This window comes from Lithobates pipiens, unplaced genomic scaffold (genome assembly GCF_037356315.1).
Source record: "Lithobates pipiens isolate NorthernLeopardFrog02 unplaced genomic scaffold, aLitPip1_a1.2 Scaffold_8, whole genome shotgun sequence".
NCBI lineage: Eukaryota > Metazoa > Chordata > Amphibia > Anura > Ranidae > Lithobates > Lithobates pipiens.
The window spans coordinates 318010725-318082813 of record NW_027507903.1 but is presented as its reverse complement, the minus strand read 5'-3'; positions in this window follow the sequence as shown (position 1 = coordinate 318082813).

Sequence of the window (72089 nt, the reverse complement as noted above, 5' to 3'; positions counted from 1 at the left end):
ACATTTCTCTCCACCTGTTGAGCTAATGGTGTGTAGTGTCTCTCATCCCCTCATGCTTCACTGCTTTCTGGATTGAGCACAAGACAGCCTGCACCCTTACAGTACTGTGAGACACTAGATTCTTTAAAAGTAGGAAACCGCTGCAATTAAAAATACATATAAATTTCCCCTGCAAACTAATATCATAATGTGCTAATATGCATCACATACTAGCACATTATGAAATTCTTGCTGGAGAAAGAAGCCCTCCAGTGGTGCGTTGTCACCACTGAGAGGATATTCATCTTCCCCTGGTCTTCCTTCCAGGTTCGTAGACTCTGGCTGTGTAAGTGGCTGGAGAAGTGATGACGTCACTCCCGCACATGCACATAGGAACCCGTGGTTACAGCACGCTGCTCTAAAGGGCCGGCATGGTATGCCGAACCTTCCGAGCGCACGTGCCATTGAAGTCACAAGCTGCATCCAGAATGGCTATCTTATAAACGGTGCATGTTTAGGAGATAATAATTATTATAGGCTTGCCTGTAGGTTCACGTTAAAAGGCTGAGCTTACTGCCGCTTTAACAGCAGAGCACCTTGAGTGGCCCTATCAGTGGTTAAGTTCCTGTAGGTGATGGACTGCTTCTCCTTACAGAGAAACCAGCTTCACTATGGTATTATTTTCATTAAAATTTCTTTAGTTAACCTCACTGTCTACAGAAGCAGTGTATCCAGATTGGTGCAACCTCAGTAAAACTTTGGAGCTGTACCTGACCCGTACGCTGTGTGGACAGTCTGTAATGTTGTTTCGGGCACTGGACCCTGCATGGGGCACTCACCTTGGCACAAGGTGCAACACAATGAGTTGAACACAGGGTGCCTTAAAGAGGAAGTAAACCCTGATGGGTTTACATCCTCTTTCATTCCCTGCAAAGGTAAAGCATAATGGACTACTATGCATCGCATAGTAGTCCATTATGTGTTACTTACCTGACACAGGAGCCAGCGAAGTCACCGCTGTCCCCTGTAGTCCGACGCATCCATCTTCTTCACGCGCGCCATATCACCTTTGACGGGTGCCTCGCTCAGTGCGCCTGCGCGCAGCTGTCTATTGTGCATGCGCCGAAGACATCAGTGCCTGTCTTTCGGCAAATATCTCCTAAACCGTGTAGGTTTAGGAGATATTTCTTGGACCTACAGGTAAGCCTTAATCTAGGCTTACCTGTAGGTCAAAGTGTGTTGTAAGGGTTTACAACCTCTTTAACAGGTTCAGGGCCGCTCTCCATCACAATGGAATCTAGTCCCTGAGACTCCTTCAACTCAATTGTGATGAGTGAAGTCTGGACTTTAACTGAACAGTTAAAACAAGGTCACCCTGTATATTTGACCATTACTCTGTATATCAGGGCTATGTTTGTAAAGTATTCACTATACATTGTAAACTTTTCAAACTTGCCACTAAAATTTATTTACTCAGAACATACATGAATGACCAGGTGTTACATCACACCACTGGTCACAGACTTTAATGCTCAGATGCTTCCTATTTCCCTCTCACCACAAGCATTTGTTGCAGGACAGTATAAACCTAAGTTACTGCAAATTCCTACCAGACAAATCCTACCAGACACGCGTACCCTGTCTCTCCCACTTCCTACCTCATGAGTACCCCAGGGGGGACCCTCACTTGTAACTTTGCCTTAGATCAGATGAATGGGAACAAATTCTAAACAGCAGGGACCCTCGTTCTGCTGAAAGCCTGCACAACACTTAGCATAAGAGTGACAATGTGTCCCTTGTACCAGAGCAGGAACTGCTTTTAACCATCTGATTCTAGATCTATTGCAGGCACATGACCAGTGGTCTAATTGTCAAAAGCATATTTTTCTGCATCCTTGTCACAATATCTTTAACAGATATCAGCCTTTAACCACTTTCAGACCGGACCATTTTGCTGGCTTAAGACCAGACCACTTTTTGCAATTTGGCACTGCGTCGTTTTAACTGACAATTGCGCGGTCGTGCGACGTGGCTCCCAAACAAAGTTGAAGTCCTTTTTTTCCCACAAATAGAGCTTTCTTTTGGTGGTATTTGATCACCCCTGCAGTTTTTATTTTTTGTGCTATAAACAAAAATAGAGCGACAATTTTGAAAAAAATGAATTTTTTTTTACTTTTTGTTATAATAAATATCCCCCAAAAATATATAAAAAAAAACTGTTTTTTCCCTCAGTTTAGGCTGATATGTATTCTTCTACATATTTTTGGTAAAAAAAATCGCAATAAGCGATTATTGATTGGTTTCCGCAAAAGTTATAGCGTTTACAAAATAGGGGGTAGTTTTATGGCATTTTTATTAATATGTTTTTTTTTACTAGTAATGGCGGCGATCAGCAATTTTTATTGTGACTGCGACATTATAGCAGACACATCGGACATTTTGGACACATTTTTGGGACCATTGTCATTTATACAGCAATCAGTGCTATACAAATGCACTGATTCCTGTGTAAATGACACTGGCAGTGAAAAGGTTAAACAGGGGGTGGCAGTGTAGGGGTTAAGTGTTCCTAGGGGGTGTTACTAACTGTGGGGGGCTGGGCTTTGTTTTAGTGAACACTGATCTCTGCTCCAATCAAATGGAGCAGAGATCAGCGTCCCTTGTTGCTAGGCAGAACGGGGAGATGCTGTTTACAATGGCATCTCCCAGTTCAGCCGTGCATGCGATGACAGGGCTGCATTTAAAAATGGACGTACCTGTACGCCAATATGCCTGCCTGTGCCATTCTGCCGACGTACATCGGCGTGCGATGGTCGGGAAGTGGTTAAAGAGCAGTATGGGAATCCAGTTTTTCCCAGGATCATACTTATCTAGCTTCTCTACACTGGGAACTGAGCTATCGAACATCGTCGATGGCTCGGTTCTCACAGCTCCCCGAGCTGAGAGCTGCTGATTGTCAATCAGCATCTCTCCACTCTGCTCCTCCAAGCTCACTGGAGCCGTCTCAGCCTCTCAGTGGCTCACGGGTGACAGTTCAGCCCCCTGGTGGATCCTGACTTCCATTGTCTCGATGACACTGTTAGGGCCGAAACAACTAATTGATTAATCGACAACTAATCGATTATGAAAATAGTTGTCAACTATTTTCATAATTGATTAATCAGCCAGCATACAGAATACATTATTTGTTTACATATCAGGAAATACAGTGCAGCGCACATACAGCTCAGTACACCATCCATACATGTCAGTAAGTGTCTGAGAACTTGTGAATGTGCGAGGAGCAATACATCAAGGGACATGTAGTCCTAGGCAGGAAGTGAGTGGTTCTTAAGTCAGAGGTTGTTTTTACCTTGCTATAGGGGCACGCTATACTATACTACTGCAGCTTGCTATTGGGGAACTCTGAAGGCAGGAGGAGCCAAAAGCGTCAGTGGGAGACCCCGGAAGAAAAGAATCGGGGCTGCTCTGTGCAAAACCATTGCACAGAGCAGGTAAGTATAACATGTTTGTTGTTTAAAATAAAAATTACTGTGTGCAGAGAAGCTTAGAATCTGAGCACAGAGAAGGTGGAGGCTGACATTCTAGAGGTAATATTAGGCATTACAATTCCATTTAAAGTAGAAGTTTACCAGTATGGTGGATTATATTTAAAATTATTATATCCATGAAAAAAAAATCTTTAATATAAAAGACTTATATCTCCCTTCCAGCCTTCATATAGCTTCATGTCTGACTCCTAGTTAAAATGTCCATATATCCTACTTATGGGTGTACTACTTATCCTACTGCTGCTACTAGATATCTTAGGCCTGGTTCACACCTATGTGTTTTTGCAGAAACACACTACAGTTCATTTAACATGGGTTTCCTATGGGGCACGTTCACATCAATTTTTTTTAGCCTCTGCTTATTGCGTATTTGGAAAGGGTCAAGGACTATTTCAGTGCAAAACTGTGCTTTTTTTGGTTCAATATACTTCAATGGAGAAGCTGCAGAAAGCATGTAGTGTATCTTTGCAGCTACAAATTGGCCAAAAAAAAGCATAAAGGATGCAAAAAACAAAACGCAGCAAAACCGCGCATGCAAAAAGCAGTGTAGAAACTGATCAAATGCAGACTGCAAAGGTGTGAAATCTTTGTTCATTAGATGAATGAAAGAATGTTGTCTGCAAATTTCACTTGCTTTTAACATTCAGTTTTAAAACAAATGTAACTTCTGAACGAAAACTACATATACGGTCTGAAAATTCCTTTGACCAAGAAGTTTCCCATTCTGCTGTTTCTAATTTTCCCATCACTGTGGTCAAAAAGAACGTCAATTTGACCCCACTAACAAATGGAAAATCAAACGAATGTTCTTAAAATGATTTTTGAAGGAAGACATTGTTTTTGTATAATATATTGCAATTCTGTCTGAAAATTGGCAAAAGAGTCTTTTTTTAATTTAAATAAAATATTTGATCTGATGATATTTACAATATTCAACCTCTAATAGTATATTTAGTATATCTCTTTTGTCCCCTAACCATATAGTTGTTATTTATATTTACCACTGCATATAGATATTTAAGAATAAATTGCCTTTTTTTAAACTTTACATATTAACAAATTATATACCACACTTTTTTTAAGGTTATTTTATTATTAATCAAAACAATAATCGGCCAACTAATCGATTATGAAAATAATCTTTAGTTACAGCCCTAGACACAGTGCCTGGACTGATTCCCGTGACGTCAGCAGAGAGCGGACTTCAGTCCGCTCTTTGGTGAGAATGGGTCGAGGAGTGCATAACGAATTGACCCATAAGGACTTCTCCTTTAATACAGCCATAAGCTTAAATACCCTGCCTCTTCTCCTACTCCAGTTTCTCAACTTGGACCTTAGATGATGCTGAATCCCAGGGGAATCTATGTAGATGCCCTGGAAGACATCATGAGACAAATATCCAGGACCACTCTTAACTCTATTCATATGTGTAGGATTATCATGAGACAAATATCCAGGACCACTCTTAACTCTATTCATATGTGTAGGATTATCTGTCATGACAGCAGAGCCTGCCTGTAAGACTCCTTACAAGCATGACTTTTCAATGAAGGCATCCAAGATCCCATTTACCCACCTCATCAGTGAATTTTATGCTTTGCAGTGGCAGATGACCACTTGCAGTGTATCACACCACCTTTCAGTCAGTCCTCTGCTCTCAGGGTGTTCACAAATAACTTAGCACCCTTGCCTGCCCTTCTTAGAACTCAGGGTATCCAAATGATAGCCTACCTGGAAGCAACTATCAGTAAATGTACAAAAGAAAATTCAACTGCTTCATGCCTTTAGCTGGGTTATTAGCTATAAAAAAAATTGACCATCCATACGGACATGGGCATCCGTAGAACTTTTTTCGGGGGCGCATCTTTTTAGGGTCACCCATGCGCCGCCCCTTTTCGACAATGTCATTATCACATTATCATGGTCAGAGACTGCAGACGTAGTACAGTCCCTAGGATAAGTAATGGATAATGGCCAACAGGCCCTCTTACCAGACCCAGTGAAACTACAGCAGTGATCCCTCCGGCTGGACGATCGCTCACTCTGGGTTCCCCGGGGGCGACTCTGGTCAGTAGTGTAGCATGTCTGTACCCTGGCAGTGGCTCAGTCTTCATCTCTCTGGTGGTTGCTGGGCAGCGTGGCTCTCTCTGGTGGCGCTGGACAGCATGGCTCTCTGGTGGCGCGGGGCAGTGCAGCTCTCTCTCTGGTGGCGCAGGGCAGTGTAGCTCTCTCTCTGGTGGCGTGGGGTAGTGTAGTTCTCTCTGGTGGCGCTGAGAAACAGCGTAGGGTTGGGACTGCAGGACTGGAGTCCAACCGAATTGTGAAGGATCAGTTGGACGAGGAACCAGTTGTGGTCAGAGGTAGAGGGGAAGCTGTAGCCACTAAGGGACCATCCACCTAACTACCAGAGACTACCGTGAGTAAACTGAAGTAAGTACCTGAGCAGTCTTCTCACCAGCCAGGGACAGTGAAGAAGTAGGAAAGCATCAGCAAGTGCCAAGCCAGGGACCCAGCAGGATAGCGGGGGGTGACGCTTGATAGCTGTGGAAGAGCTCAGGGGATCCAATGACAACTGGGAGCTCAGTGAGTGAAGATCTACAGTGGGATACTGTGAGATAAGTAAAAGAACTGTTTTGTGTTACAGAGTTATGTACAACAACCGTTGTGACTGTTGCAAGAATAGTTGCCATAGGAGACAGCGGCCCTGCCTATACAGAAGTGTTATCCGGCTGGAGGCCTTCAACTGTATAGCTGTCTACCTATACAAGTCTCGGAGTCTGCTAATTACCATTGCATATACTCAAAGGTGTCCTGGCCCTAACCCTCTCTCCCCCAGTTCTGTTAAGAGACAATAGAAAGAAAGAAAAATAGGGAAGGAAGGAGAGAGAAAGAAGGGAAGAAAGAGGAATGCAGGAACAGAAGACCCAGATCCTACACCACAATAGAAATATGTGTATTCCAGAAAGTTTAATAATCAGCAGATGAAGATACTCCAAACACCTGGTGTTAGCGCTTCAATCGTCATGGCACCATGGTTGTTATTGTGTCAGGACGATTGAAGTGCATTATTTCTATTATTACACTTGCCAGAGTTACCTGCCACCAGATGCCATCAAGTGGCCCCAGTAGAGTCCCTCCTTACACCAGGCATTTCCAGCAGAGTCTCTCCTTACATCAGGTGCCCCCAGTAGAGTCCCTCCTTACACCAGATTTCCCCAGCAGAGTCACTCCTTACACCAGGTGCCCCCAGCAGAGTCACTCCTTACACCAGGTGCCCCAGCAGAGTCCCTCCTTACACCAGGTGTCCCAAGCAGAGTCTCTCCTTACACCAGGTGCCCCCAGCAGAGTCCCTCATTACACTAGGTGTCCCCAGCAGAGTCCCTCCTTACACCAGATGCCCCCAGCAGAATCCCTCCTTACACCAGGTGTCCCCAGTAGAGTACCTGCTTATATCAGGTGTCCACAGTACACTGGTGCGTAAAAACATGGTGTCATCCCCCTACCAACTATAGTCCTCCCTCAGTACAGACCCCCTCCCACAGTATAGATCCCCCTCAATAAGTGAAGATCCTCCTTCCTCAGTACCGACCCCCCTCCCACAGTACAGACCCCCTCCCGCAGTATAGATCCCCCTCACTAAGTACAGACCTCCCTCAGTGCGGACCACCCTTCCTCAGTGCAGACCCCCCTCAGTATAGACCCCCCCATCAGTACAGATCCCCCTCAGGATAAACCACCTCAATCAGTACAGACCCCTCTGGACAAACCACCCCTTCTCCATCAGTACAGACCCCCCCAGCACAAACCGCCCCCATAATTACAGACCCCCCTGGACAACCCACCCCCTTCATCTGTACCGACCCCCCCAGGACAAACCCCTCCATCAGTACAGACTCCCCCAGGACAAACCGCCCCTGCAACAGTACCGACCCCCCAGGACAAATCACCCCCCATCAGTACAGACGTCCCCAGGACAAACCACCCCCCATCATTACAGACCTCCCCAGGACAACCCACCCCCCATATGTATAGACTCCCCTAGGAGAACCCAAAGCCCCTATCAGTACAGACTCCCCCAGGACAACCCATCCTCTCCATATTTACAGACCCCCCTAGGACCACCCACCACCCCAGTCAGAACAGACTCCCAGAATAACCCACTCACCCACTCCCCTCCATATGTACAGACCCCCCCAAGACAACCCACCCCCTCCATATGTACAGACCCCCCTAGGACAACCTGAACCCCTATAAGTACAGTCCCCCCTAGGACATCCCCCCATCAGTACAGACCCCCCTAGGACACCCCCAATCAGTACAGACCCCCTAGGACAACCCACCCCCATCAGTACAGCCCCCCTAGGACAACCCACCCCCTCCATATGTATAGACCCACACCCCTCCTGTCACGCACTGGGCAGCGAGCGGAGGATTCAACGTGGAACCTCCGTTGCTCAGACTGTCACTCTCGGGGTGGCACGCTTGTGAAAGGAGGCAGCCGCAGTGAGACAGTGCAGAGTCTCACTTAGCCGTGCGGCACTAGGAACCAGGGCTCTCCATCACAGGAAACCAGCTTGTGGATGCCGAAGGGGAAGAACCAAGAGGCGGAGCCTGTGTGGCAGTGAAAGTGACTGCCAATAGAAATGGAGCTCCATTTCTATTGGCAGCCGCATTCATTGCCACCCGGGCTCTGCCTCTTGCTTCTTCATTACAAGCTGGACTTCAGTAAAATGGCAATGGAGACAGAATTAACCAGTGCCGGCCGCAGACCGCTAGTGGCGGAGGTGGTAATGGTGGGGAAAAATTAGGAAAACTTCCCGGGACATTTCCCAGGAAACGGTAAGACCGACACAAAGGTCTAAATCCCGGGAATGTCCTGGGAAATTCAGGACAGTTGGCAAGTATGAACTCTCAATAGACAGGAAGCTGGTAAGAACACCAGGATCTCAGTTATGTTTCTAAAGCCTCATACACACGATAGGACTTTGTACAAACTTTCCCTTGGATTTTTGTACAAAGGGTGTCGGCCCTGAACTTGTATTGCATACACACGGCAGGACTTTTTCAGCCAACTTTCACCAAATCACGTGGTTTTTCTGCTCTTTACCGCCACCTTTGGTCAACTTCTGTATTGTTGTCTGATCTTTTGCATTAGTTCTGAGCATGCCTGTTTGTACTTTGTACAAAAGTCCTATGGTTTTCTGTACACACGATCAGACTTTGCTCCATCGGACTTTTGTTGCCAGAAAGTTTGTCCGTTCACACAGCGAACAAAAGTCCGATGAAAACCAAAAAAGTTTGTCTGATGGAGCGTACACACGGTCGGATGTTGCTCCAAAACAGCTAATTTGCATGTTTGTTGTCAAAAAGTCTGATCGTGTGTATGGGCCTTAAAGAGGTGCTGAAAATTCAAGTATTCAGTTTTTAATTTCTATTCGGCCAGTTCCCTGACTGTTAATAATGAAGATGCCAAAACAGAAATCAAAAATAGAAAGTTCTTGGCATATCCAGCATAGGAATGTTCTTCTTGAATAACTGGATCAGTGGCTGCAAATTAGCAAATTCATCTACAGAATTTTAGACCTGTACATTATCAAATACAAGTAAGCAAACATATTTTTTTTTCCAATTCTTTTTTTATGGGTATGCAGTATACAACAGTAACATGACAGGACAGCATAATATTCCTGATAAAGTTTATCCATGTTAATATAACGGACAGTCAAGTGCAATAGAATAATAATCACTAACCAACTAAGAAACCAGATGTCTATATGATAACAAATCATATAAAACCTTTTAAATAATAATTAACTGTGAAGAAAAGTGTTGCCATGTGAAAAACAACATTTGAAAGAGCATGCCTCATATGAATGTTCTGAGAGGATCATCTCAGTGATAGTTAAATTAGCTATTGTCAGGTAAAAGCAAGAACCACACTTTGCACACAAGTTGTTCCTACTAGACGATTGGTGCATACTGCATAGCATTTTTCAAATTTTTCAGACAGAGAAGGGGAAGAAGGAGGCGCAACGTGAGTCAAGAGAAGGGGATGGGGAGAAAAAAAAAGGGGAGGGGGTGGGGTTGTCAGCACAGGTAATTAAGTTCACAGAATTGAGTACCCTCAATTATTTAAGAATAGGTTAAGTAGTCATCTGATTAAAGAAGACTTGACTCAAAATTGTCTGCCGGACTCGGCTTTCCAGCAGACAATCCGCTCGTCTGTGTGCTAGTCCGCCAGACTTTCCAAATGAATGAACTTGCCCACACACAGACTAAAGTTTTTTCATTTTGAACGTGACTTCAGGTACGACGGGACTAGAGAAGGAAGTCAATCTCGCCGCCTCCATCGGCAAAATTGACACCTTAGCCCCGTCGCCTGCTATGGATTTTAAGGGGAAGCCCCTACGCTGACAAAACGGCGTGAGGGTTCCCCCAAAGTCCATACCAGACCCTTATCCAAGCACACAGCCCGGTCAGTCAGGAAAGGGGTTGGGGATGAGCGAGCGCCCCCTCGAGCTGTACCAGGCCGCATGCCCTCAACATGGGGGGTGGGTGCTTTGGGAAAGGGGGGTGCCCTGTGGGCACCCCGCCCCAAAGCACCTTGTCCCCATGTTGATGAGGACAAGGGCCTCTTCCCGACAACCCTTGCCGTTGGTTGTCAGGGTCTCCGGGCAGGGGGCTTATTGGAATCTTGCAGCCCCCTTTAATCTCCCTGGTGGTATGATTCAGTCTGGAATTAGGTGCTGAAAGCGGTACAATTATTTTGCACGGAAATCTGGCTTTTATTTTGTAGTCCTGTAATTCTTAGGAATAACGCTCTTAAATCTGTTCAAACCAGAGTCTAGCAGACATCCCGGTTATGATAAAGTTTATAATATAATAAAGAATAATAAAAATTATTCAATAATGTAATCAAATCCAAAAACACTGAAAAATTGACACTTTTTGGTTGCTATGGACAATCTCCAAATTCCAGGCAGTAAAAAAACAGTATTTATAATATAAAAGTGCATGCAGGGCATTGCACAGACCACTAGGGACAAAGGGGGTGGGTATTTTTTTAATACAGCACTGTAATCTGTAAGATTACAGTACTGTGTGTGTTTTGTGTCTTTTTAAATTTTTAAATTTGCCGCCGTTCTCCGCTCCCATGCGCCGTAACGCCGCAGGGAACGGAGCTCGGCGGCATTCGGCACTGTGAATTGAGCGGAGGACAACTCGATCACACAGCGCGGCGGACATCGCTGGATCCAGGGGACAAGGTAAGTAACTCTCCCTGTGTCCTCCCCTGCATCGAGCGAAGCCATCCCGAGTCTGGCTCGGGGTTACCGCTCCTATCAGTATATTCCTACCCCGAGCCAGACTCGGGATTACCGCTAGGGGGGTTAATAAGGGGCCCCAAGGTCCTGCCCCCCCACCCTATGTGAATGAGTATGGGGTGCATGGTACCCCTACCCATTCACCTGGAGGGAAAAAGTGTCAATAAAAAAACACACAACACAAGTTTTTAAAGTAGTTTATTAGGCAGCTCTGGGGTCTTCTTCCAACTTTGGGGGTCTTCTCGCCAGGCTCCTGATGCTCTTTTGCTAGCAGAAGAGCCCAGCTTTCTCCTTTGTCGCCATCTGGGGGTCTTCTTTTGACTTTGGGGGTCTTCGTCCGACTTCTCCGCGCTTTCCAGCCTCTTCTCCCGCTCTCCAATTCTTCTGCCGGGCTCTTCCGCTATCTTCTTCCAGCTCTTTTACTAGCGTTGGCTCGGGCCTTCCTGTTCGTCATTGTCGCTACCTTCTTCTTCTACCAGGCGACGGGGCTACTGTGTCAATCTCTGAGGCGGTGAGATTGACTTCCTTCTCTAGTCCCGCTGCACCTGAAGTCACATATAAAATGAAAATGAACAAACTTTAGTCCGTGTATGGGCAAGTGCGTTCATTTGGAAAGTCCGGTGGACCTCCTTGAAAAGGCCGGCGGATTGTCCATGAGAAGCCTATTGTTCATGATAAATGTTTCATTGAATTCAGGATAGTCTAGACTGTTTAGTTTAAATGACAGTTGAATAATATTTTATACTGAATGAGAATGGTTTCTCCTTGTATTAAGACGTTTTTATTTTCTTCTAGGTCGTATTACCTCTAGAACATAGATTTACTTCAGCAGTAAAAACTCAATGGCTTTATGGGCATTTTTGTTAATGATCAAATGTTGGACTAACAATCTGAGTGACGCCATCTTCAAAAATTTTCTCCCTGATTTCGTGGCTTTATGACATCAGCCACAAACAGCATTGATGGAAAAGAGTGCTTTCAAAAGCTTTGTAGATGTCTGAAGAACTTTGATACTTATGTCAGCTGTCTAAAAAAGAAAATCAAAACTCAAAAAGATCTGCACACCTACTTTAAGTTTCTTGTGATGTGGACTGCGATAGTCCTGAAGAAAAGAAGATTATGTATGAACATTGTATGCTTTCTTAAGGTGTTGCAGTGGAGTCTTATAGACTAGCTGTCAAAGTTACAGTGGAGGAATCAACGAAAGACTTGACGTTCATACATCGTTAGATCAATGTGTAATTTATTTTAGACATTTTTGTATTTTTTTATATTTTTGTTTAGCCTTGAAAAAGCAAAACGAGGTTTTTCTGCAGAAGTAAATTGCTTACATAAATTAGGAGGAATATGAACTAGAAAAATAGATATTTCAACTAAGATTAGGCAGTTAGAGGGAGATGTTGTAATTTAGAAGCGATTGATAGGAATTGTAATTGTATCTGTTTTTCTTTTAAAATGCCATTTATGTTATGTTTTGTTAGTTATGTGGTCAATTTAATTTGACCAAAAGATGGGATTGAGCGGGTAAATGGAATCACCATTTATTTATCAAACATCCTACAGAATATATGGTATGTTGTATAATAAGCAGCACCACAATAATGTATGCTGGGGTTTCTCTGAATCAGTATTGCTGCAGGACCCCTTACCTTATCCGTTCACAGGGTTTGAGTGAACTTGAACCTCCTGACAAAACTTTGCCCTCTCCCCCCACCCCTCCTGCTAGCCGCAATCAACTATTCCCTCCCTAAACCACCGAAACCCCAAGTATACATCCATGCGTAGTCTTGAAGGGACAGATAAACTACGAATATCCGGTTACAGTGCTCTCTCACATAAGAGAGGGGATCTCCTCCCCACCTATCCTTTTAAGTAGCACATAGACATGAAAATGTATCATTAGGCTGAGATTGCCACTGTTTGACGTAGACCTGTCTTATTTACCCAGCATAGATGGACAACGTTTCCGATATTACAGGACACCCCTGTCAGAAACCATGAATCAGACTGAGACAGAAGTACAGTTAAATCACACTTGTTTAATAATAATAAAAAAAGGTAAACAGAGTAAATGTAGTCAAAACATAGCCAGGAACCGGACCAGAATGGATAGTCAGACAAGCCAAAATGTCAGGGAGCCAGAGATGAGCATAGTAAAACAGCAAGCTGGATCTGGAGCCAGAAGGAATGTCAGCCAAGCAAGTCTTTAACAGGAATACAGGAGAGCATCTCTAGAGATGTTACCAAGGCAAAGGCAGAGATCATCTGGACTGGACAGCTTAAGAAGGCAGGGCTGACGAGCATATCATCAACAGGTGAGTCACTGTGGAGAGATAGGAACTGGCAATTAGGCGACAGCTGAATGGCAGGCTTTGAGAAGGAAGGGCTGAGCCCAGCCCTGACAGTACCCCCTCCTCAATGACCCCTCTCCCTCGTAGGACCCCAGGCTTGAGGGGAAAACATCTTTGGAAATCACAGAGGAGGACAGGGGCATGTACGTCCAAGGATGTGAGCTAAGAGTGTTCCTCCAAACTGTACCCCTTCCAATGCACCAGGTACTGTATGCGTCCACGGAACCTACGGGAGTCAACAATGGACTGTACTTCATACTCCTCATGGTTCTCAATTTTTACAGGGTGAGGAAAATGCACCAAGGTGGTAAAGCGGTTGCAGACCAAAGATTTTAATAAGGAAACATGAAATACATTTGAAATAGCATAGTAGAAGGAAGGTCTAATTTGTAAGCCACTGAGTTAATCCTGGGAAGAATATGGAATAAACCTAAGTGCAAACTTCAGAGAGGGAACACGAAGTTGATGGTTGGGAGATGACAGCCAGGCACTGTCCTCAACCTGGTAGGAAGGTTCAGGCAGGCATCTGCGGTCAGCATGGAATCTGTACCTATCATTAGCATGACGCAAAGCCTCCTGGACTTGTGCCCAAGTGGAACGAAGACCATGGAGATGCTCCTCTAACGCAGTAATACTCTGTGGAATAAATGAGTCAGGCAACATGGAAGGTTGGAAACCATAATTCACCAAAAATGGAGACAATCGGGAGGCAGAATTCAAGGCACTGTTGTGAGAAAACTCTGCCCAAGGTAATAGGTCAGACCAGTTGTTATGATGGTCAGGAATATAGGAATACTCTGCGGAAAAAATTAGTCAGGCAACATGGAAGGTTGGAAACCATAATTCTCCATAAACGGGGACAATTGGGAAGCAGAATTCAAGGCAATATTGCAGGGATAATCAATTAGTAGACCTCCAGCTGCTGCAGAACTACAAGTCCCATGAGGCATAGCAAGACTCTGACAGCCACAAGCATGATACCCAAAGGCAGAAGCATGACGGGACTTGTAGTTTTGCAACAGCTGGAGGTCCACTAATTGCATATCCCTGCACTATTGTGAGCAAACGCCACCCACGGTAAAAGGTCTGACCAGTTGTTATGATGGTCAGAAATATAGCAACGTAGGAATTGCTCCAAGGACTGATTGGCTCATTCTTCGGCCCCATTAGACTGCAGGTGATAAGCAGAGGAGAAAGCAAGCTGAATTCCCAACTGTGCACAAAAGGCTCGCCAGAACCGGGAGACAAACTGAATACTCCTGTCTGAGACAATCACCTTGGGTAGCCCATGTAAGCGAAAGATATAACGAGCAATGGAAGCCAGTTCCTTAGAAGTGGGCAATTTCTTAAGTGGAAAACAATGGGACATTTTCGAGAACCGTTCAACCACCATAAGGATGTTGCCCTAGGAGTTAGGTAACTCCACATTGAAATCCATAGACAGGTGGATCCAGGGCCTCTCTCCATTGGGTATGGGTTGTAGGAGGCTCACTAGAAGGTGTTGTGGGGCACACAGATAACAGACAGCTACGAAGGCGCATCGGCACGTAGACTAGACCACCAGAATTGTTGGGAAATGGCCCAAAAGAGTTGATTCTTCCCAGGGTGGCTAGCAGCCTTGAGAGAGTGGTAAGTAGGGATGAGCCGAACACCCCCCGGTTGGGTTCGCACCAGAACTTTCGAACGGCCCCCAAATTCGTACGAACTTTACCCCATTGAAGTCTATGGGACACGAACGATCGGAATTAAAAGTGCTAATTTTAACGGCTAATATGCAAGATGCTGTCCTAAAAAGGGTTTGGGGACCTGGCTCCTGCCCCAGGGGACATGGGTCAATGCCTAAAATGTTTTTAAAATTGTCAGTTTTGGCGGGAGCACTGATTTTAATGACGATTAAAGTAAAAAAAAATATTCCTTTAAATATCGTGCCTGGGGGGGGGTGTCTGTAGTATGCCTGTGAAGCGCCACGTGTTTCCCGTGTTTAGAACAGTCCCTGCACAAAATTACATTTACCGGAAATAACATCATTTAATACTGCTTGCGGTTTTAATGTTATATCTGGTTCCTGCAATATGGTTGAAAATCATTGAGAAAAAGGGCATGGGTAGCCCTCCCTGCCCATTACCAGCCCCTTTGGGTCTTGTACGCATATTAAGGGGAACCCCGTACCCATATTAAAAAAAGGAAATGCCTGTGGCCCCCAGGCCCTATATACTCAGAACAGCAGTATACAGGCGGTGCAAACAAGACAGGGACTGTGTAGGTTTGTTGTGTTAAGTTGAATCTGTTTGCAATTTTCAACTGGTACATTTTTAAAGTGTAGCTCCAGTCAAAAAAACTATTTTTAAGCTTTTTGGAAAATTGACCTTTGGTGGTTGTGGTACTGGTGCCACAACACTATAAGTCCTCACAGTTACTCTGGGTGGGCACAGGAACGGGCCCTCCTGTGAAATATTATATCAAGAATTGTAATTACATGTCCCTGTTAAACAGGGACAGAAAAATTGGGCCTTAGGCACTGGTGCTGGTGCACGACACTGCAACCTCTCCCATATACTCTAGTTTTAGTGCAGGAATTAGCCCTGCTGCAAAGCATTGCATCAAAAATTGTAATTAAACGCCCCTTTTAAACACTGGCAGAAAAATGTGGCCTTGGGCACTGGTGCTGGTGCCTCGACACTGCAACCTCTCCCATATACTCTAGTTTTAGTGCAGGAATTAGCCCTGCTGCAAAGCATTGCATCAAAAATTGTAATTAAACGCCCCTGTTAAACAGGGGCAGAAAAATTGGGCCTTAGGCACTGGTGCTGGTGCCACGACACTGCAACCTCTCCCATATACTCTAGTTGCAGTGCAGGAATTAGCCCTGCTGCAAAGCATTGCATCAACAATTGTAATAAAACGCCCCTGTTAAACAGGGGCAGAAAAATTGGGCTGATGGCATCACCCAGAACCAGAAATGTTCTTCCAACATATCAGTGGAGGAGGAAGAGGATAGACAATCAACATAACAGGACAGTCACTCAGCATCAGCATAGGCAGTCTTGAAGGGATGTGTTATTTAAAAAAAAATTATTCGGTTACATCAGCTTCAGGTGCTTGGTAGCTGTGGGTGATCCAAGACTGATTCATCTTGATGAAGGTCAGTCGATCAACTGATTCGGTGGACAGGCGCACCCTGTGATCGGTAACAAAGCCACCAGCAGCAGTGAAGGTGCGTTCCGAAAGAACGCTGGATGCAGGACAGGCCAGTAGCTCAATTGCATACTGTCCAAGCTCTGGCCAGTGATCCATCCTCAAGACCCAGTAAGCCAGAGGATTTTCGGTGGGAAAGGTGTCCAAGTCTGACCTTGCCCCTAGGTATTCCTGCACCATGTAAATCAGACGCTGGCGATGGTTGCTGGAACCGATCATACCTTGGGGCTGCGGACTAAAAAATTGTCTGAAAGCATCGGTCAGATGGCCACCTTCTCCACCGCTCCTTCTGAGCGATGCCTCAGCAACACGTTGTCCAGGACCAGGAGTTTGTAACCTCCCAGTCTCTGGGAACGCGTTGCACAGACCTTTCTGCAAGGCCTCCCGGAGATGTCTCATCCTCTGCTCCCTCTGCGATGGCAAGATAAGGTCGGCAACCTTACCCTTGTACCGTGGATCAAGGAGAGTGGCCAGCCAGTAATGGTCCCTCTCCTTGATCCGAAGAATACGAGGATCCTTCCGCAGGCTTTGCAGGATCATGGAAGCCATGCAGCGTAGGTTAGCTGAGGCATTCGGTCCGGAGTCCTCTGGGTGACTAAGGACAACATGATCCGCAGCTACCTCCTCCCAGCCACGTACAAGTCCACGGGTTTCTTGGGACTGTAAATCATCCCTACAAGACTGCTGCTGCAGCCTCCACCTCCATGCTGACACAATCATCCTCCTCCTCCTCCTCCTCCTCCTCATCCTCTTCCTGTGTGATGGGTGGCACAGCAGGAACACTGTCTGGATAAAGGGGGCCTTGAGAGGCAAGGAAGTCCTCCTCTTCCTGCCTCTGTTCTGCCTCAAGTGCCCTGTCCATTATTCCACGCAGCGTATGCTCCAAGAGGTGGACAAGAGGTACAGTGTCACTGATGCATGCACTGTCACTGCTCATCATCCTTGTGGCCTCCTCAAATGGTGACAGGACAGTGCATGCATCCCTGATCATGCCCCATTGGCGTGGTGAGAAAAAAACGAGCTCCCCTGACCCTGTCCTGGTGCCGTAGTCGCACAGGTACTCATTGATGGCCTTCTGCTGCGTGTGCAGCCACTGCAGCATGGCCAACGTTGAGTTCCACCTGGTGGGCATGTCACATATAAGGCGGTTCTTGGGCAGGTTCAACTCCTTTTGGAGCTCAGCCAGCCGAGCACAGGCATTAAATGATCGGTGGAAATGCACACAGACTTTCCTGGCCTGCTTCAGGACATCCTGTAAGCCCGGGTACCTGCCCAAGAACCGCTGCACCACCAGGTTAAGGACGTGAGCTACACAGGGCACATGGGTCAGTTGTCCCTGTCGGAGGGCGGAGAGGAGGTTGGTGCCATTGTCGCAAACCACCATTCCTGGCTTAAGCTGGCGTGGCGTCAACCACCTCTCGGGCTGCCCCTGCAGAGCTGACAAAACATCCGCCCCAGTGTGGCTCCTGTCCCCCAAACAAACCAGCACAACCACGGCATGGCATCGTTTTGCCTGCGTACTTGCGTAGCCCCTGGAACGCCTACGGAGCACCGCTGGTTCTGAGGACAGAGCACTGGAAGAGGCCATGGAGGAAGAAGAAGAGGAGGGGGTGGAGGAGAGAGGTGTGTCACAACCAATAGTAGCATTTTGGAGGCGTGGTGGCGGAACAACCTCCAACACTACTGCACCTTGTCCTGCATCCTTCCCAGCTGCCAGAAGAGTGACCCAATGGGCCGTGAAAGACAGGTAACGTCCCTGTCCATGCCTGCTGGACCATGAGTCAGCGGTAATATGCACCTTACCGCTGACCGCCCTGTCCAGCGAGGCAAGGACATTGCCTTCCACATGCCGGTAGAGAGCCGGAATCGCCTTCCATGAGAAAAAGTGGCGTTTAGGGACCTGCCACTGAGGAACCGCACATTGTACAAACTCACGGAAGGAGGCCGAGTCTACCAACTGAAAAGGCAGCAAGTGCTAGCAATTTAGCCAAGCTAGCATTCAACCGCTGGGTATGTGGATGGCTGGGAGTGAACTTCTTTCACCGGTCCAGCAGCTGGGGCAGGGACATTTGCCTTCTATAATCGGACATGGGTGTACTGCTAGCAGAGTGCCCAGAAGCACTTGGCTGTGACACACCTAATTCTACACCTTCATTCCTCTCAGAGCAGGTTTCAGAGAGGACTGAAGGTCTAGTGGGGTTGGAGATCCCAGCTGATGAGGAGCAAGGAGAGGTCCGCTTTGTTCTTTGGTGTGGGTCTTTGAGGTAGGCTTGCCAATGAGCTGCATGGCAGGTCAACATATGTCTGGTCAAGCATGTGGTGCCCAAGCGGCTGATGTTTTGGCCACGCGAGATACGCTTGAGACATATGTTGCAAATAGCAGCGGTGCGATCTGATGCACTTGTCTCAAAAAGGCCCACACCAAAGAACTTTTAGAATAACGCGCAGAGGCAGCGCCCTGCACAGGCGGAGCTCTGCGGTGTGATTCAGTCGGTGTGCTGCCCCTAAGCTGGCCCCCAGAGGGCATCCTGCCTCGTTGGACATGTGCCTCCTCCTCCTCCTTCTCCTCCTCCTCTCTCCTACCAGGCACCCACGTGGAGTCAGTGCCCTCATCATCCCCTCCCTCTTCATTGCTGGAGCAAACCTGGCAGTATGCTGCAGCTTGTGGAACATGACTGCCAGATTGCTGTCCTTCTTGACCATCCCCTCTCTCTGCATTCACGCTACTGCCTTCCTCTAGCTGAGTATCATCATCAGAGCCTACAAAACACTGGGCATCCTCCTGGAGCATGTACCCAACACTGTGCTCAAAGAGTTCAGGAGACTTCTCAGGAGGACGTGGTGGGTCTAGGGAAGGAGTCACTGATGATGACATTGAGAGGAGGGAAGACGATGCGTTGGCAGCTGCTTTGCTAGTACCCTGAGACGAAGAGGGCTTGGTCATCCACTCTACCAAGTCGTTGGCATGTTGCAGCTCAACATGTCCAGCTGCCGAAAAGAAGGACAAGCGTGTCCCATGGCCACGTGCTGATGATGACGATGCACCGCGTCCACGACCAGCACTGTTGTCTCTAGACACAGAGCCTGCTTGACCTCTTTTATCGGCTCGCGCCTGTCTGCCTCTCCTTGCTGGCCTTCCAGACATGGTAATGGCCTGAAGGGAGTTGGGAAAACCAGCAATTGGGTAGTGTATATTGTGCTGGAGGCCCACACAACTTCCACTAACTCCTGCAGATGGCAGATGGCTCAAATAGAGAAGAGCTATGTAGGTGGATATAGCGGTGTATACTGGGTTCAGAGCACGCAGACAGCACGCACAAGCTCCTACCGCTGACTGCAAGCTCTATTTAAAATGAGCAAGATAGTTTGCTATATAGGTGGATATAGATGTGTATACTGGGTTCAGAGCACGCAGACAGCACGCACAAGCTCCTACCGCTGACTGCAAGCTCTATTTAAAACAAGCAAGATAGTTTGCTATATAGGTGGATAAAGCGGTGTATACTGGGTTCAGAGCACGCAGACAGCACGCACAAGCTCCTACCGCTGACTGCAAGCTCTATTATAAAAGATAGATATATCGCTAGCTATATAGGTGGATATAGCGGTGTATACTGCGGTCAGGGCACGCAGACAACAACCACTACAGAAGAGCAAGAACGAAAAATCGGCCGATAACGATCGGTGTATACTGTGTTGAAGGTACACAAAACACCCACTAACTGCTACAGACACCAACACACTACACAAGGCCGCCACGCTGGCGGCCTTATATAGTGTGGGGCGTGTACTACACAGCCTGAGCTATGATTTGCCACAGGCATCCTGCCTGTGGCCAATCATGGCTCTCCTCGCTGCCGGTGCTGTGATTGGCCAAGCATGCGGGGTCACAGTGCATGCTTGGCCAATCATGAGCCAGCAATGCACTGCGCCATCGCAGTGCATTGTGGGCCGTGAGCGCCACACGAATTTGGCGCGAACGGCCCATAACGTTCGGAATTCGCCGAACGGGCGAACAGCCGATGTTCGAGTCGAACATATGTTCGACTCGAACACGAAGCTCATCCCTAGTGGTAAGTCTGGAGAACGGCAGTATGGAGACTCTCTGGGACAAAGCAGCGGTCACAAGGTTTCTCAGGAGGAGCATGGACCTGAGCAGCAAGAATTTTGTCAACCAACAGAAAAGTGAGACTGGTGCGAACCAACCAAAATATGATCAGGAGGAATCACAGGAACCGGAACCAACCCCATCTTGGAAGTGCAGAAACATTGTCGTGACAAAGTGTCAGCCCTTACATTCTTAGTACTGGGTAAGAATGAGACAATGTAATTGAAACTAGACAAGAAAAGAGCCCAGTGCGCCCTTCTGAGAGAGAGGCATTTAGAAGAATGTGAGATTCTGATGGTCAGTAAGAATGAGAACCGGCACAGTGGTACCTTTGAGGAGCTGTCTCAATTCTTTCAGGGCTAAAATGATCGCTAACAACTGTCTGTCACCAATCTCATAATTGCACTCCGCAGGTGACAATTTCTTGGAAAAGTAGCCACAAGGATGCATAGAGCTCTCAGAGGTAAGATGTTGAGACAGGAGGGCATCAACTCCAGTCTCAGATGCATCAACCTCAAGGATAAAAGGTAGCGTAGGATCAGGATGTGCCAACACAGGAGCAGAAACAAAGGCAGCCTTGAGACTCTCAAAGGCCTTAATGAACTCCGGAGACCAACTCTCTGGGTTAGCGTCCTTGCTGGTCATATCAGTCAGGGGCTTGACCAGAGATGAAAAGTTACAAATAAACTTCTGATAATAGTTGGCAAAGCTGAGAAAACGCTGTAGAGTATGTAAACCCACAGGTCGGCGACACTATAGGACTGCTGAAAGTTTCTCTGGGTCCATTGAAAAACCATCAGTGGAAATTATATAACCCAGGAATTTAACCTGTTCACGATGGAATTCACACTTTTGCAATTTACAATAGAGATTGTTCTCTCTTAGTTTCTGAAGTACACAACAGACATCTGTGTGGTGGCTCTCCAGGGACTTGGAAAGTATGAGGATATCTTCGAGATAAACCACCACACATAACTGCAACAAATCTTGGAGGACATCGTTAATAAATTCCTGGAAAACTGCTGGAGCATTACAAAGGCCAAAAGGCATTACAAGAAGGTACTCATAATGGCCTGTTCTGGTATTAACCATAGTTTTCCACTCAACGCCCTCCTTAATCCTCATGAGATTGTATGCCCCTCTCAAATCAAGGTTTGTGAAAACCATTGCTCCCTTGAGGCGGTCAAATAACTCCGTAATCAACTGAATTGGATAGGCATTCTTAATCGTGAAACGATTGAGATCCCTATATTCAATACAAGGTCTCAGTTCACCATTCTTTTTCTTCATAAAGAAGAAACCAGCACCAGCAGGAGATGAGGATTTGTAGATGAAACCTCGAGAAAGTGCATCTGCAACATACTCCTCCATGGCCTTATCATCCAAGACCAACAAAGGGTAAACCCGGCCACGAGGGGGTATGGCACCAAGTTGAAGGTCAATTGCACAATCATACGACCGGTGTGGAGGCAAACTACCGGCTTGACCATTGTCAAAGACATCGCTAAAGTTGTGGTACTCCATTGGCAGGGAGGAGAGTGAAGAGGTGCACAGGACCTTGGCTACCTTCTGGAAGCATGTCTTACTGCATTGTGGCGAACAGGAGAGAACCTCAGCATGGAGCCAATCAAAAGAGGGGTTGTGCCTCTGTAATCAAGAATGACCAATAACCAGTGGAAACTTAGGTGAGGAAAATAAGTTGGAATTGGATTATCTCATGGTGAAGAGCCCTTACGGCCATGGACAACGGCACAGTCTCATGAGTCACATGGGCAGGCTGTGGAGGTCTTCCATCAACAGCATCAATGGTAAGTGGAGTGTCGCGCAGATGCAACGGAATCGAGTGCTTTGATACAAAGGCAGCGTCAATGAACAGGCCTGCAGCCCCAGAGTCGATTAGAGCCTGTATCTTGATGGACAACTCAGCCAAAGAAAGGGTAACCAAAACCAGGGGCTTATCCTTCTGGATAACTGGGGATGAAACAATGCCACCTAAGGTCTGTTCATGACAGGACCTCAAAGTTCGGGCATTCCCTGGATGTGTGGGACAAGACTTCAAAAAGTGACCTGCCTGGCCACAACAAAGGCACAATCTCTCTCTCCTAAGGGTTCTCTCATCCGCAGAGAAATGCGTGAAGCCCAAGTGCATGGGTGTCAAAAAACAAGAATCAGACCGATACAGAAGTACAATTAAATCACACCTGTTTATTAAATAAAAATAAAAAGGTAACTAGAAAAAGCGTAGTCAAAGCATAGCCAGAGTCCAGTAACCGGATCGAGTAGTCAGCCATGCCAGAGTTCAATAACCAGATCGGGTAATTAGCCAGGCCAGAAGTCAGGGATCCAAGTAGAGCAACAGCAAGCAGGATAAGGAGCCAGAAGGGATGTCAGCAAGCCAGTTTTAAAACAGAACCGCAGGAGATGGTTTCTTGTGATGTGACCAAGGCGAAGGCAGAGGTGAAGTGAACTGGACAGCTTTAAGTAGGCAGGTCAGACAAGCATGATCAGCAACAGCTGGTTACTGTGGAGAAAGATGAGAGCAGCCAGCCCAGAGAAGGAAGGGCTAAGCTAGCCCTGACAGTACCCCCTCCTCAATGACCCCTCTCCCTCAGAGGGCCACCGGGCTTGAGGGGAAACTGTCTATGGAACTCGCGGAGGAGGACAGGGGCATGTACGTCCGAGGATGAAACCCAGGAGCGTTCCTCCGGACCGTACCCCTTCCAATGAACCAGGTACTGTAGGCGCCCACGGAACCTACGGCAGTCAACAATGGATTATACCTCATACTCCTCATGGTTCTCAACCAGAATAGGGTGAGGATGTGGCACAGAGGTGGTAAATCGGTTACAGACCAACGGTTTCAATAAGGAGACATGAAACACATTTGAGATGCGCATACTAGGAGGAAGGTCCAACGCGTAAGCCACTGGGTTAATCCTGTGAAGGATACAGAAAGGCCCAATAAACCGAGGTGCAAACTTCAGTGAGGGAACACGAAGCCGGAGGTTGTGAGATGACAGGCAGACCCTGTCCCCAACCTGGTAGGAAGGTGCAGGCAGGCTTCTGCGGTCAGCATGGAGTCTGTACCTATCATTAGCATGACGCAAAGCTTACTGGACTTGTACTCAAGTGGAACGAAGACCACAGAGATGCTCCTCTAATGCAGGAATACTCTGTGGATTCCCAACTGTGCACAAAAGGCTTGTCAGACCCAGGAGACAAACTGGCTGCCCCTGTCCAAGACAATCACCTTGGGTAGCCCATGTAAGCGAAAGAGCTCCCAAGCAAAAATGGAAGCCAGTTCCTTAGAGGTAGGCAACTTCTTAAGTTGAATACAATGACACATCTTTGAGAACCGGTCAACCACCATAAGGATAACAGTGTTGCCTTGGGAGTTGGGCAATTCCACAATGAAATCCATAGACAGGTGAGTACAGGGCCTCTCTCCATTGGGTATGGGTTGTAGGAGGCCCACTGGAAGGTGTCGTGGAGTCTTACTCTGAGCACACACAGGACAGGCAGCTACGAAGGCAGTAACATCAACCCGTAGACTAGACCACCAGAATTGTTGGAAAATGGCCCAAATGAGTTGATTCTTTCCAGGATGGCCAGCTGCGTTGGGAGAATGGTAAGTCTGGAGCACAGCAGTACAGAGACTCTCTGGGACAAAGCAGTGGTCACAAGGTTTCTCAGGAGGAGCATGGACCTGAGCAGCAAGAATTTTGTCACCCAAAGGAGAAGTAAGACTGGTGCGAACCATAGCCAAGATACGATCAGGAGGAATCATAGGAACCGGAACTGACTCCGACTTGGAAGTGGAGGAAAATTTTAGTGACAAGGCATCAGCCCTTACATTCTTAGTACCGGGTTAAGAATGAGACAATGTAATTAAAGCTCGACAAGAAAAGAGCCCATCGCACCCTTCTGGGAGAGAGTCGCTTAGCCTCAGACAAGAATGTAAGATTCTTATGGTCAGTAAGAATAAGAACAGGCACAGTGGTACCTTCAAGGAGATGTCTTCATTCTTTCAGTGCTAAAATGATCGCCAACAGCTCTCTGTCACCAATCTCATAATTGCACTCAGCAGGTGACAATTTCTTGGAAAACTAGCCACACAGATGCATAGCGCTCTCAGAGTTAGGACGTTGAGACAGAAGGGTGCCAACTCCAGTCTCAGAAGCATTAACTTCTAGGATAAAAGGCAACATAGGATCAGGATGTGCCAACACAGGAGCAGAAACAAAGGCAGCCTACAGAGTCTCAAAGGCCTTAATGAACTCCAGAGACCAACTCTGTGGGTTACCGTTTCTGGTCATATCAGTCAGGGCTTGACCAGAGACGAATAAACTTCCGTAGTAGTTGGCAAAACCGAGGAAACGCTGCAGAGGACGTAAACCCAAGGGTCGAGGCCACTGTAGGATTGCCGATAGTTTCTCTGGGTCCAGCAAAAAACCAGCAGTGGAAATGACATAGCCCAGGAATGTAACCTGTTCACGATGGAACTCGCACTTCTCCAGTTTACAATAGAGATTGTTCTCTCTTCGTTTCTGAAGCACACGACAGACATCTGTGTGGTAGCTCTCCAGGGACTTGGAAAATATGAGGATATCATTGAGATAAACCACCACACATAACTGCAACAAATCTCGGAGAACATCATTAATAAATTCCTGGAAAACTACCGGGGCGTTTCAAGGGCCAAAAGGCATTACCAGGTATTCATAATGGCCTGTTCTGGTATTAAACACAGTTTTCCACTCGTCGCCATACTTAATGCGCACAAGATTGTATGCCCCTCTAAAGTCAAGCTTCGTGAAAACCGTTTCTCCCTTGAGGCAGTCAAATAACTCTGTAATCAATGGAATCAGGTAGGCATTCTTAATCGTGACACGATTGAGACCCCTATAATCTATACAAGGTCTCAGTTCACCGCTCTTCTTCTTCACAAAGAAGAAACTAGCACCAGCAGGAGACAAGGATTTGCAGATGAAACCTCGAGAAAGTCAGCAACATACTCCTCCATGACCTTATCCTCCAAGACCAGCAAAGGGTAAACTCAGCCACGAGGGGGGCGTGGCTTGGTGCCTGAAGAAGATGGACGCTTGAATCTCTTCTCCCGTTCCCAGAGGTCCAGCATCCTGTTGCTACGACACCCTACCTGAATAATATCATGGGGAGTACACAGCAAAACACCCCCCCGGCGAGCTCTCGACCACCCAGGAGCCAAGATGCCCCGCTCACCCAGCATATACCCGAGATATTCCGGGCCAGATCCAGGGGTGCCGCGCCGGATCCACAGGCCGCAGTACACGAGGCCCCCTCAGCAAGCAGGCCCACACACAGATCGAGGAGCCGCAGCCCTCCGGCCCCTGCCGCAATTCCACCGACATCCCCGGCTCTGAGCATTGCGGACTTGCGAGCGGTAGCGGCGGATATTAAAACCACGCTTTCTGCGGCGGATAGTAAAACCACGCTTTCTGTGGCTTTCTGCGGCCGCTTTCTGCGGACTTCCATGCTATGGCTATGCGGGTGGAAGAAGTGGAAGAAGCGCAGGCCCGCCAAGATACCACACTCTGTCACGTCCAACAAATCTCGGAATCACATGCAGTTCACCTCAGAGAAATTAACCGCCACTTAGAGGACCTCGACAACCGCGGGAGACGCCGCAACCTACGGGTGAGAGGCCTTCCAGAATCTTTTGAGCCTCAGCAACTGTCCCACGAGGTGTCTCTCATCTTTAACAACTTGCTAGAGAGACCACCGGACACAGTGATTGCTTTTGAGCGTATACACAGGGCTCTTCGCCCCAGAGGAAGAGAAGCAGAGCCACCGAGAGATGTCATATGCTGCCTCACGGACTTTCTTGTAAAAGAAGAAATAATGAGAAAAGCGAGAGATAGAGGCAGAATACTGCACCATGGAGCTGAAATAAAAATCTTCCAGGACCTGTCCTCCATCACTCTTCAACGGAGAGGGGAATTGAAACCATTACTGGATGTTCTCCGGACCAGAGCTATACCCTACCGCTGGAAATATCCGTTCTGCCTATCAGCCTCGGCCAACGGCCACACTGTGAATCTCCGAGTGCCTGAGGATTTGGATCATTTCTGTACCGTCCTCAACCTGCCTTCAGTGGATGTTTCGGACTGGTACAGTGACTTCCGCTTGCCTACCATGCACAGGGCTATCTCTATGGATGGTATAGCTGAAGCTGGAAATTTCAACATCGGCCGCTATCGACGGTCGCACCCGCTGCCTACATCCCCACGTCCTTCAGGCAACCTGCGGAACCAGAGCCCTTCGGCTTCTGCGGACTATAGGAGACAAAGACGTTCGTAAGCCATCTCAGGAGGTTCCCCTGCACAATGCAGGTCTGCTCTACACAAACTTCCACAAAACCCCTGGCACTCATCGATAACTTTGATGATACAGATTATCTACACCCTCCTCTCTGACTGCCTTCACGATTACTCAGACTCAGCATAAGAATACAGCGCCTCTACGATAACAACATTGCCTACCGCATGCACCCCGTGATGCAGAATCTCTGAATGGCCTCCGCCAAATACCCCAACATGATCGGTGAGTAAGCTCCTCTGCTTCCCACCAGAATCCTAACCCCCTTCCCAGAGAGCCTAGATACCTCCTCGGTTCCCCAACGAACGAAGTCTAGTCGTTCGGTTAACCCTACCTCGAGATGGCAGTTGACCCTATACGCTGATCTCAGTGGACTATTCAGTTAACGTTCGTGGAACTCTAACGGAACTGTCGGACATACTGCCGCCACGACCATCTTCCACTATGCCTCGCTATTTTCACCCCCACATAACTCTCCTTCCTTTGAGTTCAATTTAATCATCCTTTAGCTACTAACCTTGGGGTATTCGGTCTCTCTCTCCTCCACGTACTACAGACCCTAGTGTGCCCTTACTTCCGCACTCCTAACTTTCCCGTCTTACACCAGGTCGCCTTCTTTACACCCAGGCACCCAGAGACACAACCTCTCTCTCTGGGAAATTAATTTACCAGCTCCCCCATTTAGGGAAGAGCCCTGATCCACCGACTCCCTACCTTTATTGAGAGACCGACTGCCCCTAGGCTCTAAGTTGTATATCCTATGTTAACTGTTTTTTAATTTGAATGCCTTATGATGTTATATTTTGGGTTAACGTTTCCTGCAACAAAACTAAGAGACACAGGTGCGGTGAGAATAGTGCAGTTTCATGGTTTAGCTTAGTGACACATTGATTACGAATTCCGCCGTTTAATTTAGATACGGCTATGTTTGCAAGCTCCACGATTGCCTCACTCTGTTCAAACTTTCTAGTTCACGATACTCTCCCGCGATTCTATTAATAGAGTGAATTCACTGACAAGACGTACACCAGACAGTGGCATTCTCTTACCACGTACATGCTACCCTACCCTACCCACACACCCGGAACCCATGCTGTTTCCCTGACTTATTTGACCGAAACTGGGAATATATTCCCTATCGCCATACTTTCCTCAGCCACAATCACATACTAAGGGCGGGCCTCCCCCCGGTAACTCCATGGGTCTAAACTTACCGTAGACATGTTGAGCTTCAGACCTCCATATCCCTTTTCTATTATTGTACGGCTCCGCCATCATTGCCCCCGTTTCTCAATACTTGTCTGCAGTAGTATCACCAAACTCCCCTCCACATTATAAAATCTAATTATGCTGGACTGTCGTATACATTGACACTTTGACCTCATGGGAACTTAGATACCGACTTGATTCGACTTCGACACCAATTACCCTCACCCACAGGGTTCTTTATTTAAGATCTCCCTGACCCAAACTGGAAAAACTCCTGTCGGGCGTAACTAGTCAAGTTACCCCGACCCCAGTAATTGTATATTTTTCCAGCTGTGTACTTCTCCGAATACACAGTTAGGCCCTCTTCAGCTCTAGTAGAGCTCCCTATCACATCCTTCCCTCTCCCTCCTTCCTTACCTCACCCTTTACCATTCACCGCCCCCCCCCTTTATTTTTTATTAACTTTCAACTGTTTTCCGCTGTTCTCCGATAGCATTGCTCTCTATTAGGTAAAGATACCGGTCTGCCACAATGACCCCACCTCACAATACCTCCGCCCGCCCTACGCTTAAAATCGTTTCCTTAAACATAAAGGGTTTAAATATCCCGGAAAAACGAAAACAGACGTTGATCCACATGAAAAGCCTGAAAGCAGATGTAATATTTCTACAAGAGACGCATTTCAGTACCCAAAATACACCAAAATTCTTCAATATTCACTACCCGCATGGCTACCATGCAACAATACCAAATTCTAAATCTAAAGGCGTATCCATACTACTATCAAAACATGTCCCCATACAAATCACAGATACTCTATCTGATAAACAAGGTAGATACATCTTCCTCAAAGGCACATGGTACAACAAACCAATAACCCTTGCTAATGTATACAGCCCCAACAAAGCACAAGTGCCTTTCTTCCGGGAGGTCTTCACTCATTTGCTCAATTTCCAGTCAAGAATACTATTACTAGGTGGGGACTTCAACGCCCCACTAAACCCTCTTATGGACACCTCAACAGGCACTTCTCACCTTCCATACAGTGCCCTCCGCCAAATAAAACTGATCCTCCAAAAACTCTCTCTACATGACACCTGGCGCACTATGCACCCTAAGGAGAAAGACTTCACCCTTTTCTCTACCCCCCATAACCGGTATTCACGACTTGATTACCTCTTCTTGACTCAACTGGACCTCACATACTTGACGACATCGACTATAGAACCAATGACCTTGTCAGACCATCACCCTATCTCGGTCACACTGACACTCTCAGAACTACAGACACATACACGAATTTGGCGACTAGACCCCACTCTCCTTACAGATGCAGTGCATACGACAGAAATCAGACAGTGCTTGGTAGATTACTTTACAGAGAACGATACTCCAGACACGTCCAATATGACTCAATGGGCTGCCCATAAATGCGTAATTAGAGGAAAACTGATTTCAATGTCCGCTAAAATCAGAAAAGAAAAAAAACGTTGCCTCCAACAACTATTTGATAAACTAAAAATCCTAGAAACAACCCATAAACGGACTCTAGCCTCGCACGCCCTCCAAGAATTACAGGAAACCAGATTATCCATCAAGGAGGAGCTGGGTAAATCCATCAGGAAAAATTATATGCTTTCCCAAAAGCAATTCTATGAATTCGGCAATAAAAGCAGTCGCCTCATGGCCAGAGCCCTCCACTCCAGTCATACAAAACACACCGTTCATAGCCTGTGTTCTCCCACGGGTGATACCTATACGAAGAATACAGAGATTGCTAGGGAATTTGAAAACTACTACACCAAATTATACAACCTCGACGAGACACATAAACCCCCCCATCCTAATCAGACCAGAATCCGTGACATTGAGACATTCTTTTTTTTTTCCATAAAAGTTTTATTTTTCATATAGGAAAAAATTACAGAATGTGTTACATATTATGCCAGAGGTACAATCAGGCAGATAACATTGAGACATTCTTGCACAAATACTGTCCTAAACTCCTGCCAACAGAACTACTACAGGAAATTGATAGCCCTATCTCACAATTGGAATGGGATACGGCACTCAAACAAACTAAGTCTGGCAAAAGCCCAGGCCCAGACGGGTTATCATCAGTATATTACAAAACCTTCTCCGACATTCTACAACACCCTTTTAGGAAAGCTTTCAATTCCCTGTCCAACACCAGTGATCTGAATACTGATATGCTTGAGGCCCACATCGTAGTTATTCCTAAAGAAGACAAAGATCACACACAAGCTGCCAACTATAGGCCCATATCCCTATTGAATGTGGAAATTAAAATCTTCGCTAAAATATTGGCCAACGGACTCCTTCCCCTTTTACCCGCACTCATCAAGAACGATCAGGTGGGGTTTGTCCCTGGCCAAGAGGCCAGGGACAATACCATTAAAGTCATTAACCTACACCACCTCATCTCAAGCTCCAAGCAAAAGGGATTCTTCCTGTCCCTAGATGCGGAGAAGGCATTCGACAGGGTAGCATGGGATTACATGCAAGCTGTCCTACACACCATTGGCCTCGGACCTAGATTAACTACCTTCATTCAATCCCTTTATCAAAATCCAACAGCCAAAGTCAGAGTCAATAATACCCTGTCAAATGCCTTCCCCATACGCAATGGAACTAGACAGGGATGCCCATTATCCCCTATCCTCTTCATACTCACCTTCGAACCCCTTTTGAATAGTCTACGACAAAACCCTGACATAAAAGGTATCCAAACTAAAGTTAAAGAATACAAACTTGCCGCATTTGCTGATGACATTTTATTATTCCTAACACAACCACACACAACAATTCCGATCCTCTTGCAAGAATTTCGGAATTTCACCCTACTATCCAACCTCAAAATAAATCTTACCAAGTCCTATGCCCTCAACATTTCCCTCCCCCCAGATGATGTCACCCATTGCAAAGCCAATTTCCCATTTCATTGGCAGGACGAACACATAAAAAACAACGGATCTAAAGGATCTTCATGCACGGAACTACCTAACGTTGATACGACAACTCACGCTTGACCTACAACGATGGGATAAACCAACATTTTCCTGGTTTGGTAGAGCCGCTATATTAAAAATGAACATGCTCCCGAGAATCCTTTACACCCTACAAATGCTACCGATACATCTCCCCCAAGCCCTATTCAGATCTTATAGAAGCATGTTCCCACAGACCCAGAATCAACTATGACCAACTGTCCTTGCCCAAACATCTCGGCGGCATAGGACTCCCGGATCTCTCCAACTACTACAAGGCAGTACATTTGACAAGGATCATAGACTGGAATATCCATGCGACCAATAAAGACTGGGTACACCTAGAATCCTCATTCATGACTCCTCCACTCAGATCTCTACCGTGGATCCCGTCCTCTCCATGCCTCAAAGAAATCAAAGCACACCCATTCTTAGCTCCGACACTGCACTGTTTCCAAAAATTATGCACACACTCCGCTCTATCTACCATCCCAGGGCCACTGACACCGCTGAAAATGAACCCCGACTTTCCCCCGGGATTGCACCAAACTTTTCTTCAACCACACTGGTCACAACCACAAATTCTATTGCAACACTTTTACATGAATGGACGTCCACTGACACCTGCCCAAATGGCTACCACTATGCAGAAACCCCCTATACCTACCTGAACGTTTCAACAGATCACCTACTACCTACAGTCGGTAAGGAAAAAGACAGACTGTTCCCGACAACTGACGCCTTTTGAGACTATTTGTTCCTCGACTACACCCCTACCGCATCTTATCTCCCAGACACACTCCCTATTGTTTCGGGACCACAACCCCACTGCTCCCAAATTTTGCACCATGTGGGAGAAAGATCTAGATATCGCTCTCACAACAGAAGAATGGGAAAGAGCCTTCTTCAATATCCATAAAGGTTCTATAAACGTGTCCACCCAAGAAAATGGTTACAAGGTACTCTCGAGATGGTATAGAACACCGGACAGACTACACAAATGGGACCCCTCTACCCCGGAATGTTGCTGGCGGTGCCACCAGAGTAGAGGTACGCTACTTCACATTTGGTGGTCTTGCCCCTTGCTCCAACCTTTCTGGAGGTCTATACATAAGCTGATTAAGAACATAACGACTTACGAATTACCCTATACGCCAGCCCAATTTCTGTTACATCACACTACTCTATCGCAAGCTTCCTATCGCAAATCAATAACGATCCACCTGATCAATGCAGCCAAACAATGCATACCGATCCATTGGAAATCCCAGACTGTCCCCTCTACTAAAGATTGGCTCCAAAGGATACATAAAATCTCAGAAATAGAGGAATTAATTCACATAGAAAAAGACACCCCTGATAAATATAACACAAAATGGGCATGCTGGAAACACTTTAAAAATACACCCGAATATGTCCATATACAAAGTCATTTAGTGTAACTTGTCAAACCTCGTACTGGCCTTCGCTGTTCATTCAGGCAGTACCACTAATACCTATACACATTTGTTCTATCCTGTTCGACCCTGGACGTCATTTTGTATCGAGACACCCCATTACCCACGCCGTAACTAGCCATTTTTAACCAGCCATTTTTACCAGACCTATGCTACAAAGGATATGACCTGATGCATAGTACTGTACATACCTATATGCCCCATCTTTACCACGGAGAACATCGGTAGATAGACCCTCAATTCCCCCCTATTTCCAACCCCTACTCCCCCTCTGTCTTTCCCCTTCCCACCCTCCCCATCCTCCTCCCTGCTACGGGTACTATTTTATGTTCCATGCATTAAGTATGGACAACACCCCCCCCCCCCCCCTTCCCACCATTAGTTAGGTCCTGTCCCTTGAATCCTAGTTAATAGGAACTTTGACCAGCTGATTCACTCTGATCCCAATGACTTGTACCAACAGGACCATGTTATACAGATATGTATGTTACTTCACAGTTATATACTGTTACTGTTACAATACTATGTTTTATCTTATGTTGTATTATGCTCCTTATTATCTCTGTACCATACTGGCTGTACCAGTTACTTCATGTATGTTCATTGATATTGTACCCTCTTCTTTACTCAATCAAAAATTTTCGGAAAAAAATAAACTCGGCCACGAGGAGGTATGGCACCAGGTTGAAGGTCAATTGTGCAATCATAAGACCAGTGTGGAGGCAAACTACCAGCTTGACCTTTATCAAAGACATCGCTAAAATCGCGGTACTCCTCCGGCAGGGAGGGGAGTGAAGAGGTGCATAGTACCTTGGATACCTTCAGGAAGCATGTGTCACTGCATTGTGGTGACGAGGAGAGAACCTCAGCACGGAGCCAATCAAAAGAGGGATTTTGCCTCTGTAACCAAGGATAACCAATAACCAGCGGAAACCTGGGTGAGGAAATAACTTGGAATTGGATTATCTCATGGTGAAGAGCTCCTACAGCCATGGACAATGGAGCCGTCTCATGAGTCACATGGGTAGGCTGTAAAGGTGTCCCGTCAAGAGCCTCAATGGCAAGTGGAGTGTCACGCAGCTGCAGCGGAATCGAGTGCTGCAAAACAAATGCAGCATCAATGAACAGGCCTGCAGCCCCAGAGTGAATTAGAGCCTGTATCTCGATGGATGACTCAGCTCAAGAAAGGGTGACCGAAACCAGGGGCTTATCCTTAAGGGGCTTATCCTTGTCCATAACTGGGGATGAAACAACGTCCATGAAAGGACCTCAAGGTTCGGGCGTTCCTTGGACGGGTAGGACAAGACTTCAAAAAGTGACCTGCCTGGCCACAATAAAGGCACAATCTCTCCCTCCTCCTAAAGGCTCTCTCATCCGCAGAGAGACGCGTGAAGCCCAGGTGCATGGGTTCATCTTCACTGACCGACTCTGTACCAGGAGGCATGGGAGGTGAGGGAGGCATGGGTGGGACTACAAAGCTTGGAGGCAAACGTACAGGAGGCTTCCGCAAGCGTTCCTTAAGAGAAAGTCTTTATTTGAGTCTGGAGTCAATGAGGATGGCAAGCGAGATCAAGCTCTCCAGCTCAGTGGGTATATCTCGGGCTGCTATCTCATCCTTGATGGAATCCGAGAGCTCATGAGAAAAAGCAGCCATGAGGGCCTCATTGTTCCAAGCAACCTCTGCTGCCAGAGTACTGAATTCAATGGCGTAGTTGGCAACAGTTCTCGTACTCTGTTTGATGGACATGAGACACTTGGCAGCAGAAGCGGAGAATGCAGGAGCGTCAAATACCCTTTTAAAGGAGGCCACAAACTCAGGGTAACTCAAAACAACAGGTTTTTGCGTCTCCCATAGAGGGTTAGCCCAGGCCAAGGCTCTCTCAGAAAGCAAAGATATCACGAAATCTACTTTGCTTCTGTCCGTGGGAAACGCCTGGGGCAGCATCTCGAAGTATATCTCAACCTGATTGAGAAACCCTCTGCATTGAACTGGATCACTCCCAAATCGCTGGGGAAGCAGAGTGGAACCAGACATACCTCTAATAGAGATAATATTCGAGGCGGGTGCCTGCACAGAGACTGGCGCAGCAGCAGGAATGGCCTGCAACTCAGGTTGTACTGGAGCAGTCACCGCGGGGGATTCCAGGTGAGCCGTGCGACTCAGGAGCGTTTGTAACGCAATGGCAAACTAATCCATGCGGTGATCTTGCTCATTCAATCTGGAAAAAATATTACCAACAAGTGGATTGACTGTATCTTCTGCATTCATGGCCTTCACCTACTGTTAGAAACCATGAATCAGACCGAGACATAAGTACAATTAAATCACACCTGTTTATTAAATAAAAATAAAAAGGTAAATAGAAAAAGCGCAGTCAAAGCATAGCCAAAGTCCAGTAACTGGATCGAGTAGTCAGCCAGGCCAGAGTTCAATAACCAGATCGGGTAATCAGCCAGGCCAGAAGTCAGGGATACAAGTAGAACAACAGCAAGCAGGATAAGGAGCCAGAAGGGATGTCAGCAAGCCAGTTTTCAAACAGAACCGCAGGAGATGGTTTCTTGTGATGTGACCAAGCTGGACAGCTTTAAGTAGGCAGGTCAGACGAGCATGATCAGCAACAGCTGGTAACTGTGGAGAGAGATGAGAGCTGGCAATTAGCCGACAGCTGATCAGCCAGCCCAGAGAAGGAAGGGCTAAGTTAGCCCTGACAATGGGTTAATCTTCACAGACAGACTCAGTACCAGGAGACATGGGAGGGAGGGAAGCAAGGGTGGAACTGCAAAGTTCGGAGATAAATGTACAGGAGGCTTCCTCAATCGCTCCTTAAAAGGGAGTCTTTCTCTGAGTCTGAAGTCAATGAGGATGGCAAACCTGATCAACCTCACCAGCTCAGTGGGTATATCTCCATCTGCTATCTCATCCTTGATGGTATCCAAGAGACCATGAGAAAAAGCAGCCATGAGGGCCTCATTGTTCCAAGCAACCTCTGCTGCCAGAGTACGTAATTCAATGGCATAATCTGCAACAGTTCTCGTACTCTGTTTGAGGGACATGAGGCACTCGGCAGCAAACACCCTTTTAAAAGAAGTCATAAACTCAGGGTAACTCAAGACAACAGATTTTTGCATCTCCCATAGACGGTTTGCCCAGGCCAAGGATCTCTCAGAAAGCAAAGATATCACAAAACCTACTTTGCTTCTGTCCATGGGAAACGTCTGGGGTAGCATCTCAACCTAATTGAGAAACCCTCTGCATTGGACTGGATCACCCCCAAATCGCTGGGGAAGGGGAGCATAACCAGACATTCCACTTATAGAGGTAATACTTGAGTCGGGTGCCTGCACAGAGACTGGAGCAGCAGCAGGGATGGACTGCAACACAGGATGTACCAGAGCTGCCATAGTGGGATATTTCAGGTGAGCTGTGTGACTCAGGAGCATTTGTAACGCCATGGCAAACTGATCCATGCAGTGATCCTGCTCATCCAATCTGGGAAAATTATCAACAAGTGGATTGACTGCATCTTCTGAATTTATGGCATACGCCTACTGTCAGAAACCATGAATTAGACTGAGACAGAAGTACAGTTAAATCACACTTGTTTAATAATAAAAAAAACGGTAAACAGAGTAAATGTAGTCAAAACATAGCCAGAGTTCAGGAACCGGAACGGATAGTCAGACAAGCCAAAATGTCAGGGAGCCAGAGATGAGTGTAGTAGAACAGCAAGTAGGTTCTGGAGCCAGAAGGAATGTCAGCCAAGCAAGTCTTTAGCAGGAACACATGAGAATGTCTCTAGAGATGTGACTAAGGTGAAGGCAGAGATCATCTGGGCTGGACGGCTTAAGTAGGCAGGACTGATGAGCATGATATCACCAACAGGTGAGTCACTGTGGAGAGATAGGAGCTGACATTTAGCCGACACCAGAGCAGCCGACTTTGAGAAGGAAGGGCTAAGCCCAGCCCTGGCAGCCCAACACTCCTAAGGGACAACACGTTATACAATGCAGTTGACTCCCCCTTCCCCCCTACCTTAGCAACACCTCCCACTCATCAGCCACAGGTTCTATTGTCCCACTCATTCAAAGCAGGTACCTTCACCAGACATGATACCTCGATACTCGTAGACAAACCATAGGAGTGCTGAGCACGTCACCACCCCCCACTACCCCTCTGATTTCTAAGAAGGATTGTTCAAAAACGATTTGCTTATGTGTTTTAGCGATACATATATGTTTTTTGTTACAAGTGTTTTCGTTAATGTAGCACGTACCTCTCCAAGCTAGCTGCCTCTGCATTGAATCCACAAAGAGGAAGAGAGCTGCCTGCCAGCAGTTGCATGGGGGATTTTCACCCCTTCCTCTCCTTAAAGACACAAACATCAGCCCTCTCTCTCTCCAGTCTCACTATTGGAAGGAGGACAGAGCCAATTGGCAGCATCTGCAGCCAAGGATTATGGGATATGAAGTCCCCTGACAGAGTTGCCTCACTGACTCTTAAAGGGGGGGGACTACAAATCCCAGTGGAGTTTGCAAAACAGAGGGCTGGCTAAGGACTCAATTTTGGAAGGCTGAGGGGAGTTCTGCACGAGGCAGAGAAAGACACAGATGTGATCCGAGGGGCTGCTGTTACCCACGGAGGGGACCCATCCAGCCACCATTCCAGAGGTTTGTGTGTTGATCCTGCCACAGCTCCAGATGTCTGTGTGCTGATCCTGCCACGGTTCCATGGATTGGACAGTGACGGACATCCCACCTGAGAGGGATCCTGACTTTATCTCCAGGCGTTCCTGATGGCGTGGGCTGATCCAGGTACAAGGTGGCCAGTCGGGCCTTTTGGGGCACGTGTCGCTTGATCCTTTGGTCTCAGGAGCGGGCGTTTGCTTATCTTTAAAGACACGATAGTCAGACAACATTGTCTCAACCAGTGCCCCCATTTGTAGGAACACTTGCACCCTGCTGAACAGTCATTACATTTCACTTTACCTACCAGGATACTGCTAGCACCCCACATCCCACTTTGCCTATCAGGATACTGCTAGCATCCCACGTCTCATTTTTGCCTACCAGGATACTTTCATGTACCCCTTTGTTTATCCTGCTCAACAGGACACCAAGTGAATCAACGCCAGGCTAGCTTAAGATTCTGGATATCTCCATTGTGAGGACCCTTTCTATTACTCCTTCAGTATCAGTAATTTTGTGATTCCAGTGACTACCTTTAAAGGGGAACTCTCACATTAACTGTTAAAGCGATGAATTGCATTTGTGGCCTATTGACTCACATTTATTTGCCTGGGTGGAAACAGACTAACCATTGTTAAGTCAGATCAGTTTCCCTTTATCCCTGAGTGCATAGGCCACACTAGATTTTTTTAAGTTGTTTGACTGTGCTATTTTTAAGTCTGCATTTTGGGTTTTAACACTGTTAAAGACAAAGTTTACCATTCTTGACTATTGAGTTACCAGATCACTGTTTGATTGTGGAAAATCTCCCAGTAAACAAACTGTTCTCTACATTTGTGTCTGTTTTCTTGTGTTCACAAGTAAACTCTTTGCTAGGTGTGCCAGAGGGACTGGGTCAGTTTCTTTGGGGTTGAGAGGCAGATTATCGGACTGAACAGACTTAAGCAGCTCCTTACGGGGTATCTTGTATCTCTACATTAATGGTAGCTTTTACTGGGTAATGACGATGCCCTAGGCATCAACCTTATAAGTTGAAACAAATGAATGAGTTGAATGTTATAGGAGATGCCACTCCGAACAGTTAATTATCTTCTTACTGAGACTTGCTTAAAGTTTATATCACAAGATATACAAGGTAAAAATCCTACTCTAAACCAGTAGAGACCAAGCCAACCTTTCAAAAAAGCCCATATACTATATACCTCCACATACCTAAATCAATATCCTGTAGCGACGGGCTGATATGTAATTCACGTGCATCTATCTCACCAGCATTTTACCAACCCCCACACAGTAGTATAGCATAGTGTTAACTACCTCTGGGCTGGTTCGCATTATCTATACCTTACCGACACCACTCTTCTTGAGAAGGGTGGGCTGGTTCCCCCCTATCTTTGGTTCAATACACAGGAGGGATAACCTCCTCCTCACCTTAATCTCCCTCTCCCCACATCCCTGAGACTCCCTGCTCCTATCCCTCCCAGTGTGTATCTCTCCCCTCCCTGATCATGACACATCACAGCTCTGCTAGCACTCCCTCCCAGGTCAAGCTATACTCATTAAATATATGACGTCTCAACACTCCCGAAAAAGGATCTCAACTACTCTTAACCTTACAAAAAACTAAAGCAGACATGGTGTTTCTTCAAGAGACACACTTTTGATCTGATAACATTCCTAAACTCCATACCAGCTAGCTTCTATCCCACAGCCTACCATGCCTCCAATGATGAATCTAAATCCAAGGGTGTATCCATTTTAATCTCTTAAAATTGTCCTATACTGATTCAAGATATTATGAAAGATAAACATGGCTGATACATATTTCTTAAAGGGAAAATCTCCAAAAAACCCATCACTCTAGCTGACCTATATGCTCCTAATAAGTTGCAGGTACCCTTCTTCTTCTGTAACACCTTACAACTTCTCACATCCTTTCAAGCTGGGATTGTAATTGTAGGGCGACATTTCAATTTAGCCCTCAACCCCTCCCAGGATACCTCCTCGGGTCCCTCTTCCATAACTTACAGAGCCCTCCGAGAAATCAAAATACAGCTTAACAACCTAACAATTCATGATGGATGACATACACTACATCCCAACACTAAAGACTTCACATTTTTCTCACCACCCCATAACAAATATTCTAGGTTTGACTACTTTTTCATCACACAAAATGATTTAGCATCCCTTCTCAGTGCTACCATAGACCCTACACTCCTCTTGGAACACAATCCCATCTCCATGACCATAACATACCCGACAGCCCCCACAAGATCAGCGATCCGGTGACTTGATAACTTCCTCCTGACTGACTCCAGAACATTGCGGAAAATCAACACAAGCCTATCGCATTATTTTCACGAGAATGAATCCACGGAAATAACTCCAATAACACAATGGGAAGCACACAAATGTGTCATCAGGGGTGAATTTATCTCCATTGCCGCTCAGTGAAACAAAGCTAGACAAGCCTTTATTGAAGAGTTGTCAACACGCATTCGTTCTTTCGAAAAATGGCATAAGTAATCACTAGCGATACAAACGGTAACCAAACTAGTGCAGGCCAGGGAAGCCCTACTCGAAAAGCTGGGGGGAACAGTGAGAAGCAAATATGCACTGACACAGAGGCTATTTATGGGTTCAGCAACAAATGTGAGAAGATGCTCGTAAGAGCCCTCCAAATTAAAAAGGCGGCATCAACAATTCACGAAATCAAGGACCCATTGGGTAACACAATTGTCACCTCAAAAGGTATAGCTAATCAATTTATACAATTTTATACCAAACTCTATAATTTACCAATCCCAAACATGTCCAAGGGAGATATAGATCGGAAGGAGATGAATACAACTTTTCTCAGTCAATATGGCCCAACACCCATAACCTCCTCGGAGGCCACAGAACTAGACCGCCCGATTTCCTTGGAAGAAATTAACAAGGCTTTATAACAGCTGAAGACAGGCAAAAACCCTGGCCTTGATGGCTTAACTGTCAACTATTATAAATCTTTCGCAGAAACGATACTCCCTCATTTTTTTAAAACATTTAACTCACTATCCTCCTCCTCTCACTTTAACAAAGACCTTCACAAAGCCCACATAACTATGATACCGAAACCAGGTAAAGATACCTCTATTGTGTCAAACTACAGGCCCATATCACTTCAAAATGTAGACTTTAAATGACGTGTAAACTTTATGCGAAAGTACTCATAGACAGAATACTTCCCCTACTCCCCAAATTGGTCTCCTTAGACAAAGTAAGATTCATCCCCAGGAGAGAGGCCAGAGACAACACCCTGACAGCGTACATCCCTGGCTGTCTTCATCTTCCAAACCAGGCTTCTTTCTATCACTCGACGCAGAGAAGGTGTTTGAAATAGTGGCATGGGACTACGTGACAGAAGCTTTAAAGGGCTGGGTTTTCGAGACAACGGTCACCTGTCAGACGCCTTCTCCATATCAATGTCAAGGATGCCCCCTATCCCTGCTCGTATTCGTGCTCACCCTAGAACCTCTACTCCACAGACTCATTTTATAGTTCTTCCATGTTTTTTATGTTTGAGACCCTTGCCAGCCACTCCCTGATCGTCTGAGCGTTTTTAGAGCACCAATGATTTGATACGCAAAGCTTAGCCGCATTTACCATATGCATGGCTAGTGATTTGTAGTAATTTTTTTCACTAGGGATGTGTGATGGAGGAGGAACTGAGCCAAAGAATAATCTAGGGTGAATGTGATGACATGGGTTATAAGGCTATGGACCTCTTTCCAGAATGGTTGTATTTTATTGCAGTCCCACCAGATGTGGAGCATGGTACCCTCCTCTTTCTTGAATCTCCAGCTATGTTAGGGATGGCGGGGGAAAATGTATGCAGGGGGAATGGGGTCCTATACCATCTGGTTATTACTTTGAAGCAATTTTCCTGAATGGCTACATTTAGTGAACATTTGTGACCATATTGATACACAGTGTTCCATTCCTCTTTGGTTAGAGGTGTTTGTAAGTCTCTATTCCACGCTCCCTGGGAAGAATGTGGTTTGTGATCAGACCCCTCCAAGAGGAGGGCATATAGGAGGGATATAAGATGTCTCTGTGGTGTTTTGCGATGGCAAAGGTCTTCAGAGGCGTGAGTTGTCTCGTCCAGTTGGCCTGGTGTGTATGGTCATGAGGAAGTGTAAGGTGATCAGCTAGCGCAATAAAGGTAGAGAGGAGTTTGGGAGAGAGAACATCAGCGCATGATTTGTAATACTGGAGGGTAAAGCCGTCCTGTCCTGGGCTCTTACCTGGTTTCATTTGCTTAATGTCGATCTCCAATTCCTCACCCATCTCTTGGACCTGTTGGGGAGTGAGTGCTTTTGGGCTATAATGAGATAGAAATTCTCTAATGTTTTTAATGCATATTTCGGCGGGAGCCTGGTTTGTGCGACTAGGGTGTAGATTATAAAGCTTTGAGTAGAACATCTCAAATTCGCCCGCAATGTCTTCGTTCTTAGCCAGAAGTGTTCCCCGAGCATTGCGTATATGATTAATTATAGAGGAGGGTTTGGAGGCTTGGACCGACCGGCAAGTAGGCATCCACAATTATTACCATGCTCATAGAAGATCCTCTGGCCAAGAATGTAACGCCGCTTAGTCAATTTACCTAATTCTTCCAGAAGTAAGGAACGAGCGTGTACTAATTCTTGAAGGGTAGAATGTGCTTGTGTCCGCTTATGAGTTTATTATAGCGATTTGATAGTCTTTGTCAAAGCGTTCATTTTCGTTTGGGACTCTTTTTTGGCTTTTGCAGCTAAGGCCAGTATTTCTCCTCAGATCACACATTTATGTGCTTCCCAGAGGGAGATAGGGGACACTTCCAGGCTAGTGTTTTCTATGAAGTATAAGCGGATACGTGTACGTAAGTGGTCAATAGTTGCAGGGTCTTTTAAAACAGAAGAGTTCAGACGTCAGGTTTTTGTGATCAGGTGATGATCGGAGAGAAACATGGGTTCTATTGTGGACCGTTGTAGGCATGATAGGTCTGTTTAGGAAAGGAAGAAATAGTCAATCCTGGAGTATTTCTGGTGAGGGAGTGAGAAAAAGGCGTAGTTTTTGACAGAGGGAGACAAAGTACACCAAGCATCATGTAGGGTACGTTTCTGGAGTTTGAGTTTAATCTGGCAGAGGGCTTTATAAGGTAAGGTAGATGTGCCTGAGGAGGAGTCTAGAACAGGATTCAAAGGGACATTAAAGTCCCTTCCAAGGAGTACTATTCCCTTCTGAAAAGATGATAGGAGTTCACATGTTTTCCAAAAGAAAGTGACATGGTGCTCGTTGGGGCAGTAAATCTTAGCCAGTGTTATTGGTTTTGAGGCGTAACTGCCTTTGAGAAAGATATACCTACCTCCAGGGTCAGTAAGAGAATCAGTTAGTTGAAAGTCTGCATGTTTCGATATTAAGATAGAGACCCCTTTGGTCTTGGAATCAGGGTTAGTGGAATGAAAAGCAGAGTGATATACGTGGTTGGATAGTTTGGGTATAGAGTCCAAACGAAAATGTGTTTCTTATAGATAAATGAAGTGGGCCTTGTGTTTTGTAAGGGAGGACATTACTTGGGACCTCTCTTCCAGGAGGTTGAGGTTTGTATTTAGCGATAGACACTTCAGGGTCAGGTAGGGCAAGGTAAGTGGCTTACTCTGCATGATGATGTGCAGATGGGATGTTCAAATGAAGGTTGTTGGGTGTCCGAGAAGAGGGTGAATCAGAGTTGGGGAGGAGGGACAATTGAGTAGGAGCGGAACCACACAAAAAGGAGGCGATTGGATTAAGGAGCGGTAGGGGAGGGAGAAAAGAAGGAGTATATGGGGATTTGCTAAAGGAGTTGGGGAGGAGAGATGCGGAGTTGGGGAGGAGAGATGCGGAGTTGGGGAGGAGAGATGCGGAGCAGTAGGAGTAAAAGAATAGAAAGAGCAGTGGAGGATAGTGAAGGAGGGACTGAAGGGTGAGATAGAGGAATACCAGAGGAGAAAGTAGACAGGCTACCCCCACCTATAGAGAGAGATGCTGGGGGAGTCAGCGAGAGTCCTGGAGAACCGCTGTGGGGGGACAAAAGGAGGGATGAAGACCACGGGGTCTCCACGCACTGGGGAGCAGGATTTAGAGAACTTGTAAAATTGTGCACAGGGATGTAGTGGGGAACCATCTGAGCAGGATTGCATTTAACCAGTTATTATCCAGAATGTAAAACACAAGAACCTTAACATTACCCATAATTCAGCCAACGGATAGGTCTGCCTTATCAGGATATTCCCATAAATTGCAGTTATTCCGGTAAGGCAGAGAGCTCCGTACCTATTAACCAAGTGTAGAAATACAGTTGTACGTCATAAAGATAAGTAAAATAAAAAAAATAAACTAAATGGCGGGGGGGGGGGGGGGGGGGAGCGACGGGAGGGGCAAGGTAGACAGGGGTGGGAAGGGGAAGGAGGGTGTTGAACAGGGGATATGGGGAGGCAGGAGGAAGTGGGGGGTGCCTGGGGAAGCATAAAAAAAACACTACTGAATTTTTTAGGCTCTTGGTTACCCCATTGCCATGGGAGTTTGCACTCAATAAAGGTTTACTGGGGGCACAGGATGTGCCATAATTGTTCTTAACATTTAAAAATGTTTAAGATAGGATAATGTCTCGGGAGCCAGTGGTGTCATATTTGTGCCAGTGTTATCGCATGGGAGAGCATAGGTGTTAGCTCACTGCAAATACTGAATATTTGTGTGGTCAGATTTGTGGTATGAATTTTATGTTAATTGCTTGGGATATTCGATGCGATACTGAGAGGGCGATATTTGGTCTGGCTCCACTTGACAGTCCACCCCGGGCTCACGAGACACTCCACATCCCTAATACCTGTTGAAGCCCCAAAGATATGCAGAGTACATTGTATAGAACTAGTAGCACAGGCTGTTTGTGTCATGGTTGTATCAAAGAATTTGCATCTTCTGCATGTATCTTAACGTCTTATCGACGGACCAGTAGTGCCTGTTGGTTATATCCTATATAAATGGCAGGGTTAACATCATCTAGGATTAGAGGTTGTTGCTGCATATATCCGTAGTTGTTCCCATGTTAGGTTGGCTAGCATAGGGAAGGTGTGGAATGTTCTTTAGTGAAGGTAGCAGCTTCAGAGAAATAGAGAACATATCACATTAAATAAGGTATTACTTGATCACATAGAGTAGGTGGAATGCCTAGGGGAGGGGATATGGGAATTCAAGGAGGTGGAGTAGACCTGGTTCCTAAGTTTTCCCAGGGTATTGGCGAGGTCTGCACGCAGCTACTAGTCTGTATAGCAGAAGGGAGACATACGAAAAGAGATCTCTTCTGGAGAGAAAGAATGTTCCATCAAGCTACACCATCTGGTAATAAAAAGTTTTAGTTATATAGAATGTTGGATGATAGTGTCCATTTTCATCAATGTGGAATAGGGTTTGGAGCGCTTGTTTCAACGGAAGCAATTTGAAGTGGGGAAGGGTGGATCCAAGCTTGCATTATTGCTCTGTGAGTAGTCAGATGGTAGATATGGACCCATTGAGGGAGAGAGTCGCAGGTAGGCTTTGAAGAGGAAGCCTGTGAGGTGTCACAGATGAAAAGACATAGCAAAGGGTCCTTAGGTAGAAGTAATTTCTGGGTCTTATCAATGTATTTCAATACCTGATCCCAAAAAGGTGGAGATTGCTTGACACGTCCACAGTCTGTGAAAAAGAGATGGTCTGGGAGTAGCTCACCAGGGGCCTGAGGAGAGAGAGGAGTCAATTTTGCTGTGGCGAAATGGTAGATATGCTCAGTGGGCGATTTTGAATTGGGTTTCTCTCCATGTTTGGCAGGTCATCAGAGAGCGGACTCTTTCATACCTCGCAAGGATCTTTTCCAGTGTGTCTTGGTTGTTGAGGATAGATATCCAGGATTTGAAGGGAACAATGTGGTAATTTGAATCCTGGTGGATAAAGAGGTTGGAGTATATCTCTGATATAGTATACTGGTCCCGGTCTATTAGGGCATCAATAAAAGAGTGTTGCCAAGGGTTTTGGCACAGGCTGAAGCAAGATCTGAGGTAGCTGGTAGTAGTGAAGCACTTGTGATGGCGGGAGGGAGTACTGTTTGGTCACCTCCGAGAAGGGTCTAAAAGTTCCTTGGACAGGATTAAAGATTTTAGAGATGGTTGATAGGCTAGAGGATGACCATTGAGCAAAGGCCTTGTGATCCATAGAAGCCGGGAACATTGGGGTGCCAAGTATGAGTAACGAGGTGGGCCATTGGTGAGGAGTACATCTTTTTTGACAAATTGTAATATGGAATCAGTCATGCCGACTGCTCTCATGACCATGAACAGCCAAGAAAAGCTGATGTTATCAAAAGCCTTCTCTGCATCCAACGAGATAATGGCTGTATCATGGACAGGGTGCGTCTTAGCAAATTCAAAGGCCAGTAGGACTTTACAGATGCTGAGTGTGGCAGACGGCCCTGGGACAAAACCTGATTGTGCCTGATGGATGATTGATGGAATGATAAGCGCCAGATGGAACGCAACGATTTTCTAGAGAATTTTCACATCAATGTTGATTAGGGATATATGCCTATATGAACCCCGGAGAAGTTTTTTTTTCCCTTTTTGGCAATGAGTTTGATGAGTGCCTGAGTGCCAGAGGAAAGGTATGGGCCATTGGACCACATTGCTTTGTAAACATGGGGCAAGGTATCATGAATGAACTCGGATGTAAATTTGTAGAACTCTGTTGAAAAGCCATCTGGGCCAGGGGCTTTTCCAGTAGAGAGGGATTTGATGGTACAGCAGATGTCTTAAGGGGAAATAGGGGCAGTTAAGGTCTCTAGCTGGTCAGGAGATAGGTTAGGCAGTTTAATTGATGCAAGTATTTTATTTGCTGCTTCCTCAGGAATGAACTTGGATGTCAATTTGTAGAACTCTGTTGAAAAGCCATCTGGGCCAAGGGCTTTTCCAGTAGAGAGGGATTTGATGGTAGAGCAGATGTCTTTAAGGGAAATAGGGGCAGTTAATCTCTCTAGCTGGTCAGGAGATAGGTTAGGCAGTCTAATTGATGCAATTATTTTATTTGCCGCTTCCACATCGATAGGGTCTTCCAAGTAAAAGGTGGTGTAATAATTACTGAGGATGGCACTAATCAGAGAGTGCATTAGTAATATCTCCATTGGGGAGCATAAATCTCCAATATGAGTTGGCCGGTGACGCTCCGAACATAACTTCACTAAGAGCTTGCCTGCCTTATTGCCGTATCTATGAAACTGAAGAGCAGAGTAGGATTGCCTAATAAACTGCTGTGCAGACCAGTGGTCAAAGGCATTCTTAGCGGCTTGCCATGCAAGCGTATTGGCTATGGTATGGTTTAAAGTTAAGGCTTGGTATGTCAAGCGTAGGAAATCACTGGCCTTCAGATAATGGAGAAGAGTTTGTTTCTTGAGTTGAGCGGTATAGGAGATAATGTGTCCTCTTAGAAAAGCTTTCCCCCCTCCATAAACAAATTAGGGGTGAAGAGATGAGCCCCGTTGGTTTCTGTAAATTCAGCCCAGGCTGTGTGAAGAGTGTGTTGGAAATCAGTGTTGTCAGTCAAAAAAGATGGGAAGCGCCAAGTGCCTACGCTGTGGGGGGTTAAATACCCAGAGATCTGGACACTAATAGGGGAGGGGTCGGAGATGACTATATCTTTGATGATCGACGAGGACACAAAAGGGAGTATACCCAGCGAGCAAAAAATATAATCTATAACTAATTGTGAGGGGCTGAGAAAAAGGTAAATTCCCGATCGGTTAGGGTGGGAGATGCGCCAAATATCCATAAGGAGAAGCAAGGAGGCCAACTGAGCTAGCATGGTGGGAATGTCACCTGTGTGTGCTCGGCTTGCAGGACCTGAGGTACGGCCTTCAGCCGTGTGCATGACCGTATTGAAGTCCCCCCAATAAGGTGAAAGTGTTCAGGAATTTGTAAGACCCAAAAAGTGAGATCCTGAAAGAAGGGCTGTCCCGGGGAGTTAGGGGCATAGACATTAGATTTAGCAATGTCACGTGTGGCAACCGTCAGGTGGAGAGTAAGTCTGCGACCCTCCGAGTCTGTCTCAATAGAGTAAATGGTATAGTGGAGATTTTTGTGGAATAGAATAGCAACCCCAGCTTTATGCCCCACAGCTGGTGAACCAAATGGCTCGCCTACCCATAATTTGCACAAGCGGGGAAAGTTATCTGTGGCCAGATGGGTCTCCTGTAAGAGAGCGACATATGCTCAAAGACGCTTAAGGTGTCTCAATATGTGAATACGCTTGTGAGGGGAGCGCAGCCCCTTGACATTCCAACAGATTACCTTTAGGTGATTTCCATCATCCAAAGGAGCCATTGCTGAGGCAGTAGTAGGTAGATGTGAGATGGCCCCGTCAGGGGTAGTGCTACTGCAGTCATTGCCCCATCGAATCTGGAATCATCAGAGCTCTGATAGAATCCTGAAGGTAGATCAACTGACCAGATACATAATACAGTAACAAATGGGAGGGCAGGCCACCAAAAACAATTCATGAACTTCACTTTTTCCTCATGGGTCCCCCACCTAGAATGCCCCCGCCAATGAGTGCCTCCTCAGTGTAGGACAACATGGGGTAGCTCCGAGGAGGGGGTCTAGGGAGATGGGGGGCAAGGGAAATAATAGTAACTCAGGGAGGGGGCAGAGGATAGGAAGGAGACGAAAAAGATAAGGGGGTAGGAGAAGAGGGTGAGGGGAGAAGTCGGAGGGAGAAGGGGAACCAGAATTCAGACAGGGACAAACCATACAATTATCCTGTAAATTAGGGATGGCCAGATACGACACAGATTACGGTTCACCAAATGAGGCGAGTCAGAGGTGGCAGGTCAGGACCACTAGGTAAGAGAGGGCCTAAGCCATCAGGATGAAAAGGAGAAGGAGCAAACCATGTAAGTTGTTAGGAACGGGCAATCAGTGGTGAATGGAACGGTCACCTGGTAGGCCAAAGTGCACCCTTTTGTAGGGGGGGCTTTTAGGAGGACAGAGGTGATTTCCTGTATGGAGAAGACTGGTTAGAAGTAGAAGGGTCCTCCTGTTCCATGTCGGAAGGTTGTGTCCTGTTGAGGTAGTGCTCCGCATTGGATGGAGAGGTGAAGGAAACACGTTCACCCGTAGCAGGTTGTATATGTAGGATCGCTGGGTATGCCAGAGAAAATTTCATGTGATTGTTGTACAGGGACGAACAGCCCGCTGAAAAAGCCTTACGTTGTCACATTACTTTGAAGGAGTAATCAGTAAAAAATAGGAAGTATGGCTTGTTTATACGCATAATTGAAGTACCTAACAATCACTGGGGGGCTTGAAATTAGCTTCTGATGGTTGTCCAACACAGTGTGCCCGTTACACCAGGCAGGAGTTGCATAGCCCCAGTTGCTATGGGATGGTGGTGGAGTAGATGGTGGTGGAGTAGATGGTGGTGAGCGAGAAGGAGGAAAAGGATTTGGGCAGTCCTATCATGCACAGATTATTGAGTCTGGAACGATTTTCCAGGTCATCCACTTTGTCCTGGAGTTCCTTTTGGAAGGAGGAGAGCCTGGCTACAGCAGCAGACGTTGCAGCAGTATCATCTTCCATGGCTATCATCTTCTTCTGCCCGGTCAATTCTCAGGATTGTATATGCAGCTCCTTATGCAGGTTTTCTAGCCCTTTAATGACAGCATGGTCTACAGTGTCAGTCATTATTGGGGTGGGGAGAGCTACCACAGCCTAGGCAATGCTGGCAGGAGAGGGTCCACCTGTGGGAATGTGGAGGGCACCTGAGAGAGAGTGGGCGCTTGTGCTGAGTTCTTAGCAGGGGATGAATCAGCGGGCTCCCTGTTAGCTGCAGCTTGTGCTGTGTCCACTGGCAGGGGGAGCGGGGGCCGCTCAGGCTGCGGATCGATCCCCGAAGTGATCCAGGGTGTTTCCCCAGGTAAGAGGGAGGGAGAAGGAGAGGGAACCTTCAGGAGCTAGCAGGCTTTGGCAGCGGGTTTGTGGAGGAGTGCGGCGGGATCTGTAGTCTCCTAGCTTCTCTCCATGCTGCGCTGGAAACCGGAAGTCAAGAATGTTTTTAAACATAGCACTAACATCATTAACAGATAAATTTGTGGCAATAGTTTGTGGTTGGTCCATCAAAACGAGCAAACAGTGAGTTTGAGGTACAGTGAGTTCCATGGTAACTTTCTGAAAAGAATAAAATGTTTCAAAGTAAATTTCCATGAAACTAGAAAAATAGAGCAAACCAAGAATGGATGTTGTACTTTGAAATTTTGTATTGTTGATAACTTACACCAAATCATTGAAATTCCTTTGGAAGGCTACCCTAACTTGCACTGAGCACCTGCAGAACGAAATTAAAAAAGTACTTTTTTAAGGCATTTTTTTTAAGGCATTTATCCAGCATATTGTCACATCATTTGAAATTTTTGTAAATATAATACAAAAGTAGGCATACCAAAAAAAGGTTACCTTGAATTGCTGAAATATGCACTGTGCAACAGAAATAGGCGTGTTCAAATTTACATGCACCCCAATGTTTTATTATAGTCTGATATGGATATAATAGTAGTTTCTACAGAGGGATCATGCACTATCAAGAACTTATTTTTTTTCGCTTCAGTAAGAGTGCAAGCTCGCAGAACATTTTCCATGTTGCTCTAAACCCAGATGCTCTGCAAACTCATCTGTTTTTGCTGTAAATAAATATATTTGTTCACAGTAATAGTCTACTATGGCACTTGGTTTGTGTAAGAGAAAAACAATTACAAATGAAACGTACCTGGTCCATAGTAAGTGCTTGGTGCCCAATACAAATACATTAACATGCCTTCTAAAAATTGTAACAAACTATTTAGGAGTATTCAAATTTAGAAGTATTCAAAATTATCTTTAAAATTAAGTGCCTGTAGTATCTGTAAGAAAATACGCTCTGTTTGTGGTTACACTACAGCTTAACACTTAACCCTCAAATGTGTCCACATCTGTCCCTTTTGCTTGGTATTGTGTGTTTGGACCTATTCTCCTGTTATATGAAGCTAGAACTCAGCATCCGCTTTGGGCTAGCACTTGTTCAGTTGGTTTTGGCTACAGTTTTTTTTTTTCTTTTTCTTTCGGCTTCTGCTTTCTGCCTTCCACCTGTCCCAGGAAATCGTGATTGTCTTTTGCCAGCCCTGAGATTCACCTTGGCCTGACTTGATTTAATCATTTATTCTGGTCCTGTACGTACTATACCACCAGCTCTCACCACCTTAGCAATTATGAGGATTGCACTTTATTGTTTGTCTGCATGAGAATAGTAGTAATTTGTTACAATGATCAGGGGTGGATTTACCATAAGGCAAAGTATAGTTGGCCATACACTGTACAAATTTCAGCCCTTGCTGGCGCGTTCCCACCCGACATCCTATGATAGAAAAGTCGAAGAAGCCAGACAGAAAAATGAGAGCAAAACACCAGCTGCATCCAAACAACTGCAGTCACTGAGTGGCATTCTCAGGCCGCGTACACACGGGCGGACTGTTCGCCCAACCTTGTCCGCTGAACAGTGTTTGGGCGGACAGTCCGCTCGTGTGTGGGCTTTCAGCGGACAGTTTCAGCGGACAGTTGGACGGACAAAGTCTTTCGGAAATTCCGAAAAACTGTCCGCTGAAACTGTGTTTGAGCGAACAGTCCGCCCGTGTGTGGGCTTGTCCGCTGTACTTTCGAAATGAGCGGACTGTTCCCGCTCGGAAAGTCCGCCCATTTCGAGCGCGTGTACAGGTAGGCGGGGCCCGCGAAGGAGACGTCGCGGGCTCCGCCGCCTGGAATGGGCTTAAAGGGGAACCCCAACGCCGAAAAAAATCGGCGTGGGGGTTCCCCCCAAGTCCACACCAGACCCTTGTCCGAGCACGCTACCCGGCCGGCCAGGAAAGGGGGGCGAGCGAGCGCGCCCCACCTCCTGAGCCGTACCAGGCCGCGTGCCCTCAACATGGGGGGTGCCTTGGGGAAGGGGGGGCCGCGCGGCCCCCCCACCCCAAAGCACCTTGTCCCCATGTTGATGAGGACAAGGGCCTCTTCCCGACAACCCTGGCCGTTGGTTGTCGGGGTCTGCGGGCGGGGGGCTTATCGGAATCCGGGAGCCCCCTTTAAGAAGGGGGCCCCCGGATACCGGCCCCCCACCCTATGTGAATGAGTATGGGGTACAATGTACCCCTACCTATTCACCTGTGAACTAAAGTACAATAAAAAACACAACACAGAGAAAAAATATTTTATTGCACAGCTCCGGGGGTCTTCCGTCTTCGGGGGTCTTCTCGCCGGACTCCTCCGCTATGTGTGTGTAGCTCTTTTGCTAGCGGAGGAGTCCGGCTTTCTTCCTCCCCGCCGCCGGCCTCTTCTCCCGACTTCGGGGGTCTTGTCCCCCTCTTCGGTTCTTCTGCCGGGCCACCGCGCCTGGTCCGGTGGCCCGGTCTTCTGTCGCCGTCTTCCGTTCTTCTGTCGCCGCCTTCGGTTCTTCTGCCGGGCCACCGCGCCTTCTTGTAGCTCTTTTACAGGCGGTGGCCCGGTCTTCTGTCGCCGCCGCCGCCTTCCGTTCTTGTTCTTCTTCTTGTTCTTCTTCTTCTCCTGGAGATGTTGACTCGACGAGCTCTCCGGCCGGAATGCCAGGGACACGCTCCGCTGCCACTTATATAGTGACAATGGGGCGGTGTCACATGGTATATGTCACATGGGTTGGTCACATGGGTTGATGTCACATGGGGACTATGACATCGTAAGGGGGCGGGGACACCATGTGACCAACCCATGTGACATATACCATGTGACACCGCCCCATTGTCACTATATAAGTGACCGCACAGCGCGGCTCTGGCATTCCGGCCGGAGAGCTCGTCGAGTCAACATCTCCAGGAGAAGAAGAAGAACAAGAAGAAGAACAAGAACGGAAGGCGGCGGCGGCGACAGAAGACCGGGCCACCGCCTGTAAAAGAGCTACAAGAAGGCGCGGTGGCCCGGCAGAAGAACCGAAGGCGGCGACAGAAGAACGGAAGACGGCGACAGAAGACCGGGCCACCGGACCAGGCGCGGTGGCCCGGCAGAAGAACCGAAGAGGGGGACAAGACCCCCGAAGTCGGGAGAAGAGGCCGGCGGCGGGGAGGAAGAAAGCCGGACTCCTCCGCTAGCAAAAGAGCTACACACACATAGCGGAGGAGTCCGGCGAGAAGACCCCCGAAGACGGAAGACCCCCGGAGCTGTGCAATAAAATATTTTTTCTCTGTGTTGTGTTTTTTATTGTACTTTAGTTCACAGGTGAATGGGTAGGGGTACATTGTACCCCATACTCATTCACATAGGGTGGGGGGCCGGTATCCGGGGGCCCCCTTCTTAAAGGGGGCTCCCGGATTCCGATAAGCCCCCCGCCCGCAGACCCCGACAACCAACGGCCAGGGTTGTCGGGAAGAGGCCCTTGTCCTCATCAACATGGGGACAAGGTGCTTTGGGGTGGGGGGGCCGCGCGGCCCCCCCTTCCCCAAGGCACCCCCCATGTTGAGGGCACGCGGCCTGGTACGGCTCAGGAGGGGGGCGCGCTCGCTCGCCCCCCTTTCCTGGCCGGCCGGGTAGCGTGCTCGGACAAGGGTCTGGTGTGGACTTGGGGGGAACCCCCACGCCGATTTTTTTCGGCGTTGGGGTTCCCCTTTAAGCCCATTCCAGGCGGCGGAGCCCGCGACGTCTCCTTCGCGGGCCCCGCCTACCTGTACACGCGCTCGAAATGGGCGGATTTGCCTCCGCCTTACGTGGGCGAGTCCGTTCATTTCAAAAGTTGAGCGAACTGTTTGCCCAACCTTGTTCGTCAAACAGTCCGCTCGTGTGTGGGCAAGTCCGCTCATGCAAATTTTGAGCGGACTGTTTGATGAAACTGTTTGCCGAACAAGGTTGGGCGAACAGTCCGCCCGTGTGTACGCGGCCTCACAGTGCTACTGGTGGCTGGCAGAATACAGTAGCCCAGCATTATATAGCATGGATGTAGCAGTCTGCTACATTGTTTTTGTTCAGCCTGCAGGTTAGTGTAAAGCTACCCTAAGTGCCGGTTCACTCAGGGGCGACCTGTCAGGCGACTTATCCGCCTGACAAGTCATGTTCCATGCATTGCAATGGAACTGTTCTAGAAAAAAGTTCCTGTACTACTTTGGAGCGACTTTGGAATGGCTGACTCACAATGACTTCTATACAGATGCTTATAAGGATTTCTATGCAAGCGGCGCTGAATTTGCACTGTACGGGGCGGCTTCAGAGTCGGATGACTTTAAAGCTGCCCCTAAATGAACCAGCACTAAGTCATTGCCTATTTTTCCCCTGTTTAGCTATGAGCCACACATTTTTCCCCATTATTGGTAGAAATAAAATCATATCATATACGCTTATCTACACATTGTTTTTGTATACCAGGATCAGACGAGTAAACCAAGAACACGATCTGTGAAGAGGTAATCTTAGCCGATGGCTGTTTCTTTACATTCAAAAGTTGTGTGTCAACAGGTTCCAGTAATGGAAATCTGACACTAATTATGACCTTACAAGATTGTAATATATATTCCCTTCTCTAACTCAGAATACCTATTTTTAAACTTTGTAGAAGAAGAGGATTTTTTCTTACAAAACCTCAATTTTCACTGAATATTCTGAGGTTTTGTTAAATACCTGCTAAACACCAGGGAAATTCTCAGCAAATTCCTCACAAACACTCAGAAAATTCCTTAGGCATTCAGCAAGTGTTTCATTATTTCTCCAATGTTGATGCAGTGTGAAAAAGCCTTAAACTTCGCGTATCTTGATAACACTTCTCCCTCCCTATACTGTATACGTTATTGTTTCATCTCAATCTAGTAACATATTAGGTTTAATTAGTGGCATTTTGTTAACATTATTGCTCACATTCAAGCAGAGAACAAGCATGCAAAAAAAAAACAAACACACTACATTGTCTTATAAACGAGAAATGAGTGCTTACAGTGATACTAAAGTCTTTTTTTTTTTTTCTAAAATAACAAACATATTATACTTACCTGCTCTGTGCAATGGTTTTGCACAGAGCAGATCCTCCTCTTCTCGGGTTTCACTCCGGCGCTCCTAGCCCCTCCCTCCTGCTGGGTGCCCCCCCACAGGAAGCAGCCAATGGCTCCCCCTGCTGCAAAAAGCCAATCAGGGGTACTAGTCCCTGGAGAGTCAAGGCTCTAGCGGACATTGCTGGATCAAGAGAGGCTCTGGTAAGTATTGGGGGGGGCTGCTGCACACAGAAGGTTTTTTACCTTCAGCCTTTTCAACCACTGTAAAGCAAACCACCCCAACCCTCCCCCCCCCCCCCATCGATATTCTAAAAAACAATCCTGCAATACCTGAGCTGGCCAAGGACAGATCAAAAATAAGCTTTTTCAGCAGTAAGTGGCTGAATTTCGATCTGAGTGTGGGCAGGCTGGTTGTACTGAATTTGATATAATGATCAACGTCAGCACAAGCAGCCTGTCATTTTATTTTTGTATGATCACTGCCATTGGCTATAGCTATCAGCAGTGATCATTGCGTTCTAATACAGGAAAAACCTCCCGCTGTCAAACAGTAGTGTAGTGGGAGGGATTCCAGCATGAACGCGGACTGTGCTGATGGAGGAATCAAGCAATTTTCTTTCTTTCAACCCATGGGAAAATTGCATAATGTATGGTCAACCTTTCTTTTTTTTTCCAGAAGTATTCACAGATCATTCCTCTGCCCCTCTTACAGCAATGGTGATTGGTCCTTAGTCCTGCATAGTGCAGCACTCACATAAAAATTGTTGGGCTATCCAGGAGAACATTTTTGACATGTGATGATGGCATAATTACATGTTCCCCTACCCCCCAGGGTATAACCATGATGGCCCAAGCTTACAGGAATTTGGTTAAATAATCCTCAAAGCAGAGTTTCACTGTAAAAAAAAAATATATTAAAAGCCAGCAGCTACAAATACTGCAGCTGCTGACTTTTAATAAATGGACACTTACCTGTCCAGGGTGCCCGCGATGTTAGGGTGGAGCTCTGCTTTAACCCCATTCAGCTGAAATACTGGTGGCATATATTTTGGGGTACAGTTCTATTACTGGAGACATATCCAGATCGAAGGGGAGTTCTGCTTTTTTTTTTTTTATACCTCTTGGACCTCGTTTTCTGTTTTAAAAAAAAAAATTGGAGCTGTGCAATAAAGTAACTCAAACCCCTAAATGAATGACATTTAGTTTTGCTAAAGCAATGCTGTATATTAAGAAATTGACACAGAGGCCACGTGAGAGGAACACAATTGGGAGACAAGGATAGAGCCTTTTTTTCTTTTTTTTTTAACAGTATAACTTTTATTAGGTTTTTAGCCTTTTTACCCCTTAGTCCTTGTTTACACTGAACACGGCTTTGAAATCATGCGAGTTCATCTGAATTGCCCCCAAAGCGGCTATAAGTAGTGCAGAAATTGCTTTTGAAAATCGGTGCGGTGTCGCAAATTCGGCGTTGCACCGATTGGGATGTTCCTATTGCCGACAATAGGCTCCAATTTAACATGCAATTTGACCTGTCAAATCGCATGTCAAATCATGCTGATGTAAATGGGACGTTAAAGAAAGTCCCTAAAACAAGCACCGTTATAGCAGGATAACAAAGTGTTATTTATTAAACATTGCATGATTATGACTTTTTTGAAAATAAATTAGCATGATAAAGCTTATATGAAATGTTAGTGACTGGGATTACGTATACTTCGAATCAGGGGTCTACAAACTTTCTAAACAAAGGGTCGGTTTACTGTCCTTCTGACTTCAGGAGGGCCAGATCGTGGCCAATGGGAGTGGAAATTTTTATGGCATCAACAGGAGTAAATATCACCACATTAAAGTGGAAGTAAACCCATCGATTTGAACAGTTTCAAAAAACGGCATGCCGGGAATGCTAACTGCACATTGGCTGTGCTCTCAACCAAACTGTCAAACCATCCAATGGCTGGTGTCATAACGGATCACATGTGTAGCACCGTGGCAGCTGAAGATTAAATAGAGGCAAAGATGGCAGCTTCCATGGATGAAAACGATAGGAGAGTTTACTTCCACTTTAAGTATTAGGTAAGAGGAATCGTGCCCCATTGTTGATATCATAAGGAGGAATAGTGCCCTATTATTAATGTCAGTGGGAGAAATGGTACTCCATTGTTGGTGTTAGATGGCAGAATAGGGTCTTGTATCAATGGGATGATTAGTGCCCCAAGGGCCAGATAAAGGCAAGCAATGGGCCGCAGTTTGGAGACCCCTGCCTTAAATGTTTATTTGTAAAGAAAATATTTTATATAAATAGTAAAAAAAGACTTAAAACATTCGTTTTAAAACATATAAACTTAAAAGTAATATAAAATAAAGTTGAACAAAATCAATCATTGAAAATTAAGCAAAGAGATGCATTTTGTGTGGGTAAATGGGAGAAAATATTTTGTTTTAGTCAGTATTAATAACATTTGTGTTAGAACGGATTCATTGCATTTTTAATACAAAAACACCATACTCTGGTTTGGTAGATATGTCATTGTTTTCAGTTTTCCAAATATTGTGCTAGTGCTATTCCAAGAGAAGGATGCTCAGCATATTTGTAGTCAAGAAATTAAACAGGAAATCTCAAGACTGGGGCCCATATGGAGAGACAATGTTTTCCCTGAGCACAAGATACAGCTCTTCCTGTTAAAAGTGTCATAAAATATTCCCTGAAAAACATATTTTTCATTCTCCTTTGACGTGCAAGGACTGCCCAGAACTGATTGATTTTATTCTATGTGTAAATCTGTGTGTCTCTTGTGTGAGAATAAGTCTCATCTTCAGAAAATGAACACAGACTGTGTCTGAATACTCTCTTGTGTGTCCTGAGATGGCCTCTTTGCGTGTATCCCCTGACAGAAATGTTATCTAATGAAATATGCTTAGAAATATTGAGTTTGCATTCTAGCAAAAATATGTCAAAGGCACCCATGGGACCAAGGACTGTTCTTGTTAAAAAGAAATTGATGGCAATGTAGCATAAAAACTCACTGTGTAAAGAACTGAAGCAACTACTTGTGCACTATGAATACTACTTTTAGATTTTGAAGCAAAGTCAGGAAGAATTTTGTTTTACCTAAAAGTAGAATAACAACTTTTCAGTGCATTGCATGAATTAAAGCCTCTCCCCAGCCAAAATTTTTTGTTTTTAATTTTGCATAGTGTGGGGATGGGTTAGAAACACTGACGGATTTTTATTGCTGTTTGTGTCCCAATGATGACAATTTCTAGGATTGAGCTTTATAGTTTGTCTGCATGAAAACGATGAGGAATTCTCAGATACTTTTTATCTGGGGATGATAGGAAATTTATTTTTTTAAATTCAAAATTACTTTTTTGTGTATTTAGGATAGTTGAGTGTTCTTTATTTGTTTCTTCTTTTCTTTTTTTGTGTATTTTTTTTTTTTTTTTCTTTTGCTAATTTTTTCTACCATATATGTTTTGTGAGGGACAGTTCTAGGAACAGCTCCAGGGCAACTTACATAAGCTTTCTTAACTTTCAGGAGCTAATTAAAGCCCAATAACCCTTAATACCCACCAAAACGTCCTTATCCACTTCAAAAGTGTTCAGTATTTTTTCGTAGGACATTCCATTCCACCACACACAATCCAATTTCTTTACCTGCTGTGCCCCCCCCCCCCCACATGCATGAACTACATGGGTTGCCAGCGAAAACCTCACGTCAGCAGTACCACCAGAAACACATTTACCCAGAAAAATAGTGACATGTTCAAAACTCAAAACTCAAGTTTAAAAAAAAAAAAAACTCTGTTTATTAATGTTTTTCTCCATTACAATCACATTGTGAAACACACAGCAATAACATATTACATTCTACACATATATATATATATATATATATATATATATATATATATATATATATTCTCCTAATTTTTCTCCCTTTTCTCTACCCCTCCCCTCCATGAGCGCCCATTGAGCTATCATTCCTTGTACTCTATAGCTATTAAGTAGTGTATTGACCCTTATACTTTCATGTGATCCCAGCATAAATGGTGTCAAACTTGGTAGCATCAGCCATGGTTCCCACATTTCACTAAACTTATTTGCTAAACCCCTATTCTTAAACCTGCCATTCCTTTAGCAATGCGTTGTTTAACTGTATCCGTCATTCCTCATATGTAGGGCTTCTAGGATATCTATTTCATTGCTATCAGTTTTCATGCTAAAAATAGCATCCTATTAACCACTTAAGGACCGCCGCATGGCAATGTACGTCGGCGCAATGGCACCAACAGGCACAAGCACGTACATGTACGTGCTCACCTTCCAGCGGGTGGGGGGTCCGATCGGACCCCCTCCCGCTGGATGTGGCAGTCCATTTCGCTGCAGGAGCGATCCGGGATGAGGGGATGGCCACCCCCTCTCGATCGCTCCTGGCGAATGAGAAGCTTCCCCCGCTGTGTATTGTAAACACAGGCAGGGAGGAAGTGATGTCATTCTCCTCGGGGTGGTCTTTTTGACCGGTCTGCGAGGAGAACAGAGAAAGTAAGTGTGCACCAACACTACACTGACATGTAGGTACACATAGGCACACAAATCCCCCCCCCCCGATCACCCCCCCCCCCCCTCCCAGTCACAGTGTCACTGATTGCAGTGATCATTTATTTACTGATGACTGCATTTAGTGTTAGTTGTGACAGTAAAAACTGTCAGGGCACTTAGTGTTAGGTCCAGGGTAGCCCCCTACCCCCCCAATAAAGGTTTAACCCCCTGATTGCCCCTAGAGTTAACCAGTGTCACTAGCGATGCCAGTGTCACTAAGCGATCGTTTTTCTGATCGCTGCATTAGTGTCACTGGTGCCGCTAAGTAGCTAGTTATTTTTTAAGGTTCACCGCCAGGTTTTTATAGCGCTAGGTACCCCGATATACTACCCAATAATGGTTTTAACCCCCTAATTGCCCCTAGTTAACCCTTTCACCCCCTTTTGCCAGTGTCACTAAGAAATCGTTTTTCTGATCGTTGCATTAGTGTCACTGGTGCCGCTAGGTAGCTAGTTATTTTTTTAGGTTCACCGCCAAGTTTTTTTAGCGCTAGGTACCCCCATATACTACCCAATAACGGTTTTAACCCCCTGATTGCCCCTAGTTAACCCTTTCACCCCCTTTTGCCAGTATCACTAAGCGATAATTTTTCTGATCACTGCATTAGTGTCACTGGTGTCGCTAGGTAGCTAGTTATTTTTTTAGGTTCACCGCCAGGTTTTTATAGCACTAGGTACCCCCATATACTACCCAATAATGGTTTTAACCCCCTGATTGCCCCTAGTTAACACCTTCACCAGCGATCACCGTATAAGTGCCACTGGTGACGCTGGTTAGCCAGTTAGTTATTTAGGTTCTCCGTCAGGTTTTTATATAGCGCCAGGGACCCCCATATATTACCTAATAAAGATTTTAACCCCCTGATTGCCCCTAGTTAACCCTTTCACCAGTGATCACCGTATAAGTGTTACGGGTGACTCTGGTTAGTTAGTTTGCTTTTTATAGCATCAGGGCACCCACCATTTATTACCCAATAAAGGTTTAACCCCCTGATCACCCGGCGGGTGATATCAATTAGGTTTTAGGGTCAGGGTCTGCGTCGCCCCAGGCAGCGCTAGGTTAGTGCCAGTACCGCTAACACCCACGCGCAAAGCATAAACCTCCCGTAGTGGTATAGAATCTGAACAGATCAATATCTGATCTGATCAGATCTATACTAGCGTCCCCAGCAGTTTAGGGTTCCAAAAAAACTAATTGTTAGCGGGATTAGCCCAGATACCTGCTGGCACCTGCGTTTTGCCCCTCCACCCAGCCCACCCAAGTGCAGTATCGATCGATCACTGTCACTTACAAAACACTAAACACATAACTGCAGCGTTTGCAGAGTCAGGCCTAATCCATGTGATCACTAACAGGTTTTTTTTGGCAGCGTTTTATATTTAAATCCTGAAGGCAGTATATGGTTTTCGGGGGCCCGTACGTGGCTAGGCTCCCAAAAAGTCCCCCACATGTGGTATCCCTGTACTCAGGAGAAGCAGCAGAATTTATTTTGGGGTGTAATTTCCCTTATGCCCATAGCATGTGTGAGCAATATATTATTTAGTGACAACTTTGTGCAAAAAAAATAAAATAAAAAATTTAATATTCCTGCAACTTGTGGCAAAATATAAAATATTTCATGGACTCAACATGCCTCTCAGTAAATAGCTTGGGGTGTCTACTTTCCAAAATGGGGACATTTGGGGGGGGGGGGGGGTTGTGCTATTTTGGCATTTTATGGCCTTCGAAACTGTGATAGGTAGTGAGGAGTGAAATCAAAAAATTGCACCCTTAGAAATCTTGAAGGCAGTGATTGGTTTTCGGGGTGCCGTACGTGGCTAGACTCCCAAAAAGTTCCACATATGTGGTATCCTCGTACTCAGGAGAAGCAGCAGAATATATTTTGGGGTGCAATTCCACATATAACTATGGCATGTGTGAGCAATATATCATTTAGTGACAACTTTTTGTAAACTTTTTATTTTTATTTTTTTGTGTCATTATTCAATCACTTGGGACAAAAAAAAATATTCAATGGGCTCAACATGCCCCTCAGCAATTTCCTTGGGGTGTCTACTTTCCAAAATGGGGTCATTTGGGCGGGGGTTTGTGTTATTTTGGCATTTTATGGCCTTCGAAACTGTGATAGGTACTGAGGAGTGAAATCAAAAATTTGCACCCTTAGAAATCCTGAAGGCAGTGATTGGTTTTCGGGGTGCCGTACGTGGCTAGACTCCCAAAAAGTCCCACATATGTGGTATCCCCGTACTGAGGAGAACCAGCAGAATATATTTTGGGGTGAAATTCCACATATAACTATGGCATGTGTGAGAAATATATCATTTATTGACAACTTTTTGTAAACATTTTTTTTTTGTATCATTATTCAATCACTTGGGACAAAAAAAAATATTCAATGGGCTCAACATGCCCCTCAGCAATTTCCTTGGGGTGTCTAGTTTGTAGACGCTATAACTTTTGTGCAAACCAATAAATATATGCTTATTGACATTTTTTTTACTAAAGACATGTGGCTGAATACATTTTGCCCTAAATGTATGACTAAAATTGAGTTTATTCTATTTTCCTTATAACAAAAAGTAGAAAATATATTTTTTTCTTAAATTTTTTTTGTCTTTTTCCATTTATATCACAAAAAATAAAAATCGCAGAGGCAATAAAATACCATCAAAAGAAAGCTCTATTTGTGGGAAGAAAAGGACGCAAATTTTGTTTGGGTACAACATTGCATGACCGCGCAATTACCAGTTAAAGCAGTGCAGTGCGAAATTGTAAAAAGACCTCTGGTCCTTAGGCTGACAATTGGTCCGGGGCTGAAGTGGTTAATAGGTATCCTAATAACTGGAGTGTATAATTCTTTATCTAATTGGCCTAATAAACATATTATTGGATCTACCTGTATCTGGGTTTGATATGCCTGATTAATGGTTTCTACCACATTCTGCCAATACCTGAACATTTTAGGGCAGTTCGAAAGCATATGCATTGGGTCAGCAGATACTCTTAAACATCTCAGACATTCCGATGTATCCCACCTACCCAATTGGTATAATTTAGCTGGGGTCCTATAGGCTCTATATATTATATATAATTGGGTTAAGCATTGCTGTGGAGATACAGATACAGACTGTACATATTCCAATATATACTGCCATGTTTCATCTGTGCTTTTTCCAAGGTCTTTTTCCCATCCGGTTCTGGCTAAACAGCTATTTGCCTTTTGTGATTGCTCAGTCAAGCGGCCATAGAGAGTGGAAATAAGACCCCTCTTAACCTGTATCATTACAAGAACATTCATAAGTGTCATATTTTGTATCTTTACTCTTTTATCTTTAAACTGACTGTAACGCATGGCACAATTGTAAATATTGATAAAATGTGTAAGAGGGCAGTGAGTATTTTTTCTGCAAATCTTGAAATGTTTTTAATATGTTATCTGTATAAAGCTGTGCAATATATTTTTTCCCTTTTTCCTTTCATATTCCTTCCATACTTTTCCTTTCAAACCCTTTTAATCTGCTTACTTCCTCATAGTTTTTATTTCCCCATAGGGGAGAATAGACTGAAATATAGCTATATTGCATAATACGTCTAATTTCCTGACAAACTTTATGTATGAGTCCAGGGGTAGGACCCTGTGACGCACAAAGTTACCTGATTCTAATTAAACTATCACATGATATTGTGAGGATGTGCTCAAATGTATCAATTGGACAGGGTCTGTTCAATCTATCAGTCCCCATCCTGCAACCTGTTGGAGTTGTGCTGCTAAAAAGTACATTTTAGCATTTGGAACAGCTAATCCCCCCTGTCTTTAGAGAGTTGTAGTGTATTAAGCTTAATTCTAGCATTTTGCCCTTTCCAAAGCAAGCCTTAAACAGGATGTTTTTTTTTAAACCATTTAAGTGGTATCCAGATCAGTGAATTGTGTAAAACATAAAGTAACTGTGAGGCCCAGAACATTTTTATTAAATTTGCACGCCCTACCACCAATAAAGTTAATTTATTTAATTTAGTCCATACTCTCTTCTTCACCTTAAATGTTTCCACTATAAGGACCACGATATAGTTTATATATTCTCTTACATTAGAAGAGACCTGTATTCTTAGGTATTTAAAGGATGTGACAACCTGTATTTTATGATCTATCTGTGCTAAAGCCAGTGTTAGCTCCGGCAGTAGCACTGATTTTTCCCAATTTATAACAAACCCCCGAGAATCTACCTATGGTCTCAATCAACTTTATCGCAGATGTCAGGGATTGATCTGTATCTCCCAAGAATAGTAAGGCACCATCTGCATTCAGGGAGATTTTATCTGCTCTTCCTCCTCTCTCAAATGCCCCGACAGTAGTTGTTTGTCTTATTGCTATTGCCAGTGATTCTATAGCCAATTTGAATAACAACGGTAATAATGGGCACCCCTGCCTTGTGCCTCTAGACAAAAATGCTCGGGGAGCTGAATACAATAATTAAATCCACTTTACAAATCCTCTGCCCAGCCCAAATTTCTCAAGGGCCTCCCATAAATATACCCACTCAACGCAGTCAAATGCTTTGGCTGTGTCTAGGGATAGTATCACTCCTTTCCCTACATTATCTGATGGTATCTGCAAATTGAGAAATAATCTTCTCAAGTTTGTTGTTATAGTTCTTCCTGGTATGAAGCCTGATTGATCCCAATGTATCAGCTTTTTTATAACTTTATTTAGTCTAAATGCTAAGACCCTTTCCAGAATCTTAGCATCAGAGTTTAACAATGAAATTGGATGATAAGACTCTGGCATTGGATGATCCTTATCTGGCTTAAGTAGTACTATAATACAAGCATCATACATAGATTTCGGAAGCTTAACCGCTTGCAGACCATCTCCTGTATATATACGTCGGCAGAATGGCACGGCTGGGCAAAGTAACGTACCCATCGTACTTCACTTTGAATTTCCCGCCGTGCACACGCGCATGCCTGCCGCAAGCTCCGTGACGTGCCCGTGGGACTCGATGTCCACGGGGATACCCGCGATCGCGTCATGGAGCTGAAGAACGGGGAGATGCCGATGCAAAACACAGCATCTCCCCATTCTGTCTAGTGACTCTCATCGTGGGCAGCAATCAGTGTTGTGTCACTGCTAGCCCATCCCCCAGACAGTTACAAACATGCCCCAGGACACACTTAATCCCTCCCTAGCCCCTTAGTGGTTAACCCATTCACTACCAGTGACATTTTTACAGTAATCAATGCAATTTTATAGCATTGATCGCTGCATTAATGCCAATGGTCCCAAAAATGTGTCAAAATTGTCTGATGTGTCTGCCATAATGTCATAGTCATGATAAAAATCGCTGATCGTCGCCATTACTAGTGTAGCGCACTACTCCCTTGGCAGCTGCAAAGTTGTTCATTTTCCCACTGGCCATCCCAGACCCTCGGAGCTACCCTTACCTCTGACACTTTGGGTTCCATTCTTGTTATAAGTAAATAGCAGATTAAGTTTACTGAAGAATATTTAGCATACACTTAAAGGTTTCACTAGAACATGTATAACAGTGATTGATGACTACAGAAATGTAAGGTTAATTGATAAAGTACAACACAATTACCAGGGAGCTCCCCCTACTTTATAATGCAGTCCCTCTTAACATTAATAAGATGCAAGGCCTTGCAATGAGAGCTAAAGTCTTTAGTCTTCTGTCTTCTGCTAGCTATTTGTGTTGTAGTAATTGTAATCCAACAGTAGAACAAACAAGTGTTAAAGTAAGGTGAATGTTAGAACTATTCTTGTAGTGCAGTTCACCTGTAAATGCCTCCGGTGCAATTGGCTTTGAATAACACAGTGTCAGTAGTACAGTGAAGGGTAGGCTTGAGGCCTGGTTAAACTCAGTCCTTTTGAACAAGATCTCCTCTGTGGGACTGCAGGTCCCAACAACACTGTGTTAAAGGTCTAGGTGTATAAAAGTGCATTAAAAAACTGTGGGCGACAGCCCTCTCACCCAACTAGGTCTGAAGAGTAGAACAGCTACGCTCCGGTAGTCTCAGTCTTGCTTTTCGCCGACTGGCACCATCACACTGCTCCACTATGGAAGATGAACCGGGACCCTCTGATGGCTCCGACCGGTGTCTCTGGATCCTTCTCAATCCGGTCACACAGTCTTTCCAGCACTCAGGTATAAGGCACAGTCTCTAGTTACACTCCGCAGTGGCTGTAGGTCGCAATCTCTGGAAATCTCCTCACAGGTCCTTGCAGGCAGGCCACGCGTAGGTCACTTGGCATTCTGGGTAGCTATAGTAAAAGTGTAAACAGATAGTCACTTCCTGTTATGTTTCTAATACTCTAGAAAAGAAAATAATTACAGTCCATTTCCAGTATAGGCCACTAGATGGTACCAAATACTAAATTATAACACTGCTCATAGATTAACATTGCCTGGCAAAAATTATTAATTAAAAATGCCTTAAATCTATCCCCTATTTTGTAGACGCTATAAGTTTTGCGCAAACCAATTAATAAGCGATTATTGAGATTTTTTTTACCAAAAGCATGTCGAAGAATACGTATCGACCTAAACCGAGGAAATTTTATATATATATATATATATATATATATATATATATATATTATATATATATATATATATATATATATATTATTTGGAGATATTTATTATAGCAAAAAGTAAAAAACAAAGCTTTTTTTTTTTTTTTAATTGGTGCTCTTTTTGTGTTTATAGCACAAAAAATTAAAACCGCAGAGGTGATCAAATACCACCAAAAGAAAGCTCTATTTATGGGAAAAAAAGGACATCAATTTTGTTTGGGTACAACATTGCATGACCTCACAATTGTCAGTTAAAATGACGCAGTGCCGAATTGCAAAATGTGCTCTGCTCAGGAAGGGGGTAAATCCTTCTGGCCCTGAAGTGGTTAAATGATGTATATGCATGATTCAACACTTTCAGAAATTCTGGCAACAAAATATCTTCTTAACTTTTATACATTTCTGATGGTAAGCCATCTAAACCAGGAGCTTTCTCATTAGGGGAGTCCAAGACTGCCCTGGTTAATTCCTCTAATGTAAGAGGTGTGTCAAGGTATTCTCTTTCCTCTCTGGAAATAGATGTTATTTTTAGGGGATTCAAAAATCTCTGAGTTCATTCGGATGATAAATAGCATGCTCTGGTATAAATCCTTATAAAAAGTAGTAAAAGAGGATAATATATCCTCTTGGTTATGAAAAATATTCCCAGGTGATGTATATATACGGGGAATAAAATTAGACTTAACCTGGGACTTAACAATTACTGCTAACATTTTCCCATTTCTCTCTCCCTCCTCAAAATATGTACTCTTTGTAAGAAATTGATCCCTTTCAGCTGTTGTTTTGTATAAAAATGTATATCCTTCCAAATAGCTTGATTCCTAGGTGTAGGGTTCTGAACATATTGGAGTTCTTTTTCTTGTACTTCTACTGCTAAAAGAGTTTCCCATTGCTTACTTGTGTTTTTAAATCTACTTATAGCTTGTATCAGTAACCCTCTTAAAAAGGCCTTCATAGCATCCCATACCATCTGTGGATTCATTGATTCTGCATTACTAAGAAAAAAATCAATAAGTGATTGTCGCATGGATACAGAGTAATACCTGTAAACATGAGGCATCCACACGCCAATAACTTGTATTGTGTGGTTTAATTTTTTTTTATGGTCAGCAAAACTAGTGAATGATCCGAGATCCCCCTCACCAGACACTGTATATTTGAAACCAATGGAAGAGTTCGTTCTGTGCCCAGAGCCAAGTCAATCCTTCAAAAAGTACCATAAGTAGAGGAAGAGCAAGGATAAGCAAATATTCCAGGATTGAGAAGGCACCACATATCACACATCCCTATTTCCTGCAGGTGTCTAGCAAAGGGGGTCTCCGACTTTGGACCCAAAAGATAGCGATCCATACTGCCTTACTCATTAAAATCCCCCATTATCATTATTGGAATACCAGGGTATTCAGCCAAAAATATACTAACCCTCCTCAATATTTCTGAATTATATGGTGGTGGCACATACACTGATCGAAACGTGTTGGGATGACCTACCAAGAGACATCGCTCTATGATTGATTTACAAGCTGTTTACTTTTATGGAAATATGAGTAATCTACTTTTTTTATATTAAAAAGAATTTTAAATGGGGTTACGCTATGTGAGTGTTTTCATTTTTTGATACATATGTGAAACTCCACACGTTTACTCCCCATTTGGATGTTCGGGAAATGAATGGTGCCATTTTTTGAAGATTGTGAGACGGGAATATACCTGACGGATCCATCCTATTGATAAAGCTTGCTTTGACTTACATGGCATATGTCCCGCCAGGTCCAAACTATCTGGTAATCCTCCTCCCTATCACTGTGTTTTTTTTTGCTTCAAGGAATCACGTTTTGGATTTTCTTTCATGGACATGCACATTTGTCTATATATCAGAGAAAATCACCTGGATTTGATTTTTGTTTGATTATATTTACACGTCATACTTGATTTTGTGTGCTTTATATATAATTCTTTCTACAGAATATAAATAAATTTCAAATTATATGCTGTATAAGCTTACGTTTATACCACGAGTCAGACTAATTTTGTGGTAACTTTTGTAATATAGCGCTACACTTTCTTTATATATCCCCTTTTTTAATACTCATAACTTTCCATTTTACTATGTCTAGAAAGGTATACAACCATAAACAGAATCTTCAAGTATAAATGTTAGCTCATCTTAACCACATGAAAACCCATCGCAATATTGATATTTTGGTAAATAAAATCCCAATAAGTGTATATGGATTGGTTTGCGCAAACGTTATAGCATCTACAAATAAGATATATATTTTTGTGGAATTTTTTTTTCTAGCAATGGCGGCGATCAGCGATTTTTAGTGGCACTGCAACATTGCAGCAGACAAATCGGACACCAAACTGACACTTTTCACACTTTTTGAGGCCCAGTGACACTAATACAGTGATCAATGCCAAAAATATGCACTGTTACTGTACTAATGACACTGGCAGGGAAGGGGTTAACACCAGGAGTGATCAAAGGGTTAAGTGTATTGTCTATGGTATGGCTGTAAAGTGGCACAGTTTTACCATTTTTAGAACAATACCATAGCAAAATTACATTTCTAAAGGAAAAAAAAGTCATTTAAAACTGCTTGCGGCTGTAATGAATTGTCAGGTCTCAACAAGATAGATAAAAATCATTGGGAAAAATGGCATGGGTTCCCCCCCCCCAGTCCCCGGTCTGGTAAGTATATTAAGAGGAACCCTGCACCCAATTTTTTTTTTAAATGGCGTGAGGGACCTCCAGGCAATATATTCTCTGAAAAGAAGTATATATACTATACGGCCTGCCCTATATACACTGCAGAAAAATGGGCCTTAGGTGTTGGTGATACCAGAACACTGTACCCCTCACAGATACTCTTGGTGGGTGCAGGAACTGGCCCTGCTGTGGAATATTAGATCAAAAATTGTAATTACAATACAGTGCAGCCATAAAGCAGTTGCTACTACTTTTCTGGTGGTGTACACAGTACACAATACAGTGTAGTGCCATGTTGCAAAACAAAATATACATCCTGTCCGGAAGGCCAGCAAGGAGAGGCAGATGCTCTTAGGCCACTAAAAGAAAGCAAGCAGCCTTTGTGTCTACAGTCAACAGTGGTGGACGTGGACATGGTACATCCTCTGCAGGTGGCCATGGGGCACACTTGTCCTATTTGTCTGCTGCTGACTGTGTTATTGAGTTAGAACATGCAGAAGAATTGGTGAAGTGGATAACAAAGCCGTCCTCACCCTCCTCATCCTCTATCACCCAGGCTCAGAGCAGTTTGCCTTCCTATGCAGCTGCCAAAATGGCCTATTCCACAGGCTCCCTGTTCACAGTCACTCCTTCTGTAGCCCCACCATCATGCACAGAGGAGTCCCCCGAACTATTCGACCACAGTGTCGAGTACATGCTGTTGGAGGATGCGCAGCAATTTGAAATCTCCGATGTTGGTTCCAGGGTTGAGGAAGGGCGTAATGTGAGCCTAGAAAGAGGGGGTGCCCAAGAAGGACAAGAAACTGGCAGTCATATTCCCTCAGATGCAGCATAGTGCCAAGTTTTCTCCAGGGACGAGGAGGGAGGGGATGATGAGGTCACTGACTCTACTTGGGTGCCTGATAGAAGAGAGGAAGAGGCAGAACTCCAACAAGGCAGTTTGTCCTCTAGGGGGCAGCTTAAGGGCAGCCCCCCTTCTGAATCACACTGCAGAGCTCTGCAGGTGCAGGGCGCTGCTGATTCCCCACTGATTTTGAAAAGTTCCTTGGCATGGGATTTTTTGACACATATGCAGCAGGTCGCACCGTTGCTGCTTGCAACCTATGTCTGAAGCGGATCAAGCATGGCCAGAATAGCAACCGCTTGGGCACCACATGCTTGACCAGGCATATGACAACCTCCCATGCAGTCTGTTTCCCGTATACTATATTTGAGATTTAATATCTCTCAGATATGATTTGGGTTAAATGAGAGTTCTTTGACCATGGGTGAAAGCTTTAATACAATAACAACATTTATTGGTGAGTAGTTGAATGTCTATCTAATACACAACCATCTATCTATAGTCTACACCAAGGAAGAAAATATTAGGTTAAAATAAAATAATTACATGAAGGAATACAGAGTATATTCCTTAAAACATGAATCTACAAACATATTTAGTTACAAGTAAAATGCAGACCTTTCCCATAATTACCCTTTGCACCGAGGTTCCATTCTGATGGCTGCTCTCCCATAAAAGTGTGTGTTTCCCTCCCATCTAGTCTGTGTATATCATTACAGGCTTATGCCTCATTGGTTGACATAGCGTGGCTCTGAATGGTGAGCTTCCCTATTCCTGGTTAAGGACTGGCTACATCTCCAATCCCTATACTTTGCATAAGTCAGCCCCCTTTAACGCAAAACCTTGTGACTATTCTGAGCAGGAGATTAACTTGAATTTTCCCGGGAAGTTAAGTATTGATTACGGGTTGGCCTCCCTTCATTGCATATCCCTGCATGGGATCCTTTGACGTGAGTATGTGTAAAACAATGAGGTTTGGATCCCATTGTTTGTATATACAAGCTTAGGCACCCACTTGTCTGGTCTATCAGAGATTTCTGTGACGATAATATGTTCCGCCTCCACATAGATACAAGCTAAATGAAATATATTCATAATTACAATATTTTACAGCTATTAATGGAGATTTCACATAAACTCATAAGGAAACAAGTCCGTTGGCAACCGCACTTGAAAGACCCACATCAAAGAAAAGGGCGGACTTTTCCTTGCTCCTCATCTGGGATCTCCAACCCTACTATACCTCCAGTCCTCTCAAAAACCTTTACTGAGAGAAATTAAGGTATAGCAATAGGTGTCCCAAGGACTTGCAGCCAATCTGCTAGCAGTACACCACTAGCTGATTTTAGCAGGCAAATTTCACTACACCAGTTGCTAAACCATAAAAAGAAATTCGGTCCCAGCCATACTCAGCGTCTGAATACTAGCTTGGCCAAATTGCTAGCACTGCAGCTGCCCTTTCAGCTGGTAGACTCTGCCCATTTTCTGAATTTGTGGAATGTGATGTACATCAGTTGCAGGTTCCAATACACCATTTCTTTTCACAGAAGGCCATTCCGGGCTCTCTACAAGCATGTGGAAGGCAATGTTTTCATCTCGTGGAAGCAGGGCGGTCAGCAGTAAGGTGTATATTACCACTGACTCTTGCGATGTCTAGCAGGCATGGGCAGGGATGTTACCTTTCCTTCACGGCACACTGGGTAACACTGCTGGCAGCTGGGAAGGATGCAGAACAGGGTTCAGTATTGTTGAAGCTTGTTCTGCCACCACGCCTCCAAAATGCTAGTGGTGATTCTGTCACAGCTCTCTCCTCCACTCCCTCCTCTTCTTCTTCCTCTATGGCCTCTTTTGCAGATTTGTCCTCTGAACCAGCAGTGCTCCATAAGCGTTCAAGGGGCTACGCAATCAGTCAGGCAAAGAGATGCCATGTGGTGCTTGAGTTGGTCTGCTTAGGGGACAGGAGCCATACTGGGGCAGAGATTCTTTCAGCTCTGCAGGGGCAGGCTCAGAGGTGGTTGACTCCACACCAGCTTCAGCCAGGAATGGTTGTATGACAATGGCACCAACCTGCTCTCTGCCCTCCGACAGGGACACTTGAACCATGCTCCATGTTTGGCACACGTCCAGAATTTGGTGGTGCAGCGGTTCTTGAGCAGGTACCCAGGCCTACAAGATCTCCTGAGGCAGGCCAGAAAAGTCTGTGGTTGTTTCCACTGGTCATACAATGTCAGTGCTTGGCTGGCTGACATTCAAAGGGAATGTAACCTGCCCACCAACCACCTCATTTGTGACAAGCCCACCAGGTGGAACTCAACATTGACAATGCTGCAGCCGCTGTACATGCAGTAGAGGGACATCAATGAGTACCTGTGTGAGTATGGCACCAGGACAGAGTCAGGGGAGCTTGGCTTCTTTTCGCCAAAACCAGTGGCTACTGATCAAGGATGCATGCACTGCCCTGTCCCCATTTGAGGAGGCCACAAGGATGGTGAGCAGCAACAATGCATTCATCAGTTATACTGTCCCTCTTGTCTTCCTGTTGGAGCACACGCTTCATGGAATGATGGACAATGCACTTGAGGCAGAACAGCGGGAGGAAGAGGAGGACTTCCTTACATCTCAAGGCCCCCTTTATCCAGATAGTATTCCTGTTGGCCCGCCAAACACACAGGAAGAAGAGGAAGAGGAGGATTGTGTCAGCATAGACATGGAGGATAACACTCAGCAGCAGTCTTCAAGGGATTGTTTTCAGTGCCCAGAAACCCAAGGAGTTGTATGTTGCTGGGAGGAGGTTGTTACAGATCATGTGATCCTTAGTGACCCAGAGGACTCAGAATTTAATGGCTCTGGAAACCTAGGCTGTTATATGGCCTCCCTGATTCTGCAAAGCCTGCAAAAGGATTCTAGGATTCATGGTATCAAGGAGAGGGATCATTACTGGCTGGCAACCCTTCTTGATCCATGTTACAAGGGTAAGGTTGTAAAACTCATCCTGCCTTCGCAAAGGAAGCAG